Consider the following 72,089-nt stretch of genomic DNA (forward strand, 5'->3'; position numbering starts at 1 on the left):
AACCCAAAGAGGATGGTGTTAAGAGGTGGAAACTTTAGGAGATGCTTAGGTCTTGCGGGTGGAACCCTCATGAATGGATCAGTGTTCATCTAAAAGAGACCCCGCAGAACTCCCGAATCCCTTCCACCACTGAAGACACAGTGAGCAGGTGCCAGCTGTGAGCCGGGAGGAAGATCTTCACCAGAACATGACCGTGCTGATGCCTTGACCGCAGACTTCTCACCACCAGAGCTGTGAGAAATAAACTTCTGTTGTTTATGAGCTACCCAGTCTATGCTATTTCATTACAGCAGTCCGAATGGACTAAGAAAATAACATTTTACAGAACTCTGTGAACATCTTTCTTCCCAAAACAAGATCTGGACACAGACCTTACGAAAATTAATCTTCTGCCTTTTAATAATGTTCTAGAGATTCCATCTTCATCTTGGAACCGTCTTGGGTTGATGAAATGCGAAAAGGATTTAGAGCTAGCCTTACATTCCTCTCCACTAAAAAAGTGCTCGCTTCTAAGATGGAAGCACTGTTGTAGAATGAATTATTGGTCTCAATTCTTTACTCCTCCCTGTATCCATGTCCTTTGCTGTGTAAATTTGCAGTTGACTCCACAAACAGTAGATTATATTTCTCTATACTTTGAATTAGGATTCTTCCACATAACGTGCTTTGGTCAATGGCAAACTAGTGTATGGGACAAAAGCAGGGATTTTAAATGTATCACCATGAGAGGGTACTTCCTTTTGTGCCTCTTCAATCACTTGGAGAAAAACCATGCCTTTCCTGGGCCACCGGCCTAAGGAGGGAGAGAGGCATGCAGAACAGATGCAAACTCTCAGATCTGCAGTGCTCAGTGCGCAGCTGTGACAGCTGCACAGAGCCAGCCAGTCTACCCAGGAGAATAAGTGTTGCATTGTTTTAAGCCACGGACTGGTAGGGTCGTTTTGTCATGCAGCGTTATCGCAATGATCAATGCTTGATAAATTCAGGAATGCCAGTTTTTAAGAAATTAGCACTGGACCACTTATCTGGGATAAGTTGGAAATTCCTAAGATGTCAGAGAATTTACTATCATTTCTTAGTACTGTATTTTCATGTATGAACCTAGAGGGCATTATTTTAAAAGGTCATGTTCTTTTTATTATTTTTGCTCATAAGTGCCAACATCTACTTCCTGTTATTTTAAACATGGATTCTTTTCTGCCTTGATACTTGAGACCTGCAAATCTTCTGCAACTTTTTAAAGTGCCTAATAGGACTTTAAAAAACTCCCATAAACTTTTGAAATATCTGGATTTCATTACCTGTCCTTTGACTTAAGATATCCATCTCATTCCTTTAGTCTTATATTACTAGATACTAGCTAAACTTGAATCTACCCATTGCCCTGCTATGACATAAAGGCGCCATATAGGTCTAGTACTAGTACTATAATTTCTTACCTTCCTTAAAATTGAAACCCTTCAAATTATCGGGTGGATACCTGGCCATATCACCTGGTGATTTTTAAACATCTATATTTCTTTTCATTTTATCCAGATCTCATCATACATACTGCAGTAGATAATCTGTTGCTTATAAGGCATTTCTGGTCTAGGTCTTAGTATACAATCTAAGATGTTATATAGTTCAAATGTTTATAAGTCATAAAGGTGGCTCTAGGATGATTAAAAAATAAAACTGTGAAAATAACCTAATAATTTTAACATTAGAAGAAGTGTAGATAAAGTGGATCCAAGAAGAGAAAAAAGGGACTAAAGTGATCAAAGTCAGAAGAGCAATGCTTGCCACCTGCCTTCCAGATTTACTACAGCACACCTTATGACTAACTCGTGGGTTTATGTGGGATTTTATCGTGAGAGTCACTGCAAGATGTATAACGTGAGCAAATGGAAAAGCAGAAGGCCATCCAGACACATGTGAGCTATAGTGCTTTCATGAAAGCTGGCTTGTCTACAGATTTTTGATTCTTGTCAGGGGAAATCCTGGCAGCAAGAATCCAAAAACACTATAAATTTATTTCACTTTACACAAAGCTTTTCTGTAACAAAACATGATATATAACTATACAACTTTATTTTGCAGTACAACTTTAAATAATTTCAATCAAATATAGGTATATTTCAATAATTCCAGTATATAAACTTTGTGTGTTTGCACATTTTTAATCATCAGAGGCAGTTTCTAAAATCATTATATAGTATATTTAGAAACAGTAAATTGAACATGTGCAGTTACTTTGAGAATGCAGAGAAATATAGATGACCTTAGGGCCATGCGTGTTATAGAACCAGTCATTACTTTAAGCTCTAACTAAACACAATTATGATTTTGTTTGGGATCTTTTGTTTCTCTAAGAAATGAATGGTTAATATTTAATGAATGTTTATAGAAAAGTAAGATATTACAGTCTTTTTAATAATTATTTTCCTCGGGGGGGGGGGATGGGATGAATTGGGAGATTGTGATTGACATATATACACTAATATGTATAAAATGGATAACTAGTAAGAAACTGCTGTATAAAAAAATAAAATAAAATTCAAAAATTCAAAAAAATTGTTTTCCTACACGTTTTTTTAAAGACAGTTTTTTTAGAACAGTGGTAGGATCACAGCAAAATAAAGTGGAAGGGACAGAGATTTCCCATATATGTACCCCCAACCCTCACACATACACAGCCTCCCCCATTATTGACATCCCTACCATATGCTACATTTGTTACAACTGATGAACCTACATTGACACATCATTATTATCCCAAGGTCAAAGTTTACCTTCAGGTTCGTTCTTGGGGTGGTACATCCTAGGAGTTAGCACAAATGTATGATGACATGTAGCTATGATTCCAACATCATACAGTGTTTCCACTGCTCTAAAATGCTCTGTACTCCCCTAGTCATCTTTCTTCCTGCACCTAAACCCTAGCAACCACTGATCTTTTTACTGTCTCAATTTTGGTTTTTCCAGAATGTCATATAGTTGGAATCATAAAGTATGTAGTCTTTTCAGATTGGCTTCTTTCATTTACTAATATGCATGCAGGCCGATCCATATCTTTTCAAAACTTGTTCATTTTTTTGTGATGAACAGTAGTCCATTGTCTGGATGTACCATGGTTTATTGATTCATTCACCTATTGAAGGGCATCTTAGTTAACTCCAAGTTTTTGTGTGAATAAAACTTCTATCAACATCTGTATGCAGGTTTTTGTGTGGACATAAGTTTTCAGCTCTTTTGGATAAATATCAAGGAGCATAATGGCAGGATTACATGGCAAGAGATTTTTTAATTTTGTAGAAAATTGCCAAATTGTTTTCCAAAGTGGCTGTACCATTCTGCATTCCCACCAGCAATGAATGAGAGTTCCTGTTGCTCCACATCCTTGCTAGCATTTGGTGTTGTCAGTGTTCCAGATTTTGGCCAATCTAATAGGTGTGTAGTGATATCTCACCTTTTTAATTTTCATTTCCCTAATGACATATCATGTGGAGCACCTCTCCCTATGCTTATTAGCCACGTATGTATCTTTTTTGATGAAGTGTCTGTTGACATCTTTGTCCTACTTTAGTTGTGTGATTTGTTTTCTTCTTGTTAAGTGTAAAAGTTCTTTGTATATTTTGAACAACAGTTCTTTATCAGATGTGTCTTTTGCAAATATCTCCCAGTCTGTGGCTTGACTTGTCATTCTCTTGACATTGTTTATCACAGAGCAGAAGTTTTAAATTTTAATTAATTCCAGCTTATCAATTATTTCTTTCATACATCGTGTCTTTGGTATTGCATCTAAAAAGGCATCTCCATACCCAAAGTCGTCTAGGTTTTCTCCTAAGTTATCTGTTAGGAGTTTTATAGTTTTGAGCTTTACATTTAGGTCTGTGATCCATTTTGAGTTAATTTTGTGAAGGTTGTAAGATGTTTGTATAGATTTTTTTTTTTTTTCTGCATGTGGATGTCCAGGTTTTCAAGTACCATTTTTTGAAAAGATTATCTTTTCTCCATTGCATTGCCTTTATTCCTTTGTTAAAGATCATTTGAATATATTTATGTGGATGTACTTCTGAGGTCTATATTCTCTTCTGTTGATCTATTTGTCTATCATTTTGCTATTACCACACTGTCTTGATTACTATAGTAAGTCTTGAAGTCAGATAGGGTCAGTCCTTCAACTTTGTTCTTCCTCTTCAGTATTGTATCAGCTACTGTAGGTGTTTTTTGCTTCTCCATATTACCTTGATAATCAGTTCCTTAATATCCACAAAATAACTTGCTGAGGCTTTGTTTGGGATTGTTTTGTCTATATAGATCAAGTTGGTAAGAACTGAAACCTTAGTAATAATGAGTCATCTTATCTGTGAACATGAAATATATTGCTATTTATCTAGATCTTCTTTCATCAAGAGTTTAATACTTTTCCTCATATAGATCTTGTACATATTAAAAAAATTTACACCTAAGTATTTTTGGGGTGGATATTAATGTAAATGCAATTTTACTTTTAATTTCAAACTTCACTTGTTCATTGTTGGTATATAGGAAGGTAATTAACTTCTGTAACTTAACCTTGTATCATGTAACCTTACTTTAATTGCTTATTAGTTCCAGCAGTTTTTGTGTGGATTCTTTTGGATTTTCCACATAGACGACCGTATCATTTGTGAACAAAGACGGATTTATTCCTTACTTCCCAGTCTGTATACTGTTTATTATATTTCTTTGTCTTGTTGCATTAGCCAGTAGTTCCACTATGATGTTGAAAGAGAGAAATTTTCAGTCATTATTGTTTCAAATATTTTTCTTTTCCTTTCTCTCTCTTCTCTTTCTGGTATTCCCATTATGGGTATTTTACACCATTTTTAGTTGTCTCACAGTCCTTGGAAATATGTGTATATATATATATATTTTTTTTTTTTCTTTTTTTAGTCATTTCTTCTCTTTTCAATTGTGGAGGCTCCTCAGACTCAGAGGATCTTTTCTTGGCTGTGCCCAGTCCACTCATAAGCCCATCAGAGGCATTCCTTATTTTTGTTGCAGTGTTTTTGGTCTCCAGTGTTTATTTATTTATTTATTTTTAGGATTTCCATCTTCCTACCTACATCACACATCTGTTCTTGCACACTGCCTTTTTTATCCACTAGAACCCTTAGCATAGTACTCAAAGTTGTTTTAAATTCTTTAACTGGTGATTCCAAAATCCCTATCATGTCTGGTTCTGATGCTTGCTCTTTCTCTTCACATGATGCTTTTGGCCTTTTGTTTGCCTTGTAATTCTCTTTGGATTGTCAAGCATGGTAGACTGGGTAAAAGGAACTGCTGTAAATAGGCCTTTAGTAATGTGGCAGCAAGGTCTGGGGGAGGGATGTGTTTGTTCTATAGTTCTGTAATTAGATCTCCTTTTAGTGGGCCTGTGCTTCTTGACTGTGAACTTCACAAATGCTCCTCAGTCCTTCCCCTCCTTAGTTAGGACAGGATAGCTAGAACAAGCTGGAGTTGGGTATTTCCCTTTTTCCAGGTCTGTTATGTTCCAATAATACCCCAACCGGTTAGGGTTTGGTTAGCTAGCTTGTGCTGAAAGGAGGTATTAAGAACAGCATGCTCGGGGGGCTTCCTTGGTGGCGCAGTGGTTGAGAATCCACCTGCCGATGCAGGGGACACGGGTTCAAGCCCTGGTCTGGGAAGATCCCACATGCCGCGGCGCAAGTAAGCCCGTGGCCACAACTACTGAGCCTGTGCGTCTGGAGCCTGTGCTCCGCAACAAAAGAGGCCGCGATAGTGAGAGGCCCATGCACCGCGATGAAGAGTGGCCCCCGCTTGCCACAACTAGAGAAAGCCCTCACACAGAAACGAAGACCCAACACAGCAAAAATGAAAAAAAAAAAAAAAAACCAGCATGCTCTTGTGATACACCATACTGGAACAGAATATGAAAAAGAATATATATATGTATAACTGAGTCACTTTGCTGTACAGCAGAAATTAATATACCATTGTAAATCAACTGTACTTCAATAAAATAAAAAAACAAAACAAAACAGAATGCTCTAATATATTTCTAAATAGCTTCTTTTTCCCTCCTTCATTGGAAGTATGAGGACACTTTTCTCCTATATTTACTGTGGGAATCTGGTCAAGATCCTTGAGGTAAATCTCACAATATTGTGGAAGTCCCACAACTCCCCCTTGGAGATTTTAACTCAGAAGTGTCTGCACTTTGCTTCTAGCAATTGGTTAATTGCAATACAGGTTTTCCTACCCCGGCACTGGTTCCCATGACAGTTTCTGCTTGTGCTTCTCTGCTCTAGTAAGCTGGGATTCCCTGTCTTGGCCTGTCTCTCCAATCTTACAGGCATTGGTTTTCCCTTCACCCTCCCCTTTCTAACAGATCCAAGAACAGTTGTTGATTTTTCAGTCTGTTTAGCTTTTACTTGTTATTATGATGGAGTGGCAACTTCCAAGCTCTTTACATATGGAACCCTGTTTACATACTCTTCAAATGCAATATTATGCTGAAATATTGTATCTGTATATAAATGGGCACAGATATATACATAAACTGAATGTCCTCTCATAAAGTGAATGTACCTCTTTAATCAGCATCTAGATCAAGAAACAAAACATTACTAGCATCTCAGAAACTCCTTGCATGTACCTTTCCAGTAACTCAGTAACTACATCTTCACTGAGAGTAACCACTATTAACAGAGGTACTTTTTTTTTTTTTTTGCCTCTCTGGGTGGCTTGTGGGATTTTAATTCCCTACCAGGTATAGAACCCAGGGCCCCAGCAGTGAGAGCGCCAAGTCCTAACCACTGGACTGCCAGGGAATTCCCCAGAAGTACATTTTTTTTTTTTTTTTTTGAAAATCATTTCAAAAATCAAATTTTCTGAAGTTTACTTTTCCAGCAAACAAAGAATCTCTTTATTTTATGGAAAGGGACTGAGGGACTATGTTAGGGTTTGCTGGTAGATTTTACCTTATTATTTTCCCATTGTGGTGTTATTTTTTCAAATGCCCCAAATTCTTCTGCACTCCTCCCATCAAAAGGCAGAATCTGTGTTTTCTCCTTTTGAATCTGAATGACTTTTGACTACGGAGGAGGAGACACTAAGTACCTCTGAGGCTATATAGAATAGAGCTTCTATTTAATTGTCTTGGGGGGTTTACACTAACATACAGTCACCAGCCTCTGAGAAAACCTAGTAACCACATGAAGAAGCCACGTGGAGATGTTCCAGTCAACAGCACCGGATGCAGTTCCAGATGACAGCCATCACCACCTGCAGGATAAATAAAGGAAGAAGCCTTTGTGATAATGCCAACCTCAGCCTCCATCTCACCATAAAAGCGTTTGAGACCCTGGGTGAGGGTCACCTAGCTGAGCACAGTCAATACTTAGAAACAAATAGTTATAATAAAATGGTAAATGTCTTTTATATCATTACTTCTTGGGGTAACTTGTTACACAGCAATAGTAACTGAACCAATTTTTGTACTTGAAAGTGCTGTAACAAAAACTTGCAACGTGTGTAACTGGCTTTGGAACAAGAGAACAGCTGGAAGGGTGTTAAAGAGTGTTTTAGTGAAAGCTTAAAGGGCCGTGAGGAGAGGATAAGCAGAAGTTTAAAGGGATCAGGAGGGCATGGCGGCTCAAAGGAAAGTGATGAAATGTTTTGAGAAGCCAGAAGAAGGAGGACTTCATTTGGAAGAAAGTTTGGTGGACACTGTCAAGTATGATAACATGGAAAATAGGAAATGTACCTAAGGACCTTGAAAGTCTAATGAAAATATTATCCAGGCAGAATATTAAACATACCACATGACTTTTTCTAGTTGAATACATTAAATGTGAGAATAGAGAGGTGAGAATAAAAGGAACTATATAATAAAGTTAGAAAAAAATCTAAAAAAGAGATAGAACCTCCTAAATTAAAAATACAATTCTTTTTCTCATTCCTTTCCAGATGGCAAAAATTCTCCAAGAACAAAAGGAATAAAAAGCTTCCATGCCAAGGTCATATCTAGAGCAAGACCATAAAGTACTTTGTGAAGACTTCAAAGAAATATAGAATGGTGCCTCAATGAAACTTTTGGAAAGATAAAAGACCTTTTATGAATCTTAAAGGCACGTGGTGCAAATCCTCTTAGTAAACAATAGGGCTTCTAAGAATCTCAAGGCTGTTGTCCAATAGCAGTTTCATTGAGAGCTAAAGGTCCAGAAGGACATGTCTGGTAGTTAGTTATCATTGAACATTTTGTTTAAAGGAATGAACTTCTGTAAAATTTATAGAAAACCCACAAAGTTGTTAGGATATTGTTTCTCTTGGAAGCACAGAAAAAGAATATAAAATTAAACTGCCTTCGGACCCTCAATGTTTCAGAAAGAGAGTAGGCTGAGACTACTCAGTTCAACCTGTTTTCTCATGGAGAAAGGATAGATGACTCAGAGTGTTGCATCAGGAACTCAGAAAATGGAGTCACGATCCGTGGAGAATCACTCCCAGGAAGCAGAACCAGGCTGTACCCAAGACCTGGCAACGTGTGCCCAGCCAGTCCATGGGACTATCCCATGCAGTCTGGTTTCCTCTTTTTGAACAGAGTGTCTATTGCTATAATGCCTTAACACTTGCTTATGGGATTTATGTAGGGCAGCTAACTTGTTTTTTTTAGTGGAGACTTTCAAGTTGAGAAAAATCTTATCAGAGAAGCTATTTCCCCTCCAAAACAAACCAAGAGCCTCATCTCAACTTGATTTGACCTAGATGGCATGATTTTGAACCTACAGCCCCGTCTGATGAGACATTTGACAAGTCTTAGAAAGGGGTTAAATATTGAACTTTATTTTGAGTCTTATGGGATAATTCAGTCTGGTAGTATTATAGGAATTTAATTGACTAAGCACCTCCCTTTTCTGAGGACCAAAATGCTTGCTGTGGAAAGAAGGATCATCAAATATATTAATTGATTTTGCATCATATAAGGTGACAATTAAGTTTTATATCATCTGGATTTCTCAATGTTTTAGTTAGGAAAAATGTGAATAACTTGTTGTCAGTGTGTAAATCATGACTGATCTATAATGTAGCCCCTGAATTCTTTAATACTGATCCCAGCAAGAGGTGGGGATCTTTGTTCTTTTTTTTTTTAAAACATCTTTATTGAAGTATAATTGCTTTACAATGGTGTGTTAGTTTCTGCTTTATAACAAAGGGAATCAGTTATACATATACATATGTCCCCATATCTCTTCCCTCTTGCATCTCCCTCCCTCCCACCCTCCCCATCCCAACCCTCTAGGTGGTCACAAAGCACCGAGCTGATCTCCCTGTGCTATGGGGCTGCTTCCCACTAGCTATCTATTTTACATTTGGTAGTGTATATATGTCCATGACACTCTCTCACCCTGTCACATCTCACCCCTCTCCCTCCCCATATCCTCAAGTCCATTCTCTAGTAGGTCTGTGTCTTTATTCCCGTCTTGCCACTAGGTTCTTCATGGCCTTTTTTTTTTTTTCCCTTAGATTCCATATATATGTGTTAGCATACTGTATTTGTTTTTCTCTTTCTGACTTACTTCACTCTGTATGACAGACTCTAACTCCATCCACCTCATTACAAATACCTCCATTTCATTTCTTTTTATGGCTGAGTAATATTCCATTGTATATATGTGCCATTTCTTCTTTATCCATTCATCTGTTGATGGACACTTAGGTTGCTTCCATGTCCTGGCTATTGTAAATAGAGCTGCAATGAACATTTTGGTACATGACTCTTTTTGAACTATGGTTTTCTCAGGGTATATGCCCAGTAGTGGGATTGCTGGGTCGTATGGTAGTTCTATTTGTAGTTTTTTAAGGAACCTCCATACTGTTCTCCATAGTGGCTGTATCCATTTACATTCGCACCAACAGCGCAAGAGTGTTCCCTTTCCTCCACACCCTCTCCAGCATTTATTGTTTCTAGATTTTTTGATGATGGCCATTCTGACCGGTGTGAGATGATATCTCACTGTAGTTTTGATTTGCATTTCTCTAATGATTAATGATGTTGAGCATTCTTTCAAGTGTCTGTTGGCAATCTGTATATCTTCTTTGGAGAAATGCCTATTTAGGTCTTCTGCCCATTTTTGGATTGGGTTGTTTGTTTTTTTGTTATTGAGCTGCATGAGCTGCTTGTAAATCTTGGAGATTAATCCTTTGTCAGTTGCTTCATTTGCAAATATTTTCTCCCATTCTGAGGGTTGTCTTTTGGTCTTGTTTATGGTTTCTTTTGCTGTGCAAAAGCTTTTAAGTTACATTAGGTCTCATTTGTTTATTTGTGTTTTTATTTCTATTTCTCTAGGAGCTGGGTCAAAAAGAATCTTGCTGTGATGTATGTCATAGAGTGTTCTGCCTATATTTTCCTCTAAGAGTTTGATAGTGTCTGCCCTTACACTTAGGTCTTTAATCCATTTTGAGTTTATTTTTGAGCATGGTGTCAGGGAATGTTCTAATTTCATACTTTTACATGTACCTGTCCAATTTTCCCAGCACCACTTATTGAAGAGGCTGTCTTTTCTCCACTGTATATGCTTGCTTCCTTTATCAAAGATAAGGTGACCATATGTGTGTGGGTTTATCTCTGGGCTTTCTATCCTGTTCCATTGATCTATATTTCTGTTTTCGTGCCAGTACCAAACTGTCTTGATTACTGTAGCTTTGTAATATAGTCTGAAGTCAGGGAGCCTGATTCCCCCAGCTCCATTTTTCATTCTCAAGATTGTTTTGGCTATTCGGGTTCTTTCGTGTTTCCATACAAATTGTGAAATTTTTTGTTCTAGTTCTGTGAAAAATGCCAGTGGTAGTTTGATAGGGATTGCATTGAATCTGTAGATTGCTTTGGGTAGTAGAGTCATTTTCACAATGTTGATTCTTCCAGTCCAAGAACATGGTATATCTCTCCATCTATTTGTATCATCTTTAATTTCTTTCATCAGTGTCTTATAATTTTCTGCATACAGGTCTTTTGTCTCCTTAGGTAGGTTTATTCCTAGATATTTTATTCTTATTGTTGCAATGGTAAACGGGAGTGTTTTCTTAATTTCACTTTCAGATTTTTCATCATTAGTGTATAGAAATGCAAGAGATTTCTGTTCATTAATTTTGTATCCTGCTACTTTACCAAATTCATTGATTAGCTCTAGTAGTTTTCTGGTAGCATCTTTAGGATTCGCTATGTATAGTATCATGTCATCTGCAAACAGTGACAGCTTTACTTCTTCTTTTCCGATTTGGATTCCTTTTATTTCTTTTTCTTCTCTGATTGCTGTGGCTAACACTTCCAAAACTATGTTGAATAATAGTGGTGAGAGTGGGCAACCTTGCCTTGTTCCTGATCTTAGTGGAAATGGTTTCAGTTTTTCACGATTGAGGACAGTGTTGGCTGTGGGTTTGTCATATATGGCCTTTATTGTGTTGAGGAAAGTTCCCTCTATGCCTACTTTCAGCAGGGCTTTTATCATAAATGGGTGTTGAATTTTGTCGAAAGCTTTCTCTGCATCTATTGAGATGATCATATGGTTTTTCTCCTTCAGTTTGTTAATATGGTGTATCACGTTGATTGATTTACGTATATCCTTGCATTCCTGGGATAAACCCCACTTGATCATGGTGTATGATCCTTTTAATGTGCTGTTGGATTCTGTTTGCTAGTATTTTGTTGAGGATTTTTGCATCTATGTTCATCAGTGATATTGGCCTGTAGTTTTCTTTCTTTGTGACATCTTTGTCTGGTTTTGGTATGACGGTGATGGTGGCCTCTTAGAATGAGTTTGGGAGTGTTCCTCCCTCTGCAATATTTTGGAAGAGTTTGAGAAGGATAGGTGTTAGCTCTTCTCTAAATGCTTGATAGAATTCACCTGTGAAGCCATCTGGTCCTGGGCTTTTGTTTGTGGGAAGGTTTTTAATTGGTTTTTAATTTTAGTTGGTCTGTTCATATTTTCTATTTCTTCCTGGTTCAGTCTTGGCAGGTTGTGCATTTCTAAGAATCTGTCCATTTCTTCCAGGTTGTCCATTTTATTGGCATAGAGTTGCTTGTAGTAATCTCTCATGATCTTTTGTATTTCTGCAGTGTCAGTGGTTACTTCTCCTTTTTCATTTCTAATTCTATTGATTTGAGTCTTCTCCCTTTTTCTCTTGATGAGTCTGGCTAATGGTTTATCAATTTTGTTTATCTTCTCAAAGAACCAGCTTTTAGTTTCATTGATTTTTGCTATTGTTCCCTTCATTTCTTTTTCATTTATTTCTGATCTGATCTTTATGATTTCTTTCCTTCTGCTAGCTTTGGGGGTTTTTTGTTCTTCTTTCTCTAATTGCTTTAGGTGCAAGGTTAGGTTGTTTATTCGAGATGTTTCCTGTTTCTTGAGGTAGGCTTGTATTGCTATAAACTTCCCTCTTAGCACTGCTTTTGCTGCATCCCATAGGTTTTGGGTCGTCGTGTCTCCATTGTTATTTGTTTCTAGGTATTTTTTGATTTCCCCTTTGATTTCTTCAGTGATCACTTCGTTATTAAGTAGTGTATTGTGTAGCCTCCATGTGTTTGTATTTTTTACAGATCTTTTCCTGTAATTGATATCTAGTCTCATAGCGTTGTGGTCGGAAAAGATACTTGATATGATCTCAATTTTCTTAAATTTACCAAGGCTTGATTTGTGACCCAAGATATGATCTATCCTGGAGAATGTTCCATGAGCACTTGAGAAAAATGTGTATTCTGTTGTTTTTGGGTGGAATGTCCTATAAATATCAATTAAGTCCATCTTGTTTGGATCTTTGTTCTTTACCCTTGAATCTGGGTGGATTTTGACTATGGCAGGAGGAACATTGTGTCATTTCTTTCTGGTTCTTTTGGCACACACATATTGATTATGTTCTAAGGAAGCCAAGCAACCTGTGAAGTGGTTGCTGGTTGCATGTGGGTGTTGTTGCTGATAACCACAGAAAAGATCCAAGCTGACAGTATCAACCACCAGACATGTGGGAAGAAGCCTCTGTAGTGGCACCAGTGCCACCACCTACTATAGCTGTGTAGACTCTAAGTTAAGAACCACCTAGCCAAGCCCAGTCAACCAACAGAACCATGAGAAATAGCAATGAAATAACTATTATTGTTTTAAGCCACTAAGATTTCAAGTTGTTATGCAGTAGTAGGAACTAGAAATCTAGATATATGACTTGAGCTCAATTTAGATATGTTTTAACAGCAAAACATGCTATTATTCTTTGCCAACAGTTCAGTTATACCAATAATTCATTTTATCTTCTAATAAAGTATCATTCTTCTTTGTATCAGGGGCCTTTGATGGTAGAATATCAGGTAATTAAAGAAGTTAATAAAAATGGTTTTGGCATGGTTGTTGATCATATTTGGGGATCCAGGTCAGGTGGAACTAATTTGTCATCTTACATGTTAAAAAATCAGTTCACATATTGAATGCATCTTTCTTCCTAAGTGAGTACTTTGGAGAATAAAGTCTTATAGTAAAGGGTGGGTGTTATTTGGGGTGCTATTATGTTTCCAAGCTAAACTATTCCAGAATCTTTAAATCTCTTTTTGTACTTTGAACCTCTTCATATATTAAATCTTTGAATCTCTTTATAGCCTCATTTTAAATGAATTTTAAAGTGTTACTTAGTATTATTTTAACCCTTAGGTTCACTAAGAAATTATTTTCAGAAGTTGTTTTACTTATCTTCTTTTTCTGATATGTTAGTTCTTTGGTTTTTCTGTTATTGTTTGATCTTAGCCAATTAGGATACCTAACTTCATTTTGCTAGTGTGTTAGAAGGTCACCAATGCTTCATGTGCCAATAGCTTATTCTGTATTCTCTGAAAATGCTTTCTTCTGTAAATTGATCATTAACATGGAGTTTATAAAACATTTTAATTAATAAATATACTGTTTTCCTTCTTGAATTAAATACACTTTCATGTGGGTAGAGAGGATAGTAAGCTCCAGTTCAAAGAGGCTCAGGATTTCACCTACAAAAAGTAATCTGGTTTTAAAACCTCATTTAAGCTTTATCTGGTATTACAAAAGCTCAAAATCCTATACACTGCTTTCAAGTAGAAAGTAATGGAATTTCAATTTTGCTAAATCGATTGCCTAGTGATGCTTGAAGAGTTTGATTTAACTAGATAAATGAATTAAAGAGTTGAAAAAGGAAGTGCAGGAATGAATTTTGTGTGTGTATGTTGGGTTATGTAATAGAAAAACTTTGATAGTAGCTATACATGTTTATAAGAGATAGAAAAATTTGATTTAAATTCTAACATGTCACTATATACAGGAAATAATTTGTTGACAAATATTAAATACATTGGGAAAGTTATGAAACAGCTTCCCTTGGAAGTTAGTATTTTCTATGCAATTACATAGATAAAATCCTGAATGGAAAGAAATGTATATGTTCAGAGATCATTTAAGGTCTTCAATCATTTTGGCTCGCATTCCATTTGAAATAATTTTGCAATCTATGCTCTCTCTTATATATTTGTAAGTTTACAAACTTACAGAAGTCTTCATCTAAAATTTTCCATTACCAATTTAAATAGTTCCTAGGGATGTAATTTTTGGAATATTGTAAATGTTGGCATTAAAAAATAAAACTGTTACATCACTTTTAAAAATAGAACCAATGGAATCTAAATATCAGTTTAATTTGATATCTACCACTACTCAGGTTTAAACATGACAGCTTATTATTAACATTCTGAAGTTTAGATTTTTCTTTTATCCTAAATTTATTTATATTCTTCTCCCTGTAAAGATTTATATGCTAATAACTTAAGTAATTTTCAATCAATTTTTCTGCTTGGGATCTCCTCATATAATAAAACATAATAAGTTTTAAATGTTAGTATACTCTTAATCTTAACTATCTAATGTCTTTAACTGATCTTACATAAATTCTTATATAGAACTTATATGTATATAAATTAACGTACATATATTAATGTGTATTTATATTGCAATTTTAAAGTAAGTTTGTTTCCTGTGAAAAGAACCTATGAGGCACTACATTTCTTTTCCAGATTTAGATAATATTATATTATAATGATTACAAAACTAATCAAAATAAGTGATTTAAAATGTTTGATAAGTAATTATTAAATCTAGAAAAATGGTACAGATGAACCAGTTTGCAAGGCAGAAATAGAGATGCAGAGGTAGAGAACAAACATATGGACACCAAGGCGGGAGAGCGGGGCAAGAGTGGTGGTGGTGGGATGAATTGGGAGATTGGGATTGACATATATACACTAATATGTATAAAATGGATAACTAATATGAACCTGCTGTATAAAAAAAATAAAATATTAAAAAATAATAATAAAAATAAGATAAAAAGTAAAATTTTATTGGAAATGAATCTCTTAATCAAATGAATCCTGACAGATCTATTATTTTACTTTCTGTTGACAGAAATTGTAAATTATTAAATATTTTAAAAGATGAAATAATATTAGGAGTGACTCTAATTAGACTACTTCATAGTACTAATTGTTAAAATAAATTTTCACTGTTTTCTTGAATACCATCTAAGTTTTAAAAGTTACATAAATGTTTTATCCTTGGGGTTTATTTATTCTATTCTAAGAATTTTTATTTTCTAATAAAACATTTCAGTTACATTTAAAATAATTAGTAATGGGAGACCTTCAAGATGGCGGAGGAGTAAGACGTGGAGATCACCTTCCTCCCGACAAATACATAAGAAATACATCTACATGTGGAACAACTCATACAGAACACCTACTGAATGGTGGAAGAAGACTTCAGACTTCCCAAAAGACGTGTCGCTGTCAGAGTCTTTGTGCTCTGTCCAGGTGTCAGGCCTGTGCCTCTGACGTGGGAGAGCCGAGTTTAAAACATTGGTCCACCAGAGACCTCCTGGCTCCACATAATATCAAACAGCAAAAGCTCTCACACAGATCTCCATCTCAATGCTAAGACCCAACTCCACTCATCGACCAGCAAGCTACAGTGCTGGACACCCTATGACAAACAACTAGCAAGATAGGAACACAAGCCCACCCATTAGCAGAGAGGCTGCCTAAAATCATAATAAGGGCACAGACACCCCCAAACACACCACCAGACGTGGTCCTGCCCACCAGAAAGATAAGATTCAGCCTTATCCACCAGAACACAGGCAACAGTCCCCTCCACCAAGAAGCCTACACAACCCACTGAACCAACCTTAGCCACTGGGAGCAGACACCAAAAACAACGGGAACTATGAACCTGGAGCCTGTGAAAAGGAGACCCCAAACACAGTAAGTTAAGCAAAATGAGAAGACAGAGAAACACACAGCAGATGAAGGAGCAAGGTAAAAACCAGACCAAACAAATGAAGAGGAAAAAGGCAGTCTACCTGAAAAAGAATTCAGAGTAATGATAGCAAAGATGATCCAAAATCTTGGAAATAGAATGGAGAAAATACAAGAAACGTTTAACAAGGACCTAGAAGAACAAAGGAGCAAACAAACAATGATGAACAGCACAATTAAGGAAATTAAACATTCTCTAGAAGGAATCAATAGCAGAATAACTGAGGCAGAAGAACAGATTAGTGACCTGGAAGAAAAAAGTAATGGAAATAACTACCACAGAGCAGAATAAAGAAAAAAGAATGAAAAGAATCGAGGACAGTCTCAGAGACCTCTGCAACAACATTAAATGCACTAACGTTCAAATTATAGGGATCCCAGAAGAAGAAGAGAAAAAGAAAGGGACTCAGAAAATATTTGAAGAGAGTATAGTTGAAAACTTCCCTAATATGGGAAAGGAAATAGTCAATCAAGTCCAGGAAATGCAGAGAATCCCATACAGGTTAAATGCAAGGAGAAACATGCCAAGACACGTATTAATCAAACTGTCAAAAATTAAATACAAAGAAAAAATATTAAAAGCAGCAAGGGAAAAATAACAAATAACATACAAGGGAATCCCTATAGGTTAACAGCTGATCTTTCAGCAGAAACACTGTAAGGCAGAAGCGAGTAGCAGGACATATTTAAAGTGATGAAATGGGAAAATCTACAACCAAGATTACTCTATCCAGCAAGGATCTCATTCAGAATCGAAAGAGAAATTAAAACCTTTACAGACAAGCAAAAGCTAAGAGAATTCAGCACCACCAAACCAGCTTTACAACAAATGCTAAAGGAACTTCTCTAGGCAGGAAACACAAGAGAAGGAAAAGACTTACAATAACAAACCCAAAACAATTTAGAAAATGGTAATAGGAAAATACATATCAATAAGTACCTTATATGTAAATGGATTAAATGCTCCAACCAAAAGATATAGACTGGCTGAATGGATACAACAACAAGACCCGTATATATGCTGTCTACAAGAGACCCACTTCAGTCCTAGGGACACATACAGACTGAAAGTGAGGGGATGGAAAAAGATATCCCACACAAATGGAAATCCAAAAAAAGCTGGAGTAGCAATTGTCATATCAGACAAAATAGACTTTAAAATAAAGACTATTACAAGAGACAAAGAAGGACACTACATAATGATCAAGGGATCAATCCAAGGAGAAGATATAACAATTATGCACCCAACATAGGAGCAGCTAAGTATATAAGGCAAAGGCTAACAGCCATAAAAGGGGAAATCGACAGTAACACAATCATAGTAGGGGAATTTAACACCCCACTTTCACCAATGGACAGGTAATCCAAAATGAAAATAAATAAGGAAACACAAGCTTTAAATGATACATTAAACAAGATGGACTTAATTTGATATTTATAGGACAGTCTGTCCAAAAACAACAGAATACACTTTCTTCTCAAGTGCTCATGGAACATTCTGCAGGATAGATCATATCTTAGGTCACACATTAAGCCTTGGTAAATTTAAGAAAATTGAAATCGTATCAAGTATCTTTTCTGATCATAGCGCTATGAGACTAGATATCAGTTATGGGAAAAAAATCTGTATAAAATACAACTACATGGAGGCTAAACAATACACTACTAAATAACCAAGAGATCACTGAAGAAATCAAAAAATACCTAGAAACAAATAACAATGAAAACATGACAACACAAAGCCTATGAGATGCAGGAAAAGCAGTTCTAAGAGGGAAGTTTATAGCAATACAATCCTACCTCAAGGAACAAGAAACATCTCAAATAAACAACCTAAACTTACACCATTTAGAGAGAGAGGCAAAAATCCCACAAAGTTAGCAGAAGGAAAGAAATCATAAAGATCAGATCAGAAATAAATGAAAAAGAAATGAAGGAAACAATAGCAAAGATCAATAAAACTAAAAGCTGGTTCTTTGAGAAAATAAACAAACTTGATAAACCATTAGCCAGAAACATCAAGAAAAAAAGGGAGAAAACTAAAATCAACAGAATTAGAAATGAAAAAGGAGAAGGAACAACTGACACTGCAGAAAAACAAAGGATCATGAGAGGTTACTACAAGCAACAATACGCCAATAAAATGGACAAATTCTTAGAAAAGCAGAATCTTCCAAGACTGAACCAGGAAGAAATAGAAAATATAAACAGACCCATCACAGCACTGAAATTGAGACTGTGATTAAAAATCTTCCAACAAACAAAAGCCCAGGACCAGATGGCTTCATAGGTGAATTCTATCAAACATTTAGAGAAGAGCTAACACCTATCCTTCTCAAACTCTTCCAAAATATAACAGAGGGAGGAACACTCCCAAACTCATTCAATGAGGCCACCATCGCCCTGATACCAAAACCAGACAAAGATGTCACAAAGAAAGAAAACTACAGGCCAATATCACTGATGAACATAGATGCAAAAATCCTTAACAAAATACTAGCAAACAGAATCCAACAGCACATTAAAAGGCTCATACACCATGATCAAGTGGGGTTTATCCCAGGAATGCAAGGATTCTTCAATATACGCAAATCAATCAATGTGATAAAACATATTAACAAACTGAAGGAGAAAAACCATATGATCATCTCAATAGATGCAGAAAAAGCTTTTGACACCCATTTGTGATAAAAACCCTCTGGAAAGTAGGCATAGAGGGAACTTACCTCATCATAATAAAGGCCATATATGACAAACCCACAGCCAACCTCGTTCTCAATGGTGAAAAACTGAAACCATTTCCACTAATATCAGGAACAAGACAAGGTTGCCCACTCTCACCACTATTATTCAACATAGTCTTGGAAGTGTTAGCCACAGCAATCAGAGAAGAAAAAGAAATAAAAGGAATCTAAATCAGAAAAGAAGTAAAACTGTCACTGTCTGCAGATGACATGATACTATACATAGAGAATCCTAAAGAGGCTACCAGAAAACTCCTAGAGCTAATCAATGAATTTGGTAAAGTAGCAGGATACAAAATTATTGCACAGAAATCTCTCACATTCCTATACACTAACGATGAATAATCTGAAAGCGAAATTACGGTAACACTCCCATTTACCAATGCAACAAAAAGAAAAAAATACCTAGGAATAAACCTACCTAAGGAGACAAAAGAACTGTATGCAGAAAACTATAAGACACTGAAGAAAGAAATTAAAGATGATACAAACAGATGGAGAGATATATCATGTTCTTGGATTAGAAGAATCAACATTGTGGAAATGACTATACTACCCAAAGCAATCTACAGATTCAATGCAATCCCTATCAAACTACCACTTGCATTTTTCACAGAACTAGAACAAAAAATTTCACAATTTGCATGGAAACATTTCTCTTAGAATGGGAGAAAATATTTGCAGATGAAGCAACTGACAAAGACTTAATCTCTAAAATATACAAGCAGCTCATGCAGCTCAATATCAATAAAACAAACAACCCGATCCAAAAATGGGCAGAAGACCTAAATAGACATTTCTCCAAAGAAGATATACAGATTGCCAACAGACACATGAAAGAATGCTCAACATCATTAATCATTAGAGAAATGCAAATCAAAACTACAATGAGATATCACCTCACACTCGTCAGAATGGCCATCATGAAAAAATCTAAAAAAATAAATGCTGGAGAGGGTGTGGAGAAAAGGGAACCCTCTTGCCCTGTTGGTGGGGATGTAAATTGATACAGACACTATGGAGGACAATATAGATGTTCCTTAAAAAACTACAAATAGAACTACCATATGACCCAGCAATACCACTACTGGGCATATACCCTGAGAAAACCATATTTCAAAAATAGTCATGTACCACAATGTTCATTACAGCTCTATTTACAATAGCCAGGACATGGAAGCAATCTAAGTGTCCATCAACAGATGAAAGGATAAAGAAGATGTGGCACATATACACAATGGAATATTACTCAGCCATAAACAGAAATGAAGTTGAGTTATTTGTAGTGAGGTGGTTGGAACTAGATACTGTTCTACAGAGTGAAGTAAGTCAGAAAGAGAAACACAAATACCGTATGCTATTACATATATATGGTATCTAAACAAAAGAAGTGGTTCTGAAGAACCTAGTGGCAGGACAGGAGTAAAGATGCAGATGTTGAGAACGGACTTGAGGACACGGGGGTGGGGGGGAAACGGTAAACTGGGACGAAGTGAGAGTGTGGCATGGAAATATATACAGTAGCAAGTGTAAAATAGATAGCTAGTGGGAAGCAGCTGCATAGCACAGGGAGATCAATTCAGTGCTTTGTGAGCACCTAGAGGGTTGGAATAAGGAGGGTGAGAGGGAGATGCAAGAGGGAAGAGATATGGGGATATATGTATATGTATAGCTGATTCACTTTGTTATAAAGCAGAAACTAACACACCATTGCAAAGCAATTATACTCCAATAAAGATGTTAAAATTTTTTTTTAAAAGAATTAGTATTAATAATCTATATCAAATAGTGTCAAAATACTCTTTTAATTGAAGATGTTTTGCTCTTCAGATTTGTCCTAAGAGTGGGTAGTAAGAATACCTAAAAATAATTGATAATCTGTTTATATATGTACGTGTATGTGTGTGTTTATGTTTAAATCTGATGCTTCTTCTTTGGTTGCCCAAGAGTCTCTTTCAAAAAAGATACTTAATTGTTAAAATAATGGGCAATTGAAAAGGAAAATTGCTAAATGTAAATGACTATTATTTGTACCACAACACTTTACATATACTCCATTACGAGGTATATACAGATAGAAATATACATGAAAGAGATAAATTCAGGAAGCTCTATTTATTTTCGGTAGGTCAATTATAAAACAAATTTGGTTGGGCAGCCTAGAGGTTTTTATGTCTTGAGAAAATGAGCCATAAGAAAATTTCAAATGGCTGGAGTTAAATTTGTATATGAAAAGAGCTATTCTGAACTCTGCTGGAGGTTCAGTTGTGGAATAAAAATATTAGTGTCAGTTAGGAGTCTCCAAAACAAGGGTAAGGAATTACAGAACCCTGAAAGAAGGGAGTAATTGGAGGCCATGAGAGGAAGGTTTGCATTGAAAGTGACTTAGGATGTAAATTCAGCAAGTTTGATGTGTGTGTGTGTGTGTGTGTGTGTGTGTGTGTGTGTGTGTGTGTGTGTGTGTGTGTGTATGTGTGGTGGCAGGGGAGGAAGTGGGGAGAAAGGAGGAAAGCGAGAGAAATTGTGCTCTCTTAGTTTTCCACTTGAATGACTGAAAATTTAATGGTCCCATAAACTGAGACTGAGAATTCCTGGCATAAACAAATTTGGGGTAAAATTTTGGGGAAAGATTTCTAACTCTGACACCTTGAATTAACTGAGGGAAATTATTTGAATATGTTTGGTATTCACTTAGTTTCTGAAAGTTTGAGGAGAAGTCTGAACTAGTGACATACATTTGGGTCATCATAGAATCCACTAAGGAGATCTAGAAGAAGTAGTTAAGCTTACACACAGAAGGAGAAATTGGGAGTGTTTATGGTAGGAAGTGCAATACAGTGGAAGTTAAATATTGAACTATCTTCTTTAGATCTCTGGTTTTATATCACTAATTACTACCAGAACTCTGCTCAGATTCCATTACCCTGACTTCAGTGTAAAATCTTAAAATTTAATTGGCTATTTTCCCATCAATAAAATCTTTCTCTTCTGAATTTGCTTCATCTATCATAATTTTTCTTTCAGTAATCTAAGCTCGAATCTCTTTGATTAATCCATCCACTTGCCTTCTGCCTTTTTCTAATATCAAGTCAGATATTAAGTTCAAGTCTGTTTTCCATATCTCTTGGTTTGTTTTCAATTACCTCACCCCTAACTTTGAACATCTTTCTAAATGAACTTCTGACCATCTGTTCTCCTTCTTTTCCCCATGGTATATTACTTCCATATTAAGCTTTCTAAGAAATCTTTCGGTTTATGTCTGTTTCTGATTTAAGAACATTTGAATGAATCTGGGGTTTTTAAAATATTATTTAAAAATATATCTCAGAATACTAACTAAAAAATCACTTGTTAATTTTTGAAGGATGTGTAAATTCTTTTTAGTTTGAATAACAACTTATAGACATGAATATTTTAGCTTTTCCTTATTTTATACAATAGGGAAAAGTAAAACTCACTGTTATCTTCAGACCCATATATTTCATGAACATAAATGAAAAAACCTACATCAAAATATTAGCAAATTAAATGTAACAATATATAAAAAATATACATCATGATCAAGTGAGATGTATTCTAGTCATGTAATCCTAGTTCAACATTTGAAAATCAAGTAATATAATTCATCATATCAACAGGCAAACGAAGGAAAATCATGATAATGTCAATTGCTGCACAATAAGCATTTGACAAAATCCAACATCCATTCATGATAAAAATCTCAGCAAACTAGGAATGGAGGAAGACACCCTCAACTGGATAAAGAGTGTCTATAAAATACCTGCAGTTACCATCATATTTAATAGTGAAAAACTAGATGCTTCACACTAAATTAGCAGCAAGTCAAGGATATCTTCTCTCATCACTCCTATTCAGTGTTCTCCTGGAAGTCCTAGCTAATGCAGTAACACAAGGAACTGAATTAAGAGGTGTGCAGATTAAGAAGGAAGGTATAAAATTGTCTTTGTTCACAGATGACATAATTGTCTGTATAGAAAATCTCAAAGAATCAACCCAGAAAACTCCCAAACTATTAAGTAAAGTAGCAGGTTAATAGATACAAATCAGTTGCCTTCCTATATACCAACAAGAAACAAATGGAATTGTAATTTAAAAACACAATATCTTTACATTAACACCTAAAAAATGAAATAGTTAGAAATAAATTTAACAAAATATGAATAAAATCTATATGAGTAAAAGAACAAAACTCAGATGAAAGAAATCAAAGAGGAGCCCAATAAAAGGTAAAGGCAATACATTTCATGTTCATGGATAGGAAGACTCAATATTTTTAAGACATCAGTTCTTACCAGCTTGATCTGAATATTTAATACAATGCCAAACAAAATCTCAGCAGGTAACTTTCTGGATATCCACAGACTAATTCTCAAGTTTATATGGAAAGACAAAATATCCCACATAGCCACCTCAATACTGAAGAAGTACAAAATTGGAAGAGTAATTCTACCGGATGTCATACTTAGTATAAAGCTATAGTAATTAAGACAGTGCGGTGTTTACATAAGAATAGATGATGGGTCAAAGTAAAAGAATAGAAAGCCCAGATGTAGATCCACATAATTACAGTAAACTAATCTTTGACAAGGGAGCAAAGGCAATTAAATGTAGAATAGTCTTTTCAACAAATGGTTCTGGAACAACTCGAGATCCTTATGAAACAAACAAACAAACAACTTAGACACAGCTCTTATGCATAGACACAGATCATACACCTCTCACAAAAATTAACTCAAAATGTACCATAGCCCTAAATGTAAAATGAATGCAAAACTATAAAACTTCTAGAAGATAACAGGAGAAAATATATGTGGCATTGGCTTTAGAAATGAATTTTTAGTTACAAGACCAAGAACACAGTCCATGAGAGAAAAAATTGATGAGTTGGATATCATTAAAATGAAAAAAAGCATTGTGCTCTGTGAAAGACACTGTTAGGAGAATGAAGAGACAAGCCACAGACTAGGAGTGAATCTTTGCAAAACACATATCTGATAAAGAACTGGTATCAAAAATATGCAAAGAACTCTTAAGTTCAACAATAAGAAAACACATAACCTAATTAAAATGGAAAATGAAATAAACAGATATCGCACCAAAGAAGATATGAGGATGGTAAATAAATGTATAAAAAATGCTCAACATTATATGTCACAAGAGAATCACAAGGTAAAACAAAAAATTAGATACCACGACACATCTCATAGAGAGGCTGAAATCCAAAACATTAAGAATATCAAATGCTGGTGAGGTTGTGGAGAAACAGGAACTCTTACTCACTGCTGATGGGATTGCAAAATGGTACAGACACTTTGGAAGACAGTTTGGCCTTTCGTACAAAAGCAAGCATATGCTTACCATATTATCCAGAGAACATGTTTCTTGGTAATTACCCAAATGAGTTGAAAATTTATGTCCACACAAAACCTTCACACATATCTTCATAGCAACTGTATTCACAATTGTTTAACTTGGAAGGAATCCAGGGGTTCTTCAATAGATAAATGGATAAATAATATGTGTGACATCTATGCAATAAAATAGTATTCAGTGATAAAAGGAAATGAGCTATTAAGTCCCAAGAAAACATGGATAAATCCAAATGCAAATTTCTAAGTGAAATAAGCCAATCTGAAAAGGCTACATAGGTAGGATTACAGCTATAAGACATTCTGAAAAAGCACAACTAGGGAGACAGTGAAAAGAGATCAATGATTGCCAAGGTTTTAAGGATAGGGAAGAGGGATGAATATGTGGGGAATGGGATTTTTATGATGGTGAAACTTCTGTATGACACTGTGATGGTGGATATATGTCATCACATTTGTCAAAATCTGTAAAATGTACAACACAAATCTTGGGCCCTAACATAAACTATTGACTTTAGTTCATAATAGTGTATCAATATTGTCTCATCCACCTTGAAATGTACCATATTAATGCTGGATGTTAATGATAAGGGAAACTGTCTGCTGGGGAAGAGAGGAGATGTGGGGCAGAGGGTACATGGGCACTCTCCATACTTTCAGTTCAATTTTTTAAAACATAGAACTGTTCTAAAAAATCTATTAATTAAAGAAATGTGATACAGATTCCCAGCTGGAAGTCTTATTAGCAAAGATGACAGATTCCACTGCTAGTCTCTCATGGACCTTCCTATCTCCTGCAAGGAAATATTCTGAATTTCTTTTTGGATACATTCCTAGATATCCATCTGTTTTGAGACTTTGTAACAAGATAATTAACTGTTATAAAGATGAAGATGTTATTACTTTAAATATCATCTAGGCCAATATTTTTATCTTGCTAATTATGAAAATATGTACAATATTGAAGAATACTAAATGTTCAAACATTCCTATTCCTTTCTTTTTCTGTGAAAAAAAAATACAGACTGAGATTATGTTTCTGTTTCAAACTTTACAGGTAAAAGTACAAATTGGAAAATTATGTTTAAAAGTTAGTGGAAAATTTCACCAAACTCTATTAATAGTAATATTGAAAAAGATGTGCTTTTTCCTAGAATTGTTCATTAGTTTTTCTCAACATGTATTATGAAAAATTTCAAATATACAGAAAAGCTGAAGGAATTATATTTAGTTTGCTATATATTTCTGTCAGGAAAATTCCCACAGACAGTTTTCTGTTTTGAGTATGTATATACACTCACGAAACCACCACCTCAACCAAGAAAATGAACTTATTTATCTCCCTCAAAAATTTCATTCTGCCTCTTTGTTTTACTTCTTTCCTAACCTTCCCTTTTTCTTCTGTCTTACCCCATTTTTGGGAACTACTGATCTGCTTTCTGTCACTATATATTTGTTTGTATTTTGTGGAACTTTATGAAAATTAAGTAATACAGTATGAACACTTTTTTGTCTGACTTCTTTCACTTAGCATAATCAGTTTTTATTTCATCCATATTGTTGCATGTGTCAACAGTCTATGGTTTCTTACTGCTGAGTACTATTCCATTCTGTGGCTATAACACAGCTGGTTTATCCATTCACCAGTCAGGAAACATTGAGCTGTTGAATTTTGGGGTGTTACATGTGGATCTGCTATGTGAAAATTTGTATACAAATCTCTGTGTGGGACATACACTTTTATTCTTGCTTAAATACCTAAGAGTGAAAATGCTTTGTCATTTTGTAAGAAATTGCTCAATTTTTTCCAAAGTGGTCATTTCATTTTACCTTCCTACAACGAGTGTAAAAGTCTTTTATCAGATAAATGGTTTTCCTTTATTTTTCTCTACTCAGTGATTTGACTTTTTATCTTTCAAAGCCTAGAAGCTTTTAATTTTTATGTAAAATGTATCCACTTACCAATTTACTAATTTAGATTTGCCAACTTAAAGATTTTCTCTATATGTTCTTCCACATATTTTCTAGATTTAGATTTTCTATTTAGTCTACAACACACTTTGAATTAATTTTTGTAGATGCTGTAAAGTATGCATTGAAATTTATTTTTTTACATATAAATATTCAATTTTCCCAGCATCAATTGTTTAAAAGGCAATCTATTCTCCACTGAATTATCTATATATCTTATTTGATAATCAACTGAACAGTTATATGTAGGTCTATATCTGGAGTCTTTATTCTGTGCCAATATTCTTTTGTCTTTCTTTACGTCCACACTGTCTTGATTATTGTGGCTTTATAAGAAGTCTAGACATCAAGCAGTATAATCTCTTCATCTTTGCTTTTCCTTTCTAAATGTTTTTCTCTTTTTTATTTTTCACTGATTTAAGTTCTTTGCCCATAGTATCAATTGTTATCCTATTGATATTCATTCTTCTCACTAATAGCAAAGGTGAATTTCTAAATTTATTTCTGTCAGCAGTGTTTTGTAGTTTGCCATGTAGAGGTTTTGCATAGCTTTTGCCAGATGTAACTCAATGCAGGGAGAATACTGGGCTCCAATTGAGTTTCCCCCTGTCATTGCCTGGAAACTGTCTCCAGAGAGTAAGCTGGGCAATCATAGGGCTCCTTCATCTGTTTCCTGTATCTCTGGCATCCCTGTCTCCTGTTGCTTGTGGTCAATGCCACAAAAACCATGGTTTTATATATTTTGTTCAGATTTTAAAATTAATTTAGGTTGGAAGATACCTGTTAACACCATTTTGGCTGGAAGGAAAAATCCTGTGATAGATTTTGAACAAGAAAGCTATTAGATTTTTCAACAGGTGTTTGCCTTTGGTTCAGAGAAGCAGCTTACTATTAAACCATATTGACAATGTGCTCCTCTGTATTCAAAATTTACTAAAGGCATTTACCATCCCTTCTAAATTTTTTTCGTCCTCAAAACCAATTATGTGCCTGGCACATAGACAGCTGAAAGACTGCTTAGGTCCCTGATTAGAGAGATAATTATATAAATAATGGACTTTATTGTTCACTAATATTCATAAAACTTAAATAAATATTTAACACATATATAATGTGTTTTAATTATTTTCTTAGCATAGATTTATTTAATAGATTAGATTTAGTGAATATATAAGTATAAACTTTTCAGAAATTCCTACAGTTTCCTAGACAGTGTTAAATGATAAAATATGGGTTAATCTTTTACAAGTTCTTGAGAAGTGTAGGCTACACACTAATGAATAATAATTTTCTATAAACTGTATCATAATTTTAAAAATTACACTGCTTCTAAAAGATTCACATTATCTTAGTTGGTCTTTACTAAAAAGTTACACACTTTTTAAATGATGTGTTACTTAAAGATATTAAGATGAAAATGCGTGGCGCGGGGGGATCAGCTCGGTGCTTTGTGGCCGCCTGGGGGGGTGGGATGGGGAGGGTGGGAGGGAGGGAGATGCGGGAGGGAGGAGATGTGGGAGCGTGTGTGTATGTGTAGCTGATTCACTTTGTTATAAAGCAGAGACTAGCACACCATTGTGAGGCAATTATACTTCAATAAAGATGTTTTAAAAAAAAAGATGAAAATGAATTAGGTTTTTTGCCTTTATTTATTGAAAAAATCTAAAAGAAATATTTCTCTTTATGTTTTCTAGTCAAGTCAAACCAAAAACTCTACTTTCTAAATGACATTTTTAATACTATGTTTTATCTCCTATTTTGCTAGCTCTTGGTTTTAATAAGATCCTTTTAAAATAGATCATTCTGCTTTGGGGAATGAAGGAAAAACCCAAGATTCATGATTTATTGTTAGCTGAAGGAAGAATAATGGGTATCAGACTCATTGGCAACAACTCCAGCATTGTAGTGGTATAGAGTCTTGAAGTTCTCATTAGCTGTGCTATTCTGCTTTGAAAGCCTAATTCCCAGTACTTCTTCATTCAATTCTCATATGTTCTTATAAAAAGAGACTATTATAATCATTCTTTTCCAAGAAAATCTAAAGTCCTTTAACTATGAAATCTTACCTCCCATCAAACAGAATTCTTAGACCACATAATTTGGAATTTAATATTAATCTTTCCACAACGGTTTTTATGTATTAAACTCTCCTCTCCCGGAATATTATATGTTCACTGAAGATGGGGCTATGTCATATCTTTGTGATTTTGTTATACTTTTTCATGCATTCACTATTGAAGCAATTAAGCATTATTTTTCTAATACTACTAATAATATTAAACTTTTGCTGATGCAGTTGAATTGAATAAAGGGGATATGATTGCTCTATTGAGTATGAATGGAAAGTGTATTGCATTTAAATATTCAAGTGGCCCATTGCTTGGCATATAAAATACTATGCACAACACTCTTAAATACTCTCTTAATTGTGAACTAGTACCATGTACCCCTATTCTATGCCACTTTTGAGATATTTAAATCAGATATTTAAATGCAGAGAAGTTGGAGAAATATTTGAAGGCAAATATTTGGTCACCCTTTTCAGATTTAACTTCTTCCCTCCACACATTTGGACAAAGAAATGATTTGACTTTTCTAGCGAAAAAGTTGAATTGAAATAAAGTGAGAATTTCCTTCTATATATGCTTTCATTAAATGCCATACTAGATTTGGGACTACACTAAATTTGGGAATTCTTTATCTCAATACAAAGAAAATGAAAGAACTGGCTTTGAAAAGAAAGAGAAAATAAAGAGAAGTCAATATTCTTAGATCAAATTTTATAGCTTGTGTATGCATGTATTCTAACTCTAGTATGATTAGTTACATTAAGAAATATCTACTAATATTGTTTCAGTCTCTAATAATATTCTGTATTTTCAATGAGGTATTTTGAGCATTACCTGTAGTCTTCGGAGAACTGCTGATGACAAAACTCCTACTATAACTCAGATTAATTAATCAATTTTAGTCCTCCATGGATCTAAATGAAGAAGAAAATGTATCCACTTAGAACTTATTCTAGCATAAGCAACGATGGCAAAAAGAAATGTATCTAGTGTTTATTTACTTCTTTCCCAATATTTTGTTGTGGTAAAATACATGTAACAAAATGTATCATCTCAATCATTTTAAAATTTATGGTAATAAATAGATTCAGAGTCATGTGTAACCATCACAACCATCAACTCCATAACTCTTTTCATCTTGTAAAACTGAAGCTCTGAATTTGTTAAACTCCCCATTCCTCTGCCCTCCAGCCCTTGGCAAACACCTTGCTGTTTCTATGATTTTGACTTCTCTAAATATGTGATATAAGTGAAATCACCTTCCTTTGATTAGTGTTAACATGGCATATCTTTCTCTATCTCTTTACTTTTAATCTATAAGGGTCTTTATACTCAAAGTTTGTCTTATTTTTAATCTACCTGCTGTCATTTATTTTACTTATACAGAAGCCTATATATGTATGTATATGTATATTTATGTGCATATATTTTCAAATACATTGTTACTATTATAATAATTTTGGTCAAGCCATTATTTTAAATCAATTAAAATAAGGAAAAGTGCAAGTTTTTATTTTACCTTATTTATTTCTTCTCCAGTGTTCTTCCTTTCTTTGTGTAAATCTGAGTTTCTGATCTACATTATTGTCCTTCTCTTGAAGAACTTCTTTTAACATTTCTTGAAAGGCAGGTCTATTGACAACAAATCCCTTCTCTATTTATTAGTATAAGAAAGCATTTTTACTTCACTTGTTTTTTTTGTTTTTTTTTTTTTACTTCACTTGTTAAAGGATTATATTTCTGGTACTGAATTCTGCGTTAGTTTTGTTGTTTGTTTTGTTTTTTTCTCTCAACACTTTGAATATTTCACTCCACTCTCTCTTGCTTGCATGGTTTCTAAGGAGAAGTCAGACGTAATTCTCATCTTTGCCTCTCTGTAGGTACAGGTTTTTTGTTTTGTTTTGTTTTTTTGTTTTTTTTGTTCCTCTAGCTTCTCTCAGGATTTTTTTCTTTATCTTTGTTTTTTGAAATTTGAAAATTACCAGTGTAGGTGTAGTGTTTTGTCATTTATCTTGCTTGCTGTTCTCTGAGTTCCCTGGATATGTGCCTTGGTATCTGACATTATTTAGGGGAAATTCTTGGTCATTATAGTTGTAAATATTGCTTCTGTTTCTTTTGCTCTCTCCTTTCATTCTTGTATTCCCATTATGTACATATTATACCTTTCACAGTTTTCCCATGGTTCTTGGATACTGTGCAGTTATTTATTTTTGTCTTTTTCCACTTTGTTTTTCAATTTTCCATCTCTCTTTTTATAATTCTGATCCCTTCTTGCTAGTTGTAACTTTATGTATTACGGTGCTTAGCCTACCTATCATAGATATTTTAAATTCCTGTTAATTCCAACATCCTTGCCATATCTGAGTCTGGTTTTTGATACTTCCTATGTCTTTTCAAGCTGTTTTATTTTTCCTTATAGTATACCTTATAATTTTTTTCTTGTTAGCTGGACATTACGCAATGGATTAACTGTAAATTGACCTTCAGCAATGTGGTGGTAATGTGTGTGGGGGGATAAGAATCATTTTATAGTGCTATGATTAGGGCTATAGATTTTAAAAGCAAATATAGCAATTTTGAAAGATTTATGATAAATATACATAAACCAATTTTATTTCTCTATATTGGCAAATATCAATGGAAATTTTAAAATGTATAATTTATAATAGTATAAAAATTATTTAAAAATTAGAAGTAAATCTAATAAAGTATATGAAGGACCCTTACACTTAATAGAAATATAAAACTCTTCTAAGAAAAGTTTTTAAAACCATAAATAATTGGCAGGTTAAACTTTGTTTAGATGTCAGTTCTCATGTAATCTATAAATTTGAAGTAATCTGAGCAAAACCTTTGCATTTATTTTTGCGTTTTGAAAATTGACAAGCTTATTCTGATTTTTATTTTTATTTATTTATTTATTTAACATTTTTATTGGAGTATAATTGCTTTACAATGGTGTGTTAGTTTCTGCTTTATAACAAAGTGAATCAGCTATACATATACATATATCCCCCCAGAGACAAAGGACAGCCAAGGAAACCTTGGAGAAGGACAAAATTGAAGGATTTAACCTACCATATTTTAAGATTTACTATAAATTTATGGTAATCAAGGGAGATTCTTGTTGATGTGAAAGTTGACAAAGTGATTAATGAAATCAATAAGAGAGCCTAGGCATAACCTGAACAAATATGGTCACTTGATTTAAGACAAAGGTGTCATAGAAATTCAGTCTTTTCAATAAATTATACTGGAGCAGTTGGATATTTATATGAAAAATGAATTATTACTCTTACATCAAATCATTCACAAAATAATACGGATGGATTGTAGTCCTAAATGTTGAAATTAAAAAAAGAAAATCTGCTAGAAGAAAGCTTGTAAGAATAGCTTCATATTCCTGGGGTAAGTGAGGAGTTCTTAAGGATACATTAATCATAACATTCAAAATTTGATACATTACACTTCACACATTTTGCTTAACAAAATACATCTTTGAGAAAAAGATAAGTGACAGATAAGGAAAGGGTGTTTTTCATACACTTAGTTGAGAAAGGACTCATATCCTGAATATATACAGAACTCCAACACTTCAATAAAAGCAAGAAAAATAATTCAATAACAAATCCTGGCTTAAATACTTAGTCATTCACAAAAGGGGATAGCCAATCCAAATATGAAAAGGCTGTTAATATCAATATACCCTTAAGGAAAATGTAAATTAAATCTATGATAATATATCATACAGACCCACCATAATGGCAAACATTATAAAGACTGGCAATACCAGAGCTTGATGTAACTATGGAGAAATTGGAACCCTCATAAAATGCCTGCTGGAGTACAAGTTGGTTAAGCCAGTTTGGAAAACTAGCAGTATCTACTAATGCTACAGTATGCCTATCTTATGTCCTAATGATCCAACTCATATAGAAATAAATGCATAATTTCACAGAAGACAAGAATATTCTATATTGTAATACCCCAAACTGGAAACAGCTCAAATGACCATCAGTGATAGAACAGATGCATCAACTGTGGTATACTCATACAATGGAATACTATATAGCAATAAAAAAGAAAAAAGTACTGACACCACAATATGTTTATATTTCACATATATTTTATTGAAAGAAGTTAGAGAAAAATAGCTAAGCTTTGTGTTATTTTATTTCAAAAAAGGTAAAGAATAGGCAATCCAATTGGTGGCCATAAAAGTTAGAATAGTGGTTACTTCTGTGTGTGTGTGTGTGTGTGTGTGTGTGTATATTAGTGTTGATTGATGAGAAGCATGGAGGATTTTTCTACAGTGGGTGCTACATAGGGGCACATACTCGTGTGCAAAATTCCATGGGCACCTTATTGAAGATTGCTGTACTTTACATACCTTTTTACTGTATATATGGCATACTTTAAAAATATATGTTATATATTTACATATCTTCTAAAATTTCTTATGATAATTTTGTTTATAACATTATGGTATTCATTTCGATGAGGATACTTCAATGCTAATTAATCACAATTAAAATTTACATTAGTTTGTACACACAACAGACTGAATTTACTGAAGTATTTTGTTTTTAATTTTCCCAAGGGCAATCTAACATAATGTCATACGTAGATAGATATCAATAGATAGGTAATAGATAATAGATATGATATGTATGTAATTCTCTGTTTTCATTAGTGTGGAGTATAGTTAAATATCTTTACTATAGGGAGCAGGCTTTTTATTCAGAATCTTAAATATTTATTTCCCAATTACCCTTTTATAAAGATGACTCAAACTGGTTTTTAAATGGTTTTTTAAAATGGCTTTTAAATTGTGTTTTTTAAAAGGTTTTTATTTTCTATTCTATCTTAACTGTACTGTCTGTGTTTTCCTGATTAGATAAATTTCCATGTTTTTCATAAGCAATTCAAACAATAAAATTCTATAGCCACCTTTAAGTGAAAAAACAAGTGGAAAAATACTGTACAGAGAATGGTCCTAACTCATGTTGAATTACATATATGGCCTGTTTAAAATATACATGGTCTTAAGAAATGTGCAGAAGTAATATTTTTTTCTAAAAGTGAATTAAACTTAGGACATTCATTATCATCCTGTTGTCGACTAGGTGACAAATATTTGGAAAATTAAAAAAAATAATAATGAAAAAGAAAAGAAAACTCTCTGCTCTTCCCATTTTTAATGAGTTTGAATCAGTAAATCCCGGATTGTCCCTCTTTCCTTCCTTTAATCTCAAGGGTTAACAAAACTCCCATGTTCTCTCAAGGATCATTTGGTCACTAGAGACAGTATCTAGTTAGACCAGTACTTCTCATATCCTGCAAGAGAAGTTGAATCAGGCTCTGTGGGCAAGGGAATGGTTGAGCCTGATCTCAGGCATTTTTAAAAGTTCACAGCACCTTGGAGATTTGTGTTTGGCAATGGATTGTGACCTTTGCAGACTCCACTGATGTGAAATGGGTCCTCTCTGGCCTGCAATTCTGAAAAAGAATGTCTCTTTCTGTTGTGTGCTTTCTGCCACAGTTTTTGCTCCATCATACTTTGTGCTTTGATCTCTTCTGGACTACCTGCTCTCTCTATACTTTGGTGCTCAGGACAGTACCTACATCCTTAGATCCAGACAAGAGAGTCCTTACTCTGGGCCCTGTATTTGAGGGCCCTATATATTTTCATGACTAATGTCCATTCAAGCCCCAGGGAAATGCTTCTCCACACTCAGTTTATACCTTAGAAGAAAAAGATGGCTGTGTCTGAATGTGTAGATGGATGCAGATTATGACCCAGTCTCTATGGCAGGTGATAATGCTTCCATGTGTTGGAGGACTGGAGCAGCTGAGGAGCTTGTGGGAGAGAAATGACCAATTCACTCATCCACAGTTCATCTTACAGGGCACAAATGCGATATTCTCTTAGATAACAAAGTGTCTTTTCCTAGCAGTGCTGACCTTGTGTTTTCTTGCTTCCCCTTGTCTTCCATGTCATGGTTCCAAAGAAACTCTTGACTTAGCACCATATTCAGAACAGCTGTACACGCTGGTTGAAGAACATTTTCCATATTAAAAAATTTCTTATTACTCAAATCTATTGGTCTCTAAATAACTTCCATGAAGCCTGAGAAGAAGATGGGACACAATGGGGAGCTTGTTGGTGGTAGTGAAACAAGAGCAAATCATTGTTCAACTCACAATATTATTTCCTTATGTCTTTAAATATAATAATTGTTTTAGAAAGCAAATCAAGAAAATTCATCTTATGCTTTCTGTGTATTAACTTAATGTATTGTGTGAGAGAAGAGAATCTAAGAAAAATGTCAAAATGTGGAAGTTAAATGAGTTCTTATGTAAAAAAATGAAGTGGAAATTTTGGATACTTGGGCAGCAAAAAACAAGATTAAAAGGCAGAACAGAGGTCCATAAAAGATGATCTTTAGTGGCAAGGTAAGAATGCATGTTTATGTTTACTTACACTCATAATTTTCTTATTAAAGTGAAATTTGATAATATTTTTACTCTTTCTGTAATGTACAATTCATATGGGAAATTGTTGTAAGTTAAGGAGAGTCCTAAATAACAAAAATCCCGGTCTCATTGCACAAGTTTCTATAGTTTGAAAAAGGGCCCAATTATAAGTTATGTCTTTCAACTTTAATTATATGCCAGAAATAGTTATTTGGGAACCATAAATATGATGTATTTACAGCTGAATTGACAATTTAGAACATACTGGCAAGCAAGAGATTAACTAAAATCACATATTACTGAAAAAAATAGATTCAGGATCAGAAACAAACAAAATTTCACATTATTTGCAACTATATAGAGACATAAGAAAATTCTCTCTTGATCTTTCAATATTCAGATAAATAAGGAAAGATGGTACTGTAAGTATCCTCCCACTATATGTCATTTATTTTTTAACATTTAAACTAAAAATGTATTCATTAGGCTTCAGTCTCTCTGGACCTCAAAAGAATCATAATGGAGAGATCATCAATTCCCTTCTTTAGAAAACTCTCAGAAACAATTTACTGAAATATTTATTGACATTATACTACTACTATCCCCCAGATTTAAGATATTAGCATCCCTTTCCTCTATTATTTTATTTGTTTACTCAGAATTCCTAAGGGTACCTCGATGGAATCTCTTAAATCAGACCATGAGAAGATTTAGAAAACAAAGCAACAAAGTGGTTCTTGTTTCCTTATAGCTATTTTATGTATTAGAACTAATTGTATATACTTACATATAGTTCTATATATTTGCCACTTCATCATCATAATTATAATAATTATTAATGGAAATAATAAGGTAAAATCCTAAGGGCAGGCATAATTTCTTAGATATATTTGTATATCTACAGATGTCATCATAGAACAGCCACCAAATACATGTGCTCTGAATTTTAAAAAATGAGTTAGAATAATAATTACAAGTAAGAAAAATATTTTAAAGGGGATATAAAAGCAAATGGTTTTATTGTGATTGTAAACTTTAATATTACTGTAATCAAACTCTCTGGTTATAAAAAGGATGATTTAAGCTGCCTTTTGATTGATTTTCTCATCAATTTGTTATAGTAGTGAAAAAGACAACATTCATTTATTGAAGGCTTGATTTTTACAAGGACTCTGGTACTTTAAATAGCCACATGCATTTTTAAAAATATTTATTCTTAAATAGAAATTATTATGTCATTTTGGAGGAGAAAAATCTAGGTACCAGGGATATCACTCATGGAATTGGTTAGGATATTCTGCAGTGTGGTGCTTGATCATATGACTTGATGGTAGAAAAGTGGAGTTGAGTTTACCAAGAGATGAAGTAGGGGAAAGCTTGGCAGGAACTCAGGGCAATCAGTGTGAAATCAAGAGAAGGCATGGAGAGATTCTGGACTGGAGTGTAGGGGGGCAAGCAGAGAGTAGAGCAGTTTTATTACTTCCCCTCCTCCTCCATTCACATGACAGTACCTTAATGATAATAGGGGATCCTTGAGAATTACTGAGGTTTGGGCTTAAGGAAAATAGGTAAGTGAGCTGGACTCTCCATGGAGGTGGTATTCTTGCAGTGTGTAGTCTGGGGTTATAGGAAGGGAAGCTGCTAGCTGATGGTATTGCACATGCACCTAGAAAAATATGTCCTTGCAGATAAGATGGTTATGTCATGGGTTTAAGGCTCACTGGTCAGGAGGGTGGCAGGGGATCCTGGAATATTACGCGGTAACAGGAAAAGCTGGATCAGTTTCATTTGGGGAAGGCTGTGTGAAATTTATCCTAAGGCTATCCAAGGAGAAACATGTGTGACTAAAAATTACTTAGCAGGGCATTCTAAAGGTAGACTTTTAAAAAACTTGTATGAATATTTTAATCACTTGCTTAAAATTTGGAGAAATGTTAAAGTTTGGAGAAACAAGAATTGCTTAATTAATTTTAATTAGAATCTTGTCTCCACACTCTTGAGTTTTCACATTCTCTCAGTGGGGATTTCCTTGGATAGCCAGTCTTTTCTTATGTTTGCAGTCACTCTACTTGTCATATTGGGATAATTGCAAAATTGAATTCTGCTACATTTTAAGTAGATTTTTACCTGAAGGAATACTTGTTTTTAACTCCAGCCTGTGTCAAAGCTTATCATGCAAATCTCTGTAGTGAATACTGAGTCACCATGCCACCTCTGAGGCAATCCGTTTATCAGGTGGGTAGAGGAATCTTAATACTTTTTTTTTAAGTGATGAGACATTGTCACTGTGGCAGCAGATAGACTAGGGTACAAAGGAGAAAACCAAAGAAACAGAGTATACATTTTTAGCTTTTGCTATCCAGCTGCTTCTTTGTATTTTAACATAAGGAGTACGAGGCAGTTTTTGATAAGCTCTTTCATGGTTAAGGATGAGGAAGAGTAAAAGCCAGAATGAGATATTCATGTACAAGTAACAATGATTCCTTCTCTCTGGGAAAGAACATAGCAAGAACAACTATAAAAAGTTTGAATAAATACTGTAGATCTCAAACTCTAGTTACTCAAGAATTCCACATGGAAGAGAGACATGAAAGATTCCTGACGTCTGGTGTAAAGATATAAGGCATGATGATTCCAATAAATTAAGCTAATTAACTATATGTGTGTTGCTTAGCACTGATAAGCTTTAAGGTCAATTTTGAAAAAATAGTTTGCTTTAGAAGAGTGGGCTTTTTTTAAATCTTACTGCCCTGAGGGGAATAAAGATTTTAATTGAACAACTATATAATTTAAATAACTTTACAATTAAGAGTAGGGGAGTTTAGAGAAAAGTGATTTTAATGACATTATAATTAGTTAATATTTTGGGAAAAAGAATATGTGAAGTCTAAAGTTTATGTTTGATTCAAACTGGGGAAGTTCAGTATTGAATTAGAATCCAGAATTTCAATTCAACTTAGTTTACGAAACCAGAGATATTGAGTGTCAGGAGTATCATGTAAACACTGGTACAATATCAAGATGAAATATGTGCATTAGCTAATCATTTTGAGATAGAAACTTGATGACAGCTTGAATTTAGAGTAACAAAACAAAAGGTTGAAACAGATTTTAATGAAAAGAGGAAGTTTGAGGCATAAAGTCTACTTTTTCCATTCTTTGTTATACGAGTGGGAGGTAATTCTCAACAATAGGGTAATACATGGCACTCCTTTGACCCCTGTGATAGCCCTACTGATTGACCTTGTTTCCACTCTGCATTCTTCCATTCACTGCAGTGAGAAAAATCATTTATAAATAAAAATCCCTGTATTTAAGTTTCTGCTGAATTTCCTGGCCTCCGTTCGATGTCCTTGAAATCCTTAAGCACTTCCCAACATTGATGAGATAAATTTCAGAATACTTGTCCTCAACCACAGGCCTTGGATGGTCTGGTCTTTGCTTTTCCATTCTCACTTCATACCACTCTCTGCCTTGTGCTTTCTACACTGCAATCACCAGGGAACTTCTGATTGGCCTCAGAGCCTTTATATGTTGTTCCCTTTGCCAGGAGTATTTTCTACACTCTTCCCTAGTTAAGTCCAATGCACCTTCCCTGTACACCAGGGTCAGGACAGGTTCCTGTTTTATATGTACAAATTACATTATACTCTTCCTTTCTGGCTTTTATCACACTTTGACATTTCATTTTTATTTCTGTAGTTATTTAATATCTCTCTCTCATTAGAATGTCAGGATGTGGGTTCACAGTATATTATTATTACATAATTTAAGACATGATGTTAAAACTTGCATTTTAGATAATGTAGTAAACTGAGTGAATAGCAAACAATTCTATGGACACACTCTTTAAATTCAGTGTTCTTCTAAGAAATAGAAAAGATTGGTAGGTTAACTATCTCCTATATACACTTTGAAATAAACAAGCTTTTTAAAAAGACCTATTTCAGACTATATCTAATAAAGTTTGTAAAAAAAATATATGTTGGGCTTCCCTGGTGGCGCAGTGGTTGAGAATCTGCCTGCTAATGCAGGGGACACGGGTTCGAGCCCTGGTCTGGGAAGATCCCACATGCCACGGAGCAGCTGGGCCCGTGAGCCACAATTGCTGAGCCTGCGCGTCTGGAGCCTGTGCCCCGCGACGGGAGGGGCCGCGATAGAGAAAGGCCCGCGCACCGCGATGAAGAGCGGTCCCCGCACCGCGATGAAGAGTGGCCCCCGCTTGCCGCAACTGGAGAAAGCCCTCGCACGAACCGAAGACCCAACACAGCCAAAAATAAATAAATAAATAAATAAATAAATAAGAAAATCCTTTAAAAAAAAAAATATATATATATATATATATATATATATGTTAACATCTACCATGGATTCAGTTAGACTGGAAAACATTTTTACCCCTAAATATAGACATATTATGAGGGGATAGACCAGATATAGAAAATATTACAAATTGTGTTCTTGCCTTTCTAATTTTGGAAAGAATAAAATTTATGTTTGGATGCTTCACAGGATAATTATAGTGGAATATATTTTCTCTATTATTTAACCAAAATTTCAAGAGTTGACAATATGATTTCTAAAAGTTTCCACCGAGCTAACACTCCATATTATTCTCTTTGGTGATTGCTTCCCTGTCTTTTTTTCATTGTTATTTTTATTAGCAAACTGAAAACTTGGTAAAATAATGTTGAATGTTTTGGATACTCTTGCTAAGAAAATTATTATCAATCTGAGATTGTCATCAATATCCCTGCTGAGATTTAGATCTTCTGGAATATGAATTTCTCCCTCCAAACTCCAAGGCTGGAGTAATCCTACACATAGGCTTGTCTGGATGCTAGCAACATTATATCTGAGCCAGTTTACTTCATCAATAATCTCAAGGCTGTATAACACATAACACAACCCTAGAAAGAGCACAATAAACTCAGTCATAAACACAATCCTCATTTCTCTTTCTCTTATTTTCAGGCTAGTACATCTTGGTCCAAATATTTTCTTGAACTGAAGGCTAAAAAACTATAACAAGTTTTCTTTTTGTCCAAAAGTCCCTGAAAATTCTAAGAGCCCCTATACCAGGTATAGGGTCTATCCTCCATCTATAAATAAGGATTTGAAGGATGTTACTTCCGAAGAAGTTTTAAATTAGTACCCTGTGCTTAAGTATATGCTTGATTTTCATAATACTTATTTTTATTGTCATAAATTATGTGGAAATACCGCCAGAAGTATTCACACATTAACAATATCACGTGGCGAACGGAGAAAGATTTAACTTCTTCCTACTTCGAAAGTTAGTTCTAAAATGGCTCTTTCTCTAATTGAGCATCTACCTTCAATTAGTCAAAATGCCAGTGATGGTCTTCTCACAGCCCAGTTCCTAATTTAAATGGATAAACGTACCTTAAGACCCATTTCTAAAGACATCTTCGTCTCATCAACCTCTGAGCTTCACTTTGGTCTCACCAAAGTCCTGCCTTTTGCTCCTTAATTGGCACTCCTGTGCTAGAAAACAGCATGACTCATCTTTGCCCTATATGACCTTGGGGTCCAATTACTACGATGCCGGTGCCTTCGTAACGCATTGCGCACCAGCTGTGTGTCACATGGGAGCCAGAAAGGGCTGTCCTGGAAATTGGCCTTGAAGTTACAAGGCTGCTTGGCAGAGGGTAAACAATGGCTGATTGCTCTGACTTTGCGCCAGCATCCATGAGGCCAGCTCGCCCTTTGCAGTGTTCTTGGCTCAACTTGTCATTTTAAAAGCTACAGTTAACTTTTCTATTACGCAGTACATTTAAGATATCAATGACTATATCCTTGTCATATAAAAAAAAAATGACAGAAAGAATGTTTATAATTCTCTGCCGCTCTCCATGAACGTACAGGGGATGTTTATACATTCCATTTTCCCTAGCCTTCCAAAATGTAAACACCATAATAAAAGACACCTATGAGAATGCCGCCATGGTGTAACTCAGAGGGAGTTACATTTCTCTGCATACAAAAGAGACACAAATAAAGGCCAAAATGAAATAGACGGGAACCTCAGAGTTGAGAGGCCATATTCAAGAACGAATTTGTAGGGCTTCCCTGGTGGCGCACTGGTTGAGAATCTGCCTGCCAGTGCAGGGGACACGGGTTCGAGCCCTGGTCTGGGAAGATCCCACATGCCGCGGAGCAACTGGGCCCGTGAGCCACAATTACTGAGCCTGCGCGTCTGGAGCCTGTGCTCCGCAACAAGAGAGGCCGCGATAGTGAGAGGCCTGTGCACCGAGATGAAGAGTGGCCCCCGTCTGCCACAACTAGAGAAAGCCCTCGCACAGAAACGAAGACCCAACACAGCCAAAAATAAATAAATAAATTAATTAATTAATTTAAAAAAAGAAGAAGAATGAATTCGCAGCCCAGATAATAATTGAGAAGAGAAATTAAGGAATACATGGTGCTAATTTAATATGCTATGTATTTTGTGGTAAGTGCCCTCGCCTTCACTTGCTGTCCATAAGCTTCAGTAAAACATCTATTTCTCATTTACGCCTGATGGGGTGAGTTTTCTCTGAGGGGGTGGCCAGGCTGTCAGTGGCTGGATACAGGTGGATTTCATTGTGTGCTCACTTCGTGTGTTCAGGGCTCCCCAGTGTGTCTTCCACATGGTTGTTTATTACTAAAATGTGTTAATCTAGATTATTCTCCCTCTTTATATCTACCTAAGTGCTATGGACCGAATGTTTACATCCCCTCAAAATTCATATGTTGAAATCTTAACCCCCCATTGTCATGGGATTAGGAGGTGGGGCCTTTGGGAGGTGATTAGGTCATGAGGGTAGTGCCCACCTGAATGGGATTAGTGCCCTTATAAAAGAGACCCCGAAGAGATCCCTCACTTCTTCTGCCGTGTGAAGTTCCAGCTTGAAGGAACCATCTATGAACCAGAAAGTAGGCTCTCACCAGACATCGAATCTGTTAGCATCTTGATCTTCGACCTCCCAGCCTCTACAACAGTGAGACATGAAGTTTTGTTGCCATTAAGCCACCCAGATTATGGTATTTTGTTATAGCAGCCTGAATGGACTAAGGAACTAAGGTTCTCTCCACAGTGTTTGTTGGACACTGGTTTGCAGACCAGGACCAAGAAAAGAGTTGTCTAAGTCCATTTCCTGCACATCTGTCTCCAGCATTCTACGGTCAATAGCTCTGGATTGGAGTCGGCAATTTTGTTTTTATAAGCTCCTGGGAGACTTTGAAGCTGACTTCAGGTGAAGAGTCACTCCGTCATGACTCTACCTTCCCTCAGACTTGACTGGAATCACTGTCAGTTTTGCTGCTGGGTTGTCATCTGTGTTCTTTACTGGAGCTCTCATGTCAGGGGGAATTACTGAAAAAAGGGGGACATCAAGGAAGTGAGGAACCATCAGATAGTTGAGTGTCTGACAAACTTACCAATTTCTTTCCCTCTCTTTCTTAAGTAGTCAAAATTAGAACCAGTTTGTGAGTCACAGTAGTCTTTTCCTCATACAATGCAAATCTGAAATATTTTTGCTACTTTATATAAAACATCATGGTCAATCCTCTTCTATGAAGCTGCCTAAAATGTATAAAAAATTTGTTTTTACACCCTTGCCAGTGCCATTACAACTACTGGACAGGCAATATAAACATGTACTGTGGACCCCTTCTACTCTCATTATTTCTTAACGACATTAGTTCTGCATATTCTCTCTCTCCTGCATTAGAAGTGCCTCCCTGTCTCTTGGGTTATGCCCACGTTGGAGAGGAAGACAATGCATTATGCTGCTCACGTCATAAGATAGAAACAAACGCCCTTCATTTTGCAATGCTTCAGCCTGTTGTCCTTTCTGACTGATCTACTTAGAAATCAAGGTTCTTCAGAATAATCTTCTTTCCTCACCTCTCATTCATTCCTCATCACAACAGAATGGGTCATATGCTCCCAGTCAACAATGGGAACTTCCAACTTGGAAGACATATTTTCAAGGCTACGTCTAGGTTCTAATTTGCTCTCTCAGAAGCAACTAATCTAGAAGCTCACTGATTCCTTTGTGAAACTCTCTTGTCTTGGTTTTCGTGACAACAGACTCTCCTTGTTTTCCTCCAGTTATTCTGGTTCCACTTTCTCAGTGTCTTTGGCTGGCTTCTCCTCATTTATGTTTCATCAAATGTCTCAGACCTGGGCCCTCTTCTCTCCATTTTCTCCTCTCTCTCTCTCAGGCTGATCTTGTTGGTTTCAATGACTGAAAATTGTGACTAGTCGCTGGTTTCTAATTGAATGGTACTTGGAAACCTGACTCTTTCTCTGAACTCCAGATCTTTACAGCCAATCCACTTGTACATCAACAGGCATTTCGACTCAATATGTCTACAGCTCTTACTTCCCTCTCTCTACAACCTTGTTTCTTCCTTAGTCTTCTATATGTCATTAAGTGCTAGAACCAGTTGCTCAAATCCCACCCCCCCAAAAATCCCTCCTGCTTCCCCCAAAACACTATGCAACTTACTTGATTTTTCTCTTTCATTCATGCCTCCCCACTACTACACACACACAATCAGGGAGACATGTTGATTTTAACTCTAAACATTTCCAGTTCGTTTACTTCTTTCCATGTCCTACCATCTTAGTTTAAGCTAATAAACTTTATTTATTATTATTTGCGATAGGTTTCTAAATTCTATTTCTGTCTTTCTCTAAGCCATTCTCCACAACCAGAGAAACTATATTTTAAAAGCATAAATCATATCACATCCTTCCCCTGATTAAAACACTATTGCAGGTGAGATAAAATCAACCCCCTTACCTTGGTCTGCGGGGCATTCTGTGGTCAGAGGCTAACTCGGCCACTCCTTCCAATACCATCCTTCTACGCTCAGTTGCACCACTTTCCATTTTTGAAGGTGCACAGCTCTTTCTTATTTTAGGAACTTTCCTCTTCCCTTTTTTTCTGAATGGAAATGTTGCGAGTCGGTTTTGGCACAGCTCAAATTATTACTCCTTAATGAGGTCAACTCCTCAACTCCATTCCCGTGTTGTTTATTTTCTTTCTTGTAATTAGCACAGTTTGTATCTTCTGTATCTGTTACTTTACATGTTTATTCTCTCTTGTCATCACTACAGTTTATGTTTCTTGATGGAAGATATTTCATCCATCAAGCTCACTGCTGAATGCCCAATGTGTAGCATGTTGCCTTGTTAGTAGTGTAACCTAACAAATATTTATTGAATAAGCAAAGGAATGGATGAATGAATGGACCAAGGAGGCTCTAGCATCTCTACAGCTTTTCATCAGTGTTCCTGCACTTTTAAATTAGTTATGTATATATAACTAATTCTAGTAGAAAACTAATACAGTTGGAGAGAGAGCCAATCATTTTTCTGTGTATCAATCTGAAGTTTTTCATCCCATGGAAGCAAAAACTAATATGCCAGAACTAAAGAACTTTCTAAGATTGTATTTTACACAAAATTAAAAAGTCAAGACAGGGGTTTGCCTTCCTAACTATGAAGGACAGGTACACTGAGCATTATCTATATTAGACACATATTTCATTTTGTATATAACATATTGTATAATATATATTTATCCCTTTTCTTACACAAAAGATATCATATTATACACCCTAATTTTTCCCTTGCTTTTTTTGAATTTAATATATTTGGGGGTTTTTCCATAGTATGTAGCTTCCTCATTTTTTAATTAGTTACACAATATTTTATTGTATATATGCTCTGTAATTTAAATTATATAACTAGTTTTTTATTGATGAAATATGGAGATTCGTTTTCATTATAAAAAATGCTTAAATGAATAGCCCTTTACATAAATCATTTTAAATATACTAGTATAATTCTAGGTGAAGTTCCAAGAAAAAAGATTAGATCTAAGATTAATATGTCCTTTTTGATTGTCAAGATCTAATTTTATAATATAGGTAGAAATTAAAAATATTTTGCCTATGAACTTTTACATCTCTCTCTATATTTATATATTTCATATTTTATGATAGGGAATTCTGGATATTTAGTGTAGTATTTTAATTTATACATTTAAAAAGTTCTGGAAATATGTTACAAATTTTCTGGGTTTTTTGCACTTATTCACAATCTCCAATTGACATTAGGGATAATTCTTTCTTTCTCTCTCTTTTTTTTTTTTTTCTTTTTCTTTTTTCTTTCTTTCTTTCTCTCTTATAGCAAGAACATAAGTCAAAAATACATATCAAGTAAAATAAAGTGTTATATTAAAATAAAATATTATATTTTCTGTATTAAAATAAAATGTTATATTTTCTGTCAGCACTCTTTGTATGAAAAACAGTAAGTTGCACTTTAAATTGCACATCAGAATCACCTGTTAGGTTTTTAAATAATATACTTTTTTGAATCTCCACCATCAATGATTCTTGTGGTGGGCTTCATCCATTTTCTTTTTCTGTGTTATTCTAACACATATTCATATTTGAGAACAACTGATTTTAAAAATGTAAGAGTTTTTGTACTCATTTAAAGTCTGAGTTTCAGTTATTAGGTAATAATTCACCTTTAAATTATCTAACATCTTCTCTGCATCATCTGATAAGATCATTAGAGGTCTGGTTGGAATAAATTAGAGCACTTGACAACCATAGAATATATGTCCTGGACCACTATAGCCCTAAGGAACATTGGGCATATTTATCATTGTCACAGACAACATGCCGGGTAAAATCCAAAAGTTTGAGTTTCAGAAGTTACATAAACTTTTTTTTTTTTTTTTCTGATGAATCATCTCACATCTCTTACATTGTAAATTCAGAGCCCTATTGGTTTGCTAGTGACCAGAATTACTTAATGCTGCTTCCTAAGATTCTATCTTACATAGAATTAATAAGTCAATACATGGGCTTACTTTATTCACCGAGAAGGACAGATTAGATAGCATAATATGAACAGGGAGTGAGAGATTCCTAAAGTGGGTATCAAGTTGATAACGGGCAATAAAGCCCCAGAGCAGAGACACAATAATGATTTCTAACAAAGATCAGCAGCAAACCAAAGTTAAGACAATTTACAGTACAAATGTTTATAAAAAAGCTGTTAAATAAAGAAAAAAAGTCATAAATTTCCAGCTAACCTAATGATGCATTAACTAATGACCTGCTTCATGAGAATATACTGTGACTGTGGAAAATAGACTTGTACTTCAATGGTTATTTTATATCATCAATGTATATAAAAAATAGTTTCCAAAGTAGGATTAACACTGATAAAAGCTGTCCTATATAACATAATAAAATGTTAACACTAGAAAACAAAGAAAGAGCAACTTCCAAAGCTACTTTATCATTCCCTGAAAAGAACTGTTCAATATCCCACCTCCTTAATCACTAGCTCATATTGCCAAAGGGGTGGACCTAACAGTTTGTTTTGAGTGGTATATCTTACAAGAAGTAAAGACACTTGACCCACCCTCAGTGCCTGTGACAAGAACTTCAACCGTACATCACAGTGATGGGAGTGATGTTCAGTATACCTTCCTTTATCTCTCTCCTTCATCTTTGTCTCTGTTCCACTCTTCAGTTTATCAATTTGAATGTTGCTAATATGCTAATGCTGCACTTCTAAGGATAGTGCAGTACCAGAAAGAAAAAAAGTGAAGAAAAATTACACTTCTTCAACAAATTTATCCAATGAACAGTTACCCACTAAGTGTTTAAGCATAACTACTATATAAGATAATAATTGAGGTCAAGAAAATGCCTAAGATACTTATTAGCAAAGATAATAATAACAAGGAGCATTCTTAGTCTTTTACAACTTATAAAGTACTTTCCTCTGTACCATTCATTTTGAATTGTTACATATCTTGAAAACTGCATATTCTTTTTTTTTTTTTTGGCTGGCGACAGGAAAGGCACATGTGCTAGGAAGTGCAGATTTTATTTCCAATCTTGGCTCTGCCACTTGGTGGTGGGATTGGGCAGAGTGTAACTTTTCTATGAGCCTCAATTAATTTGACCCTTAACATAAATTATTTATACATATTATCTATTATATTAATGGATGACCTCCCTCATCCTTTCCAGTATAATGTCTTGAGTTGTTAAAAAGTAATTATATGGTTTTATGATAAAAGGCTATTTATCTCTTGGTGACATCCTTTAGTCATCTAAATTGTTCACTAGAATTTTTACATCTTATAGAGCAAAGGTTGACAAGCTCTTTCTGCAAAGGGCCAGATAGTAAATATTTTCTGCCTTTTGGGCCAGACAGTCTCTCTTGTAACTACCAGCTCTGCTCTTACCCCAGGAAAGCAGATATAGACAATACATAAACAAAGGGGTGTGGTTTTGTGCCAATAAAATGCTATTTACAAAAACAGGTGGCAGCTGCAGGTTGCCTTCCATGTTCTGGAGGGTGAAGGTAAAAATAATAGAAGACAATAGTAAAGAAGACTGTTCAGAAGTGAGGTATGAATGAGTGACGGGGGGAATATTCCTGATAAATAAAACCAGACTTCAGGTAATATTGTACACTGTCACTAAATTTTGTGGACTTAATAAAATTATTTACTAAAATTTGCAAAGTATAGAGAGAAATGATAGGTTTCCCATTCAAATATTATAAGTTGTGTATTAATTTTTATATTACATATGTTAAAGTTGAGTTAGTGTAATTTTAAGGTATATCATTTTTCTCCTTCAAATATTATATGTATAAATATTATATATATATAAACATTGCATATATATAAACATTACGTATATATATATTTATATATATATAGGGAGAGAGAGAGATTAGAGAAAGTGGAGGAATTCCAATATGCATAACTTTGTGCCAATTTTGTACTTCACTTGACAATAAAAATTATTACTTTTACAAATGCACAATTTTCAGGGTTTTTTTTTTTTTTTGCTTTGTATTTCATTAATAGGTAAAATTGTGTTCATAAGCATAAATAAAATATGATCACCTGAATCAAATTAAAGTAGTAAAGTATTTAAAGATTAAACATATTTATTTTTAAAAACTGTTGATGTACCTTAACATCAACAATTCAAGTTACTTTTTCTTAATTATAAATTATTTCTTTTTTTATGATTAACTTTTCTTCACCATTTGTTATTAGGCTTTTTATATGCATACTCTTTTCAGTATTTTCCAAGTCTGTACAGGTTGCAACTAACAAAACTTTATTAGACTTATTCTTAGTCCATTAAAAAATGAGACTTGTAATATTTGTATAGTTGTATAGTTTTGTACTTGATGCTTGGGTATAAAAAGAAAATAAATTTAAAATCTCTTGTATTTTGTGTCCTCCCCTGTTGCAATGTACTGTGTTTTACAGTGGAAAACTTTTGCAGAATACATGGGATAAAGAACAAAGTTCCTCACATGATAATGGAAATTATTTTGGGAGTCTTGATAAAAGCACATTAAATATAAGGGTGTATTTTATCAGACTTTGTGTTTCATTTTACAGGAAACAAGTCAAACTCTGGGCAGCATCAAGAATTGCTGGGAGGAAACCCTAATGCCCTCTGTTTATTAGAAGGTAATTACAATTGTTTTACATTTTGACAACTGATTTAAAATAATGTTTTATGAAATAAACACATTCAAAACTTGATGACTACTATGTTGTCATTTTCAATAAAACAATTTTCATAGCTTGAGTTTTCTTTAAATAGACTTTATATTTTAGAGAAGTTTAAGTTCATGGGAAAATTGAACAGGAAGTACAGAGATTTCCCTAACCCCACACATGTATCAAATATATCATTCTAGATTGTCAACCTGCCCCCCCCAGAGTGGTGCATTTGTTATAACTGATGTACCTAGATTTACACATCATTATCATCCAGAGACCATGGTTTACGTTAGGGTTCACTCTAAGTGTTGTACATTCTATGAGTTTGGACAAATTTTTAAAGGCATGTATCCATCATTACAATGTCATAGAGTAGTTTCACCAAACTAAAAATCCTCTGTGCTTCTCCAGTTCATTTGTCCCTCACCCCATCTACTGTCAACTGGATCCTAACAACTGATTTTTTTTTTAACTGTCTCCATAGTTTTACATTTTCTAGAGCATTATATAGTTGGAATCATACAGTATGTAGTTTTTCAGTTGGCTCCTTTCACTTAGCAGTATGTATTGAAGTATCCTCCATGTCTTTCTCATGGCTGAACTGTGAACGATGACATGGGTGGAACTATTTAAAATAGAGCCAGAACAGCTGTTCCAGAGGACCTGCCTTCTGTTTTCTGTGCCTGTGAACTGGTACATTCCAAGAAGTCAGCAAAGAAACAAGAATAATTTGCTGAAAGGTCTGATAAAAGTGAGCTGTTAACTAGGGACCACTTCACCTAATCAATCAATGAAGTACAAATCTAGTTTGACCTCATCTTTTACCAATGAACACCTCACCTGATCGATTATCTCATCATGCACCCATGAATTTTTCTTAAAAACAGCTTAGCTCATCTTCCTCTCTTTTTCCCATAAAAACATTGAACGCCTATCCTGTAATCAGGACACTGCTTAGGTTTCTACCTAAGTCTGTGTACCCCAAATTTTAGTTTGTTGATCCCAAATAAACACTTGAACTAGACTCTTGTTTTTTTGGTTGATGCTCATTTCTTTTTATCACCAAATAATATTCCATTGTCTGGATATACAACAGTTTCTTTTATCCATTCACCTGCTGAAGGACATCTCGATTACTTTCAAGTTTTTGAAATTATAGATAAAGCTGCTGTAAACATCCCTGGTCAGGATTTTGTGTGAACATATTTTCAGCTCCTTGGGGTGAATACCAACCAGTGCTATGGTTGGATTGTATGGTAAGAGTTTGTTTAGTTTTGTAAAAAACTGCCTAACAGTCTTCCAAATTGTCTGTATGATTTTGCATTTGCATCAACAATGAATGAGCGTTCCTGTTGCTCCACATCCTCGTCAGCATTTAGTGTTGTCAGTGTTCTGGCTGATGGCCCTTCTAATAGGTGTGTAGTCATATTGCATTGTTTTAATTTTTATTTTCCTGACATTAATATCATATGTGTTAATATGATGTGGAACGTATTTTCATATGCTTGCTTGCCATCTGTACATCTTTTTTGATGAGGAGTCTGTGAAGGTCTTTTTCCCATTTTGAAATGTGGTTGTTTATTTTATTATTGAGTTTTAATAGTTCTTTGTATATTTTGGATAACAGTCCTTTATGAGATATGTCTTTTTTCAAATATTTTCTCCCAGTTGTGACTTATCTTTTCATTCTCTTATTAGTCTCTTTCACAGAACAGAAATTTTAATGCTACTGGAGTCCAGTTTATCCGTTCTGTCTTTCATGGATTCTGACTTTGGGTTTGTATCTAAAACGTTATCAACAAGCCCAGTCGTCTAGATTTTCTCTTATGGTATCTTAAAGTTTTACAGTTTTATGTTTTACATTTAGGCCTATAATTTATTTTGAGTTAATTTTCTGTGAACTAGGTAAGATTGGTGTCTAGAATTATTTATTTATCTATTTGTTTGCATAAATTCCTGCCTTTTATTATGCCTTGTAATTTTTTTCGATAGCTGGACATGATGTACTGGGTGAAAGAAACTGCTGTAAATAGGCTTTTAGTAGTATGTTGGTGAGGTATGGGGACCTGGGAAGCATCCTATGATTAGTCTATGATTAGGTCCTATGATTAGGTCTCAGCCTGGATTATGCATTTCAATTGGGCAGGATGCCTAAAGTGGGCTGGTATTTCCTTCTCCCACGTGGAAGGCTACAACTGGCTAGAGTTGAATATATCCCTTCCCCGGGTCAATTAAGCTCTGATAAATCCCCTACAGGTTAAGTTCCAGTTAGTTTCTCTGAAACCAGAGCTTGTTAAGAACAGAATGCTCTAGCACGTTTCAAAATGCATTTTTACTGCCCTCCTGCAGGAGGCGTGAGGGAACTTTTTTTTTATATTCGCTGTGAGAACGAGGTCAAGCTCCTGGAAGAAAAAATGTGTGGGGCCGCCTATGACTAGGTCTCTCTGGAGTTTTGACTCAGTTTTGTCCACACTGAGCCTTCAGCCATTTGTTAATTACAGTTCAGGTTTCCTTACACTGGCAATGGGTCCCTCAGCAGTTTCCTTTTGTGGGTTTCTACTCAGCTAAGTTGCGATTCTCATTATTCGCCTCTTGGGCTCTCCAATTTTGCATGGTGTGGTGTTAGAGTCTGAATGTTTGTGCCCCCAAATTCATATGTTGAAAGTCTAACGCCCAGGGTAATGATGTAGAAAGTAGGACTTTGGGAGGTGATTAGGTTATGAGGACCCTGAAGAATGGGATCAATGACCTTATAAAAGGCCCAAGAGAGATCTCTGTCCCCTTCCACCTTTTAGGACACGGAGAGAAGTCAGCAGTTGTAACTGGGTCCTTCACCAGAACCCAACCACACTGGCACCCTGATCTTGGACTTCCAGGCTCCAGAACGGTGAGGAATAAGCTTCTGTCATTTGTGAGCCATTCAGTCTATGGCATTTGTTAGAGCAGTCGGAACGGACTGAGGTAAGTACTCTGCCCTGGGACCTTACTTCTACTGTGGGCACAGAAGAACTGGTACTTTTTCAGTTCAGTTTTTCACCTGGTGTTGGGACAAAGTGGTGATATCCAGATTTTATAATTGTTGGGCTGGAAGTTTGACTTGATTTTTTAAACAATAAATTTTTTCCTTAAAAATGTCTTGTTGGAATAACCATAAACTATAAGTACATTTAGTCTATACTATTTGCCTTCATTTCACATGCAATCATCTCTATAATCTATAAAACATGCACTAAATTTCTGGCTAAGGAAATTGCTTTTAATTCTTTCTTAAGGATATAAGAAATTCTGTGCCTAATACCAAGAGAATTTTTCGACTTATTGCAATCAATGATTTCAGTTTTAGTTAGCACAATGATGAATTAAAATCTCTAATTAGTACAGACTTTTAAAATTTTAATTCCCACGAAGTGCCGTTAAATATAAATTGTTCAGACATTTAAACATCAGTCATATAAATCACATTAAAGATGCTACTTAGTCCCTGATTTATTTTAAACAGCATTAAATCTTATTAACATTCCAGTTATCTATTCTTAATATTAATTATTATGGATATTTGTGAGATACCTTGTCAACTTAAAGTCATTAAGGGATGAATGACACAGGACTGTCTTGCACCAAATATTTCTCTGGTTGTATATATTGCAAGTCTTGTATGGAAAGATAAAATATAGAATTTGACAGCCAGCCACCTAAAATTAATTGAATATTTGGAAGAAAACATTTTATTTAGAATATAGTATCCAAAGAAAAGTATGGTATGGCTTCAGTGATAATATGGAAAAATGTATCATGTAATTACAGGAACATTTTTACTTCATAGTTTCGAGGATTATCTGTATTACTTATAAGATATATTCACTATGATTTATTACATGATGGTACAGATTACATTTAACAAGGCAATAAAATCAAACAATTCACCACTAAGGTGACCTTCACATCCACAGGGCTGCTAAACAAGTTCTTTTTGGAAAATGAGTGTTTGGGGACCTTATTTGTACTAATAGAATCATTTATATTTGTATAATAAATTTGAAAATGACACAAAATGCTTTTTTCCAATAAACCATAATATATTTTAAAAAATTGAAATGTTAAAAGTAGGCTATACTCTATTCCAACTGCATTAGTGGCCATGCTGTTCTTTGAATGATTCCTTGATATTATCACATTGGATAAGCTAAGAGGATTGTTTCTGAATATATCAGTAAAGCTTATTCAATTTTATTTCTTTATATACGGCTTCTCCCCACTTTTTGCTTTTCTATATATTTGTATCAAAAGGAAGAAATGCAATTAAATTGTTTCATTAAAATACAGGCAAAAGGTCAATTATTCTTTCCACTTTATGCATTTGTACCTGATATTCCTCCCTCATGGAGTGTCTTTTCCATTCCTCTCTCCCTAATCCTGGTTCTCACATCTTTCACATTGGGTTATCTCTGGCTACTGCAGCAAACATTAGGTTTGCTCTGCAGGACTGCAACAATTTTTGTCTGCCTTATTAACCTTGGCCTTATATTTTTACCTTTTCCAGCACATAGTGAGCTTTCAAATAGGTATTGATGGAATTAATTGAAATATTTCAGAATGTACCAGCTTCTGAATAGATTATAAACCTTGTAAAGATGGGTACAGGTTTAATACTGTTTTTACATCCCTCATAACACTCCTAATGCCTAATTCCACTGCCTGCTTTTCAGTTCTCTTCAGTGATCTTTTTACTTCTCTGCAGTATTTGATAATTTAAACAACACTGTAATCTTGTACTTTTTGCCCCCTGGATTTGACCATATCATTTTCTAGGCAATTTTGTTCATGTTTCTCCAGAAATATCTTAGGTTTGGGTACTCTCAATTTTTAAATTTCTGCCTTGCTTTGTTTTCTTTCTCTATGTTTTTTCCTGGCCAATCTTACTTGCTTCCATTACTTAAATTATTAGCTATTCCCTGACAAGAATAATAATGAGTAACTTTTATTACATGCTTTCCAGGTTCTAGAAACTTAATTTGCATTCTTTCACCAGATCCAATGACATAGATTCTCATATTGTTCCCATATCACAGATAAGGAAAATGAGAGATTACATCACATGCTTACGGTGATGCAGTTAATTGTGTTGGAGTCAGGTTACCAATACAGGTTGCAGGCCAGATTCTGAGCGTCTATTACCCTGTATTACATGACTCTCTAATTATTTTAGACTGTGTCTTTCCAATGCTCAGATTTCTCCTGACCCACATCCCAACCGTCTATTAAGTATATCTATTTGAAACGCTTTACAGAGAAATCAAGTTCTACTCTTGAATGTGAACATTTCTTACAGTTTCTCTATGTTTCCTGCTCTTAACGTGAACATTTCTTATAGTTTCTCTGTTTCCTGCTCATTTAATGATGCCTCAACCGTTCAGCTGTCGAAGCTAGAAACCTCACAAGTGTCTTTATTGAGCTTTCTCCCCCTCTGCAGGCAGTGGTCCTTGAATCCTTTCAGTTCTACTGCAGAAATATCCTTGACATGACTTCTTATCCCTAATCCAAACCATCATTGTTCCTTTCTTAACTACACTATTGTAATAGTTTTATCTTCAAATTCAACCTCAATGATGCTGGTAGAGTTATTTCTGTGGAAATATAGATTTGAATTTATCTTTTATTTAAAACCTTCCTTGCTCCCCTTATGTACATAATAAACTCCAACATTTTAATGGAAATATTCATAGCTCCAGCCTCTCTTTTAGACTTGCTTCCTGTAGCTTTCTCCCCAACTCCACTTCCAAGAACCCTATATTCTAGACCCCAAAGATTTCTAACACTGTAATGAGTTGGTCACGCTCTTTGTTCCTCTGGGCCTTTGCTCATGCGGTTCTCTGTCTGAAATATTATTTCCTTCCTTTCAACCCAGTGGAATTCATTTATCCTTCAAGGCATAGCTCAAATTATATCTTCTCTCTAAGGCCTTTCTGCTACCAACTCCAACTCCTCCACCTTCGACAGAATCCATTACTACTTCCTTAGGGCTCCAAATCTCTTTGTACTCATCCTGACTGTAGAAATTATTACAATATATTTTATTGTTTTTTGTGCTTTGAGGCATGGCTGTATTCTCCCTTGACACTTAAAAAAACTGGCTGTAATCAGTTTTCTCTTTTAATCCTGAATACTAATACAAAAAGGTCAATATGAAGTAAGGAACAAAAATGTTTTCTATATATTGCACATAAAAATGTATGAAATATATATGTTTTCCTTTGGATTTTATTTCCTTCTGTTATGCTTATTAAGTTTAGCAAATTTGGAAATATTATTATAATGGTAACAGGACACAAAGAATTAGAATTAAAGTCATATAAACATTTATCTAACTTTATATGTATCTCTGAATGTTTGTAATTGGCCATTTGTTAATAATAACTAAAGACATAAGGTTTAATTTGTTGGAGTTTTCTAACCATATTTATACAAATAAAAATAACTTTATGGTTCCCATAGAGTCTGTGATATGAACAATTCTGTATCTGTTCCCTTTACAATTTTTCTTTGAGTTGTACATATGTCAGTTTGATTAATAATTGTGACTAAAAGTTCTTTGCTTTATATTTAAATTTTATTTACTGACTATTATTAATGGCTTTACTAAGTACAGCTGCAAGAAGAAGTTTGACATAATTTAAGCAATAAGGGCTTTGAGATGAGATAGACCTGGGATATAATTTCAGCTCTACTATTTATTAGTTGTTAGATTAAAGGCATGTATGTAACACCTCTGAATCTCAGTTTTGTCTTCTGTAATATAGGGTAAGAATGACTTTTTGGAAACCTGTTTTGAGTATTAAAAATGGTATACATAAAGGTCCTAAGCTAAGGCAGTAGACTCTCCATAATTGGTAGTTGTTAATATTGTTACTCATATTACTATAGTGAATAGATTCTTCCTGTAGTGTTTCTAAAAAGTTTTTTTTTTATTATCTTCAATATTATCATGAATTCTCCTGTGTCATGATTTAGGGGAGGGTTGTCTTCAGCATTTGATTAAATGATGTTTGATGTGTCAAAATGGAAGTTACATGATGAATGTGGGTGTGGAAACCTCTGCCACACGGTTGATTTATGTGCGTTCCCTCTGAATCATCAGAGCAGCTTTACTAGCCAATGTGGAGGTTGAGTCACCTCCCTCTTCTGATTCTCAGTTGACAAGAGATTGAACATTGGAATGACAACACCTAACTTCTTTTTCTTTTCCTTTCTAAAAATTTTATTGGAGTATAGTTGATTTACAATGTTGGGTTAGTTTCAGGTGTATAGCAAGGTGATTCAGTTACACATATACATATATTCATTCTTTTTCAGATTTTTTTCCCCATGTAGGTTATTACAGAATATTGAGTAGAGTTCCCTGTGCTATACAGTAGGTCCTTGTTGGTTATCTATTTTATATAAATATCTATATAATTTAGTGGCTATTGCTTAATTCTAGTCCACTACCTTAAAATGGGCTTCAGAATATCCTTAAAACACTTGTGTAAAATATTTTTTACATATTACCGAATTTCATCTTAATTACATGTTTTTAGGAAAAAAAATGAAGTGACTATTCTTTATAAGTTCTCATGCCTGTAAAAGGATTGTGCTTCTGATTCTTAATGTTTGGGGTAATTGCCTAATAATACAAAAATGGGCTCTGCTATATCCCGTAACACACTAGAACAAAAGGAAATAGTTAAGGCTCCCATTTCATTGTTAAAGTTACATACAAAAAAGTGAAAGATGGGGCTAGAGGGAGTCATTTGAGATGGGATTAGCACTGGAACAAAGAATCACTGTGGGAGAATTTGGATGCAGTGGTGAGAATAATCTGGTAGGTTTACTCACATATGAGTTATTGTTTCCTTATGTGCACCTGTCTATTCCAACAGTTCTACTTATATTTTAGAGGCTTAGAGGTTGAGTTGCACTCCAGAGGGCCTTGGTATTCCACTGATTTTTTTTTTTTTCCCAGGAGAAATTCATGTCTATTTTTTCAAGACTTTTCAATGATCTCAGTAATAGAAACGGAGAATGCCTAACCCAAAAGGTTGGTTTTGCTAATAATTTTTCCTCCTCTCCCTGCCAACCCCATTCCACTCCTGCACGCCCCCTTTCCCCCGCATCAGCGTGTTAACCTATTTATTTTATTTAAACTAATTTCTTTTTTAAAATTGAACTAGAGTTGATTTACAATGTTGTGTTGGTATTCCACTGATTTTTAATTATACATAGGAATAACTCAACAAATATTCATCAGACAAATAGCAGATAGTGGCAATATTATGGGGAAAAATATAGCAAAGCAGGAGGATAAAATTCCCTGGTTAGTTTTGATGCAATTTCTAATAAGGTAATCAGAGAAGGTTTAATAATAAGGTGGCATTGAAGAAAGGCCTGAGGAAATGAGGGAGAAATCCATGTGGGTACTGGAGGAAGCTCTGTAAGTAGAGAGAAAGCATGTGCAAAGACCCTGAGGTGGTGTGTTCAAGGGAAACCAGGAACTCAGAGTAAGGGGGAGAGAATTAGGAGATAAAGTGAGGCCGGATCATGAGGTATTTGTGGAAATTAAAAGTATGTTAGAATTTGCTCTGTATGAGCCAGAAAACGTTAGAAGAATTTGAGCAGAGGAATGCCATACCCTGGCGTCTATGTTGAGGGTGTATTGTAGGAGAGACAAGGACAGACACAGAGACTATGATTAGGTAGAAGTTTTTGCAGTAAGTGAACTAAGAAATGATAATGGGTTTCTAGTGTCATTGGGGAGGTGAAAAGAGGTAGTTACACACTGGATATATTTGATGATGCAAGAGAAAGAAGGTATAGGTCAGAAATTTCAGGATTCAGGGTACAAGTAGAAAGTTAGCTTACCTATGAGCAAAGACAATTGATCTCTGGGTAGAGACACAGGTGAGTTGGTGAGTGTGATGCTGAAAGCTTGTGAAAGTTCTCTTCCAACTACATATATTTCTTTCAGTGAAAAAGGAAAGTGAGACACTGAAAGTGAGAAAGTGGATGGAGATTTTAGAGCCTAGAAGAGAGGAGAAGTTGTAAAATAATCTGGGAGAGGAAATGGAGCGTCTGGGAGGATAAAGGGACTTAGGAAAGTAGTACAATTACCAGACAGTAAGCAGGGACCACTTGAGGTTACTGGCTTTGATTTTAAAAATCAGATCTTTTTTGCATAGGTGTGTGTCTTTCTCTATCCATAGTCTTCTGAGTAGATGAGGTACAAGATATGAATTGCCTTGGATGTCAGTAGGATTAGAATTTTGTCCTGTGAACAGAACAAGTGCGTATAGCAAAGAGGGCAGGAGACTTGAGGGTCTGTTCAAGGAGTGATTTTACTGATGGGCCATGTGATCCACACTGGACAGGAGGGAACTGAGGACATGAAGATCAGTTGGAGGTTAGTGAAAAGATATCTTGGTGTAATTGAAGCGCTTTCGTGTAAGGGTACCACAGAGCGTGACATTCAGGGAGTAAGAAGCTTGAAACTGAGATTGTGTAAGGTATGGTCATTTGTCACTACAGGTCAGGCATAAGATTGAAGGAAGGAGAAGAGGTTAAAATGGGGTAGAAGATCATCAAAAGAGAGGAGATTCAGATAGAAGTAGGTGGATATTGAAATCAATATGCTATATTATTTTGTAATAAAATAGACTAGTGTAAGAGAGAATTTCATTAATTCATAAACTAAAATCATCAAGAAATGACTTTGGTTTAGACATCTGTAGATTACTGTTAACAAGTCTGAGTTGATAACATCTGACCAAATGAAATTTAAAGACAGAGCTCTTAATCTCTCTTAGCAACAAACCACTGTATTCTGGCAAAATATAGCACTTTGCTATCTTTATAATATATTATCTTCTACTCCTTTTTTTCCATAGAGAGGACCTTTATGATGCTAATGATTTACTTTTAGCTACTCTTCTGTTCCCAGAGTGAGGCTGCCCCCTGATGCGACGCCCAGAAGCATTGTGGAAATTCTTGTGGCCACCCCAGTCTTCCTTTAATGTTACTTGTGCTACCTTTTCTGGGATCCACTGGAGCAATATTGTTTCCAGGACATTGATAGTTTTGTATTCAAGTCTTATAAACAAAGAGACAAAACTGGGTTATATAATCAAATACACTTGGGGAAACATCAGTAAAATCGGTCTTAACCTCTCAGAGCCTTTAATAAATTGATGGGCTTTGTGAGTCTCTAAGACAGCTCTAATAAACTCTGTTTCTCCAACATTTTGTGTCATCTTGGGGAATCAGTGTTCCTCAGAGCTAATATTTTGGTATATTCTGAACTGAAGCTGTGTAAACTTTATTTACACTGTGCCTTAGCTTATGAATGAATGAATAATCGTAATAGCCAACACTTAAAATCACTTTTTTTGTGGAAAGTAGACACTCTTTAATGTTCTTATATGTATATTAGCCTATTCAGTCCTCAATACAACCCCAAAATGTGGGTGTTATTATTGATCTCTGTATTTTATTTTATTTTATTTTATTTCTTAATTGTTTTAATTGCAGTTTCAATGACAGAGTCTTTAATACAAGTTTCCATCATAAAAAACCCATTTTTATATCCATCATCGCAAAGTCTAGGCCTGCACTGTCCAATATGGTAGCCACTAGCCACTGATTTCTGTAGTTTAGATGAATAAACTGAGGCACAGGGAAATTAAGTCACTACCTACGTTCACACAGCTGGTAGGTGGTAGAACCAGGATTCTGATCCTGGCAGTTTAACTTCAGGGTATGTATTCAGCCCATTAATAATAAAAGGAAATTTAGGAAATTTCAACTATTGATGAGTGAGCATACAAAATGATGATCAGAAAACCAAAGATTAGTTATAGCAACAGTATACGTATTTCTTAAGATATGTGAAACAACCATAAAAGAACCAGTATGACAGCAACTTTTGTGTGGACTGATAAAATACGGACAGACCACTTGAAAATCTCTGCCTAATATACTTTGGTATGCAGAGCAAAAAGCCCAAAGACCTGATTGAAAAAGATTTCTATAATGGTTCAATCCCATGTATGTGGAAATAGCCCAGAAATAGTAATGACAATGCAGAACATTGGGTAAGACTTTTTTTATTTTTTAATGTTAAATTCCATGGAGATTGCAAACTCTATACAGTTAGATGTGAACTTACAACATGTGTATGTGTGCGTGTGTGCGTGTGTGTGTGTTTGTACATATATGTGTGTTTGTTATTTTATTGTGTTTTTAATACCTTGTTGGATTATTGTATATTCTTATGTTGGCTGGGTTTGAAAAAACAACCCTAAGTATTTAATCTTTGGGGGACTGATCGATTTTAATTATATTTGGTCGTAGTCAGACAAGCAAAGATGTATTGCTTTAGAACAGGCTCAGAGTAAATCTCAACTAGTAGCTATAAAACTGAAGGTTCATAGACCCTACCACAAGCGCTCTAAAGCTAAAAGCAAAGTTGTTTGTACATAAATAAATTTGCTAAATTGTTTGCTGATATGGACATTTTTCTATGAAAGATTCTATATCATTCATTAGATAACAGATCCTTTACTCCTCAGGCCTCCTGACAGAGAACAATTATTTCTTTCCAAAAGTGCGTGTGTGCATGAATATGTGTGTGTACGTGTGTGTGATATCTGGTTTTGACACATCGTGGCCACGTAAGATTTGAAATATGGCATCATGGATGAAAGTAGACATTTAGATTGAGTGTCCCCTTGTCTTTGGACACATTCCACTGTCTCCAGTTTATCCTGGATGGTGTGATTTGAGGGAGTTTGACTTTGCCATGTAAATTACAGGCCGTGGCATTTCTGTTGAACTGCTTCAAATATAATTGAAGAGGAACTGGCTACAGTTAGAACCTATCTGCTCACCAACTTCTTATTTGGATCTTAAGTATAAACTTCCTTTTTTTGTTGGTAAGTAATTAAATGGCATAGGGAAAAGAAGTGCTGAAGCTAAAAGTGATCTGAGGAAGCTGAATTCTTCCCACTTTTTATTGGAGAAACACTGTAAAGAAAAAATATGCATTTTATGTTTTTTAATAATACATTATTTAGTTTCAGATCAAACCATGAGAGACAAATGAATGGAACTTGTGTTTAACATTAAGGTTCCCCTGAATAACTGTTAGTATCAATTACACAGCTATTGTGCACACCAGTAATTTTCTTATTTTTCTGCTTAAGTGGGAAATGCATTTAGTATTGATGAAATGCTATCGTCTGAGCTTTTCCCATTGTTTGGATTATAATTTCAGTACTTTTTTGGTATGAAGAAAACAACACTAAAACTACTAAATAACTGCTCTTTTTGAACATGTTAATACCTGTTTATAATTATTTGGCAACTAATTTTAAAAGTATGTTGACTAATGTATTAAAGATCTCAAAGTCTTAGTTTACTCCATATTGCTCACTTGTTTTCAATTCATTTATTTGTAAAATTAAAAATGTACTGCATTATTTATTTTATGTCTTATCATTGATAAGGGTAAAGCAATTCCACTGCAAGTACTTTTTAACAGAATTATTGCACAAGGATTAAGTGTAAGTATTGACTAAATTTGTACCTGTTTTATAGTGGAATGTGCAGAAAATATTTACTGGAATTTTCAGTGCTTATTGGTGCAAGGTCCTTAAGATTTGTTTAGTTTTCTTTTAAAAAGCTTCATAAACCTCATATGTTTGCATATTTTATTTCCTTCCACTCTGTATCTCACCTACTACTGGCTTCTTTGTAAGTGTCCTTTGCTATATCCAGTTATAGAAATTTAGGACACTTTTATCCAATTTGCATGGCACTTGTATAAACAATTCTCTTTCCATTTATTTGGTATTTTTGAAAAAAGCCCTTTTTCTTGGTATATATTTAATGTTACTATTCATTTAAAGTTTTGTTCCAGAGGTTTTGTGCATTATCACTCAGCCCCTTATTTGATTATTTTAAAATATTGTTGAAATTTAAATTTGTTCAATGGCTCTACATCTGATTTAAAAATGGTCTATTTTGGAGAAGTTAATGTAATGTAGATTTATCTTATATATGTTTGGAAACATACATACATATATGTGTTACATAATCTATATTTTCAGAATAGAATTAGTATAAATGAATAAAAATTTCTTACTTGTCCTTCTAGGTGAACAATGAAATTGCACATGAAATGCAATCAATTATCCAATGATACTGCATGAATGGAGAGTGAATTATAGGAAAAACAAAGCAACTAAAGGGATGAGTAACAGCAGGACCTATTTGACATCATAAAGCTCGGGGGTCTTAACTTGTGTTCTCTGATCCCTAGAAGCCTGTGGATAGAAGTATATTTCAACACAGGGAGATAAGCTCGGTACATTGTGACCACCTAGAGGGGTGGGATAGGGAGGGTGGGAGGGAGATGCAAGAGGGAGGAGATATGGGGATATATGTATACATATAGCTGATTCACTTTGTTATAAAGCAGAAACTAACACACCATTGTAAAGCAATTATACTCCAATAAAGATGTTAGAAAAAAAATTCTGGGAGGGTCTGGCCCAGACATTGTCAATCACACACACAAAAAAAGAAGTATATTTCAATATAATGATTTCCTTTATAGTATTATTTACTTTTTGGAGTACTTAAAAAAAAAATTATTATGACAAACATTTCACTAAACTTCCAAAGGCATCCATGTCACACCAAAGGTGAAAAAGCTTTATTGGATATAATAAAAATAGCTAATATTTTATCATTGCTGACAAAGTGACACCCACTATTTAAAAAATTTTACTTATGTTCATTTATTAAATCCAACAATCCCAGGAGGTAGGTATCATTATTAGACTTCATTTTACAGAAGAGGTAACTGGATCACAGAGAGGTTAAATAACTTACTGAGAGTCACACAGCCATAACTGAAATTCTGGCTACAGAGATTGTATCTTAATATTTTACTGCATCTAGATATAATAGCAGCTTTTAAGGTAAAATAAAAAATGTTACTGAATGCAAGTTCATGCGCCCTTCACACAGTGAGGCCAAAACAAACCAGTATGTCGGAGTTTGGAGCAGAGAAAGGTTTATTGCAGGGCCAAGCAAGGAGAACGGGTGGCTCTTGCCCCCCAAAATGCTGAACTCTCTGAAGGGTTTAAGCAAAGCACTTTTAAAAGGCAAAGTGAGGGAGGGGTGTGGTTATTTGTTGCAAACTTCTTGGTGTCGGAATCCTTTGTTCTCACAGCTGTCCCCGAAGGTCGAAGGTTGGGTCACTATGTTCCTGTAAGTCTCCAACAAGACAAATGTTCTTCTCGGTTCTGCAACTTTTCATCTCTATATGAATGGGAAAATGTTATACCCTTAAAGGTCAGAGCCTTGAGAATGGGCTATCCTGTATGTTTCAGGCTGTAGGCAACATTCTTAACCTGTAGCAAAAGTGATAGAATACAAAGACTAAAGTAAAATATGGAATCAGATTTGTTCTTCCCTATTACAAAAATATAATGGATTTTAAAAGATGTCAGAACATTTATTATAGATATGTTACTAGTATTTTAATATGATTTCTTAAAATATAAGTTTTTAAAATAACATTTTGTTTACTTATATTTGTACAGCAATATATTTTGATTTGCATTTTTTAATTTATGAGAATTTCTATTCTCAGTTCAAAATCTCGATCAGTTACAACAGATTATCAGTGAATCATGGTGTGAGAAGAAGCAGACAGGCAAATATCAATTATACATAAATGCATTGTTTGATAGCGTTACGCCACAGATCCTTACCTGATTACCTTCCAGCAATCCTCATGAATTGGTTTGCAGTACTTTTACTTAACCCCTAATGAGTCTGATATAATAGTCTGCAAATTGCTGCAGGTTTATATGACTCTTTTAGTTAATGAGGTACCATGGGCTTACTAAATGAATGCATCAATAAAACAACCTCTATTCCTCTATATTTGGCAGAGAAATGATTCACGTACTGTAACTACTGCATTTAGAGAGTAAATTTTAAATCACATAACTTCTAACCATGAGAGAAATCTAGTGCTTGCTGACATGATATATGTTCTCTGTCTAACACAGGTGTATACATTCATCTTTCGAAAAGTCTATTTTGCTAAAGGAATGGTAAACACTTGTATTTCTGCTTTTATTAGATTTTAAAGGAATAAAACGCTGGAGCACAATTGTTGCTTTTTTTTTTTTTTTCCTGATTTAATTCAATGTAGCTGTCATGGGTGTCAACCACCCATGCTACTGTTGCAGTTTTACTACACAGACCAGCTCTTGATTTATTAGCTTTTAGACCCAGGCTTTGCTGTGCTGTTACATTCTTTGGCTTACACAGCACCTGTGTGGACCTCTGGTGATACAGTTTTATTTATTATTCATGCAACTTTCCAGGACAAATAGGAGACAAACTGGTTTGGAGGCCGTCACCATGATTTAAGGTCAAGCTATTTGACTTCTGAAGTCTTCAGTAATATCCTTCTGATTTCCTTGTAAATGGGGCAGTCCAACCAGCTAAAATGCAACATAAAATTTCATGACCTTTGGAAAGTGAATAACCTAAATGAAAAGGAATTTAAGACGTGGCTTTCCTGTTCATTTTAACTCATCATTTTACATGTTGTTATATCTTTTGTAGAATGGGTGGGCATACAGAAGCTGCTGTGTCATCAATCTCCAGGAAGAATACTCTGAAAACAGGGGTTTTGTCTAGTTGAATTAGACCATTTGTTATCATTAGAGGACTGTTTGTAAAAAACAAGAATTTTCTTCTTAGCTGACAATGCAGGAACATCAAAGGCCTAAATAATCAAGACTCAGGGAAGAGTTTTGGACTCATTCGTCATTCTCAAACACGAACTTCCCCTTCTAACTTGGCAACACACATATTTTTATTTATTTATTTTTTTAAACACCTTTTTTGGAGTATAATTGCTTTACAATGGTGCATTAGTTTCTGCTTTATAACAAAGTGAATCAGCTATACATATACATACATCCCCATATCTCCTCCTTCTTGCGTCTCCCTCCCACCCTCCCTATCCCACACCTCTAGGTGGTCACAAAGCACCGAGCTGATCTCCCTGTGCTACGCGGCTGCTTCCCTCTAGCTATCTATTTTACATTTGGTAGTGTATATATGTCCAACACACATATTTTTGATATCATGCTTCAATCATTATTTACACACCTGCAATCAGAGTGACATTCGATTTGAGTAGAAAACTGCTTTAGAAACAATGAACCAAATTCTTTCATTTTTAGAGATGAGAAATTTGCGGGGACTACCACGAAACAATGAATTGTATTACACTTATGAAGAAATCAACAGTTTAATATACGTCAGAACTCCCTTACATAATTTGCAAATTTACACATTTGGTTCCTTAATATATGCATACATGTCAGTAGTGGCATTTAGAGAATCTCTCTCTGTACAAATATTTTCTTCCCCTTCATATTTTAACAAGTCTTTGAGCAAAATCCTTTATTTTTTCACAGAACACTTACTCCTCTGAAAGCTTCACCCTCCATAAATTGTATAACCATCAGCATGGTTGCTATAGTCAAAAATGGAAGGTTCTTTCAGTCCAACTCTTAACCTCACCTCCACCTCTATCCTCCCATGAATTTGCTAGGTTCTAACTATAAATGTATTGCTAGTTTTCTCCCTGCCTCTGGTGTCACCTCTCGGGTGCAAGCCACTGTGTCCTCTTGTCTGGACCACGGCAGTCCTAACTGCCTCCCTGATTTCACCATGGCCTCTGTAGAGTCCATTCCATACCCAGCAGCCAAAATGTAAATCGCATTACAGGCAGACCTCAGAGATACTGCCTGTTCAGTTCCAGACCACCGCAATAAAGTCAGTCACATGAATTTTTTTGGTCTCCCAGTGCATATAAAAGTTATGTTTACATTATACTGTAGTCTGTTAAGTGTGCAATAGTCATACTTTAATTAAATATATTTTATTGCTGCAAAATGCTAACCATCATCTGAGCCTTCAGTGAGTTCTAGTAGTAACAACAGAGATCACTGATCACAGATGACCATCACAAATACAGTTATATGAAAAGGTTTGAATTATTGTGAGAAATACTAAAAATATGACACAGAGACAGGGAATGAGCAAATGTTGTTGGAAAAATCGTGCCAATAGGCTTGCTCAACGCAGGGTTGCCACAAAATTCAGTTTGTCAAAATTGCAGAATCTGTAGAGCACAAGAAAGTGAAACACAATAAAATGAGGTTTGCTTGTGTATCATTTCTGTGCTTAAAGCTATTTTATATCTTCTTATTCCAGTAGTGGGTAATTGCAAACTCTTCCTATGGCCTCCAAGGGCCTCCGTGATCTGCCCCGACTGACACCATGTCCTCTAGCTCCTCCTGCCTCACTTCAAGAGTGATTTATATTTGTGTAATAAAGAATCTAACTCCATTTTTTTGATGTTTGAATGCTGATAGCTTCCAAGCCTCACCTCTTCTTCTTCCCCCTTGGTCCATCATCTTGTTACCAAAAGTGGGGTCCAGCTGCCCAGCCCTTGAAAACCAGTACTCAAGAGTCAAGGTTGGCGGAAAGGAAAGTCTGCTTTATTCCAGAGGCCTGCAACTGAAGGAGAGGTGAACTAGTGTCCAAAGGCCTACTCCTCCCACCGACAATCAGTGGGCAAGAGCTTTTAAAGGGGAGTCTCAGAGGCGTATAGGTGGAAGCAGCGGGTTATATGCAGAAACAGCACATTCAGCTCTGACCGTCATCTTGAAATTGGTCATTCAGTGATCTGATTAGTGTTATCTTGATTGTTTTAAATAGAGTTAGTCTTCAGTGCAGTTTGTTCCCATTTCTTTGAGGCCACTTCTTGGAATTGTGGCAGCTTATGTCATGGCTACAGTCTGGTCATCATGCAGTTAACTTCTTCCTCCTGGCGGGGGTTTCAGTATCGACAAGACAGCTCACGGGATACGGCTCAGAATGTTATCTATAGCCCTTGAGGAGGAACTAAAGGTCCTAGATTTTGTTTAATGACTCAACTATTATTATTTGCCCTATTTGACTGTTTTCCTTTGCTTCTGCATTTACTGACTTCTCTGATTAAACTTATTCTTTGGCTAAAGTTTTTCTACAGACAAAAGGCTGGCGGAGGACGTGGGGGGCAAGGACGATAGGGTCCTGTTCCGCTTCAATCTGAGCAAGCTGATTAAAATGTCAGGGTAATCTCCCTGCAGTGCCAGTGAGAGATTAACAGCACTGCTCAGAAGTGGGAATCCTCACCCCTGCGTACCCCCTAACCTCCATAGAACCCCTAAGCCAGTCGCTTTTCCATTTTTTCTCCTTTCTGTTTTTGGACCTGTGGGGGACCCACTGTATGCCACTCAGAAAGCCACATTATGTGAGTAATAAAGCTCTTCATACACTCTTGGTGAGCATGCGGGGTCATCAGTCTCACCGTAGGAACCAAATCGAGCATGGGGGTTGTTTATCCTGGTTCTGTAGAGTGGTGCTATGATTTTTTAATGTTACTTTGGGAAGATCATTCTCTTACAAGATACATTCTAAAAAGTCAACAGTGATGTGTACAGAGAAATAAAATTCTTCATTCTGTATCTTCAGGAGGAATCTAATAACCAGAGGATGGTTAAAATTCAATTAAATTTTTGTTTAAATGTAACGTATATTCTCTATTAGTTGAAAAACAAGTTTTTGTACAGCACTACATAAATATATCTATAATTGTGTAATGAAACCAATCCTGAAACGTTTAAATTTCTTATATAAATTCTTCTTTTATAGATGAGAAAGACCAAAGTTATTTTGACTTCTTAAGCATCCTAATATGACTTTTAATCACTTTTCTATCACTATCCTGCAATTTTAATTTTTTTGTTACTTTTCCTCCCTTGAATAACAGTTGACATAAGCATAAGTATTTCCATTTTAGAGATAAGAAAATTCAGGCATGGCTATTACATGTTGAATTATAGTTATTTAGTGAATACATATTCCACATTTTTTATCTATAGCTATATTATAGAACATATATGAGGTTATACAGTGCAAAATAACATTTTACAAGTTTAACAGAAACCGTACTTTGATTCCTCAAGCAAATTGCCTATGAAAGGAAATATTGGAACATTGCTGGAAGCTGGTCAATTTCTTTTAAATGCAGCATTTTGTTAAATAGTTACTCTGGATGCTAATCAGGTTGTTATTAGAAAATAAAGTGCATTAATAAAGCTAAAAAAGCTCGAGTTTGATTATTTTAGCACTAGACTTTTAAAGAAGTCTCTATTGCTCAATTATGAGTAGGAAAATCCTTATTTTTTTTTTCTTCCCTAGGTTAGGAATCATCATGCTGGTGGCATGTGATATGAGGGCGTCAGGTTGTCGTTTAGAGTTACATTTAATCTGATCCACATGGAAAATTTGTATAAAAAGATAATTTTCCTACTCTGACATAAGGGGCAACTACTAGCTTAATTTGAAGCAAATCTTTGCAGGTGATGAGGTTACATTAGATTCTCAAATTCCTAAAATAATCATCTTCGTGTCAAGTTCTGACTCTTGAATCCAGGAATGGGATCATGGTGCAAGCCAGCAAAAACAGCCTTAAAAGACTGGAAACCTTAGATATAAAGATAAGGTGAATTTGGGTGTGGGATATGAAAGAGAGGACATGCTTACTTAGATATTTTACAGTGATAGACTGTAAGGAGAGAGGGTAGAACATTTTGCTGAATATCTTTAGAATTGTCCTGAAATGTTACCTCCTGGAAAGCATCTCCAGATCACCTATTTGCTGCACCCAGCACATCATAAACCAATCTCTAAGAGGGCAAGTTGTATTCTTATTAGAGTGTCAGACGATCTACCACACACTAGCTGGGGGAAACAGAGCAAGTTAAGTTACTTAACTTCTTTGTGTCTCAGTTTCCTCTTTTGCAAATTAGAAAATGCTATTGCACATTTCCTAGGTTGATGAGAAGTTTAATTGAGTTTACACATGTAAAACACTTAGTGCCTGCCATATAGCAATCTCTTGATAAAATATTAGTGTAGCAGATTTAAAAAAATAATAGTAGTTTTGATAAATTGTTGGATGTGTCTGTTTACACGTAATTGTCCTCTATGAGACCGTAGGCACCTTGACAGTGTGCTTTATAGATAACGGCACCTGCAGGTTCTACCAGGCAGTCTGTGTATCGTGAATGGTATCTCTATTGTTGGTAATATTCAACACAGATATTTATTAATCACCTTGGCTCTATTCTAAGAATTTAAAAGTAATCAAGAATATAAATTTACCCAAGAGAATACTCTAAGATTTACTAACCTAAGAAACCCCAAGATAACCAGTTATTCATGACACAAACAGGTGACATTCAGGTCTGGTATGAAGAGGGCAGGAATTGCCTGTCTTTCCAGCCTCTATGGAAATTTTCTCATAAATCCAAATGTGTTTTGTAATGTTTTGTAATGATTCCAGCTGCCATGCTCCTCAGCTACTTTTTGTTCCCTAAGACACTTCATATTTTTCTTTGTATTTTTTTAAATTAAAAAAAAAAATTTTTACATCTTTATTGGAGTATAATTGCTTTACAATGGTGTGTTAGTTTCTGCTTTACAACCAAGTGAATCAGCTATACATATACATATATCCCCATATCTCCTCCGTCTTGCATCTCCCTCCCACCCGCCCTATCCCACCCCTCTAGGTGGGAGACTTTATATATATATATTTTTAACATCTTTATTGGAGTATAATTGCTTTACAACGGTGTGTTAGTTTCTGCTTTATAACAAAGTGAATCAGCTATACATATACATATATCCCCATATCTCTTCCCTCGATATTTTTCTAACTAGGTTCATATCCTGGATTGACATTGGTCAACGAGAGATCATTAGAGAACCTTGGAGAATGCTCTTATCTGTCCACACCAGGTATAATGCTGAGTTAGAACCAGGTTATGTTAGCCAGTGTCCAAGCCTCCAATGAGTTTATAGATAATCTAGTTCACATTACAATTATTATGTTCATTTACTCAACAAATGACAACCAAGTGACTTATACATCCTGTTTAATACTGAAAGAGTTACGAGGGCAATATCCTCAAAAACTAATAAACTGGAATATACTCAGTTTTTTCCTAGGGAAAGGTTTGGTATTAAAAACTCAACTGTGTTATACTGAAGTTGTCAAGAGAATGGATAACATCCAGACGACCAAACCACTTACGGCAAACTTAAGAGAGATGGGTTTGTGCAGAGCACCTAGATGAAGCTCTTCAAGGACATACAAAAATGTATACCACTGTTGCTCTGCTTTAGGAAAACTACACCAATAACATCACAAAACTTGGAAATAGTTTTTCTCTGACTAACAGAGCTTGGGATTGAGCTACTACTGTATGTGGGTTGACTCAGCTTGCAGGTCTGTAATTTGTTTGCAAGGAGTTGAAAAGACAAATTGGAGAGCACAGTAATGTTCTCCTAGAAGAGATGTAGACGGGTGACAAAAAGCCAGTCCTCTTGGACAAACACTGCAGAAAGGGATGTGTATCGTGGTTTGTTTTGCTGGGTGGATTGAAGCATCAAGGGCATAATCTTTGGACAGGAGCAAGTCCTGCCCCTGATCATCACATTATTCATTCCTGCATCCCTGTAGGGAAACCAGGTCACATCTATTGTTTGAAATTGGTACCCAGACGTACTCCTGCACTACAGGGAAACTGGAAACACTGCATAAAACCAGAATTGCTTAAATACCATTAAACTATTTCACCAATTCAAACGGAAAAGGAGGAGTTGAAAAGATAATAACATAAAAATAAACAGTTTAAAAATGTGTTGAACTCCTGTGGTGATCTACACAGTTTTCCAGAAAATGGTGTTGCACAAGACATCAACAGTGACAAAATGCCTAAGTGGTGATACAAGGAGGTGTGCAGTTCAGTCCTCAGGGACTGTCATTGTTGCCATGGTCACACCTTCCGGTTAGGGCTGCTCTTGTGGAGCAGGGTTGGTTGGCAGGCCTGCTTTCCTCTCTCATAGACACCTCACCATTTATCACCCCTTCAGTCCTTCTAATTGCTCTGAGCAAAGATTTCTTTTTCCATTTAGAAATGGGGACTGAACCTATCAATACCCAATTTAAACAAGACATTCATAAAGACAGCAGTGAAATTATTGCTCTGCTGCTTTTCTAAATATCCAACTAGTTTGGCTAGACATTCATAAATTTAAGCTAGTTCGGCATCTAAAACTAAGCTTTTCCTTGACTGCTGAATGACTCTTCGGATATACAGTGTTTCTAATTAGCTATATCAAAATCTGGAAAGACACATTTTGCAGTTGGTTTAATGTATTTGTTAAACTGTCATTCACTTTTACTGGTGTATAGCACACGGATAATTTGGGCCCATTTTTTTCAATAATAATTGTAAAAACATGAACAATCATATTGTTTGCTAAATACTAAATGTGGTTCAATTTTACACAAAATAAACACTGTGTTATTTACTGAAACTTAAATTATACATCAAAAAGTTGGGTTTTTTGATTTATAAATGTTTATTATATATACAAAATAAGATCTAAAAAATAATCCAATAAATTCAATTAAATATATATATATAATATTGGATTTTCAATATGGTAAATGTCATCATGACTATAATTTTTATGTAATAGTATGTGATATTGAACATTGCATATTTTAATTTCTATGAGTTATAAAGTTCAAAATCTCAGCTACATTGTTGCAATAGAATAAACTTGAAATAGAGGAACAGCTCAAGAAAGCTGACTACTACTAATCCACTTGCAAAATGCTTAGGTATAGTTCTTAGAGTTTCCAACTGAATCTGTTTTTACATCAGGCTCGTACGTTTAGCCACATCTAATTTTCACTGATTTTTAAAAGCTCTGGTAGGCTTGATTTGTACCTGATTAATTCAGTTAATTAATATTTAAGCAACTAATAGCAATAATATAAATTTAGCACATTAAAAATGATACCAGCTACCTTTTATTATGTGCTTTGCCTGTTTCCGGCTCTGTCCTAAGGAATTTAAGTCAGACGTCATGTCACATAAGTCACAATAAACCTGAGGTGGGTATTTTTGTCATCATTTTAAAGGTGAGAACTAAGACTTAGAGAGTTGAAGTGACTTGCCCAAGGACTGCTAGTAAGGACTAAAGAGAAACTCCAAATCCTACATATCTGACTCTGGAATTCAAGTTTGTATTCTGGTTGTTTCTTTTTTTTTAAATTAATGATCTTACTTTTTATTTTTTATTTTTTAATTTAAAAAATATTTTTATACAATTTTTAAAGGTTACTTTCCATTTACAGTTATTACAAAATACTGGCTCTATTCCCCATGTTGTACAATACACCCTTGAGCCTATCTCACACCCAATAGCTTGTGCCTCTCACT

At 35.0% G+C, this 72,089-nt stretch overlaps 1 long non-coding RNA gene across 2 annotated transcripts; it reads right to left on the bottom strand.

Annotated features, from left to right (window-relative positions):
* Nucleotides 1–6,488: 6,488 nt before the first annotated feature.
* Nucleotides 6,489–40,516, bottom strand: LOC103012238 (uncharacterized). 2 transcript variants are annotated; one of them, XR_451170.3, is made up of 4 exons: nt 40,427–40,507; nt 34,508–34,595; nt 29,378–29,457; nt 6,489–7,275 (listed from the first exon to the last, which is right to left on the bottom strand). It is a non-coding gene; the product is annotated as an uncharacterized LOC103012238 (long non-coding RNA). The 2 variants fall into 2 exon arrangements; XR_451169.2 differs by lacking the exon at nt 34,508–34,595 and having other exon boundaries at nt 40,427–40,516.
* Nucleotides 40,517–72,089: the final 31,573 nt, after the last annotated feature.

Source organism: Balaenoptera acutorostrata, chromosome 5 (genome assembly GCF_949987535.1).
Source record: "Balaenoptera acutorostrata chromosome 5, mBalAcu1.1, whole genome shotgun sequence".
Taxonomy (NCBI): Eukaryota; Metazoa; Chordata; class Mammalia; order Artiodactyla; family Balaenopteridae; genus Balaenoptera; species Balaenoptera acutorostrata.